The sequence below is a fragment of the Thamnophis elegans genome, chromosome 12 (assembly GCF_009769535.1).
Source record: "Thamnophis elegans isolate rThaEle1 chromosome 12, rThaEle1.pri, whole genome shotgun sequence".
Lineage (NCBI taxonomy): Eukaryota > Metazoa > Chordata > Lepidosauria > Squamata > Colubridae > Thamnophis > Thamnophis elegans.
This window is the reverse complement of record NC_045552.1, coordinates 55,765,651-55,836,717: the sequence shown is the minus strand read 5'-3', so window position 1 is coordinate 55,836,717 and position 71,067 is coordinate 55,765,651. Positions and strand designations below refer to the sequence as shown.

The following is a 71,067-nucleotide window of genomic DNA, read 5'->3' as shown; positions in this document are numbered from 1 at the left end:
CTCCTCCTCCTCCTCCTCCTCCTCCTCCTCCTCCTCCTCCTCCTGGGTCTCCCCACCCCGAGAGACGCTTTTAATGCCTTTCCTGGCATTTCAGAGGGTGAGAACGCGGCTTGGTTAATTGCAAAGGTTTGGGGCTGCCAACCGTTTAGTTCCTATGGTTACAGGCTAAGAAGCCGCTCAAGAAAACAAAACACCAGGTTCTTCAAACCAGTTGCACGCTCTGGAATCCATGAATGCTAATAACTCATTTACTTATAACACTAATCATTAATTGGGCTCCGATCGGCCCCTGCCAAGCCTTGCGAAGAAGGAGGGCACAGCGAGGTCATTGCTGCATTCTCACTCTCTGTTAACAGCCCTAATGGGGCGATGATACATCTCCGGATATCAATTAGCACAGTCCCAATTACCCATTTAGTTATCCGCGCTTGTCGCTTGTTGCCGGCGCAGCTCGGGCGGCGCGCCTGCTGGTTCTGTGCGTTCCTCTTCCATTAAAACCGCAGGCCTCCTAACAGCCGAGCCATTTTGGGGTCCTGAGACTTCGCTGGGTAAGAACGGCATCGCGGCTTCGTCGATGTTCCTGGGGGAGCGTCTCTAAATTAGGAGAACAGTGGTTTTATAGCCGGCTGTTAACGTGCAGTTTAATAAGAAGGAATACAATTGGTGCTGACTTTTAATTCATCCCTTCTTCCAACAGAGAGAAATTATCCGAAGGAAATCTCCCACAGAGCCCTACATGGCTTGGGGCCTGGATATCTGCGGGACCGCCTCCTGCCACCTACCTCCCAACGACCCATAAGGTCTCACAGGCTGGGCCTCCTTCGGGTACCGTCGACCGGGCAATGCCGGTTGGCGACTACTCGGGGGAGGTCTTTCTCTGTAGCTGCTCCGGCCCTGTGGAATGATCTACCCGCAGACATCCGGACCCTTCCCACTCTCCCGGCCTTCCGGAAAGCCATTAAAACCTGGCTGTTCCGGCAGGCCTGGGGCTGTTGACCCCAAAATATGGTCCAGCCCCATTTAGAACGGAGTGCATGGTGTGCTGTTTTTAAATCTATCTTTTCTTTCCCTGTATTTTATTTTATTTTATTTATTTCTGTACTGTAAGCCACCCGGGGTCCTACGGGATTGGACGGCATATAAATGTTATTAAACTTGCAAACTTGCAAACTAGCTGGCAAAATGCTACGTAGCTAGAGAAAATGTCCATCCAGCTCAGATGTCAAATGTCAAGACTCGGGAGCAGAGAATCCTAGGGCTGGAAGAGACCACGGGGGTCTTCGTATCCAATTCCCTTGCCCGCTTACAAGGCAGGTGTCCTTGTACCATCCCAGGTAAATGGTTTTCCTATCTTTACTTGGGAACCTCCAACGACAGCACCTGCGACTTCAGGAGGTGAACCGTATCACTGATTACGTTGTGGCCTGTTTCCAGCAACCCAAATCAGAGGAGGAGGAAGAGGCGTGGGAGTCGGGGGTCAGTATCAAGACAACTTGAGAGCTCCGAGGGGGAAGAGGGAATGGAGCTGGCAGAGAGAGAGAGAGAGGCGGACCCTGGGATGCCCGTCAGCCAGAGGTGGGTTCCTACCAGTTCGCACCTATTCGGTAGAACTGGTTCGTCAAATCTACCGAACTGGTTAGAAGAGGTTCCACCAGTGGACCCGGAAAGCAGTCTTCAGTGCTTCTGTGCAGGTGCACAGTGCATACAGCACCTGCGTGACACTCTGCCGAGCAGCTGGAGTGTCACGGAGGCATCACTGAATGGTAAAAGGCATGCGCACACTGCACGCCTGTGTGCATGCATCGCACACATGTGGAGGACGCTGGGCCCCATTGCAACCATACCAGGATCCAGAACACACCACTGAGGTACAGTGATCGCTGCTCCCAACTACTACCGGGATGGCCATACCGGTTGGGATCAGTGGTGGGTTTCAGAAATTGTTCGAACCTACTCTGTGGGTGTGGCCTCCTTTGTGGGAGTGGCTTGCCGCCCATGTGACCGGATGGGAGTGGCTTGCCGCCCATGTGACCGGATATGAAGATGCCGACGAAACTTGTCAGAACCACCTTAAATTACCTCACACACAGTACTGGCATGCATAAGAATATGATGCAAACTTGTTTTTTAAAAGGCATCTTTGGTTTGCGTTAAAACAACTTCAACACACGCAATGTTCTGATTGCACCACAAACGCAGTAGTCATCCTTACCTTTCACAGAGGCACTGAGTTTTATAAATAGGAGCATGATAGTGTAGAATAATCATATCCAAGGACCAGTGGTGGGTTTCAAAAAAATTCTGGAACCTCTTCTGTAGGTGTGGCCTGCTTTCTGGGTCCACTGCTGGAACCTCTTCTAACCAGTTTGGTAGATTTGACGAACTGGTTCTACCGAATAGGTGCGAACTAGTAGAAACCCACCTCTGGTTGGGACCCACCACTGTCCCTAATCCTTCTCTTTGATAAGACTTGACCTACCTAGTTCCCTTCACCATTCATCATACGGTTTAGCCCCCAGGCCCCTCACCGTCTCGGTTGCTCTTCCCTGCGTTCTTTGACACATGTCAAAAAAAAAAGGGGGAGCAGGGCTGCCACGATGGTGAAGTCTCAACCACTCTTTGACTTTTGGGGTCCTCCCCCGCCTTCATTCAGCCTCTCCTGGGACTTGATCCTTGCTCCCTAATGGGGAAGCTTTGTAAATAAGCTTTGTGTCCGTGCTCCCAGCGCAGCAGCCCCTGTTCTCTGCCAGTAATTAAGAACGCTAATTCTCATGATGCTAATTTCTGTCAGATGCTTATGAAAAATGCATTTCCTTCTCCCGGGGAGTTGACTGCCAGCAGGAACTCATCTGGGTGACAAGGCATTCAAAGGAAGGGAAGCAAGGACTGGTTACCATGGTTTTGCCCCTGCAGTCTTAAAGCCTGCGAGATGAAAATCAGGCTCCCTTCAGGAAAGAGAAACACAGAGAATGGAAGAGAGACCAACAACAACATGGCTGCCCTCGCGTCACGGTGGCCCGCTTCTGCAAACGTCCTCCGTGGCCTCGCGCGGGCTCACAGGAAGGGTCGCCCCTCCACGCAACCTCTTAACTCTCCGTAGGGTGAGCAGAAGTGATCCATCCCAGTTGGGCCATTTTCTCTCAACCCTCCCCCCCAAACAGCTTTAAAAGGACAGGGGCTTATTTTGGATCCGTGGTAGAGACTACATTGTCATGGCAACCTGATCCCTTCATCAAAATCTTCGACTTCGGATTCTGACAGGAGGCCAAAAGTGCAAAACGCGGAATGGAAGGAAGAGAAAGGAGATGTTGACGTTTATCGGTTGACAGTACATCAAATGCTCCTCACCCATCCTAAAGGATCGGCGGGAAGGGAGAACTTCGCCATGAAGAAAAGTCTCCAAAATGCGAGGGGAATTTTATTTTTTTTAAAACGTTTTCTGATTAAAACCATTCACGAGACTTCAGATTTTGGCTGCAAAGGTCTGGAACACCTCTGGATAAAGAGACAATGCATTTTCTCTTCTGGTTGTGTGGTTCTCCAAAACTGGGCTCTTGCTTGGTGTCGAAGCCGATAAGTCACCGGACACAAGGGGTGATATAGAATTATACTTTTATTTTCGCATCAAGATATAAGGACCTGTTCTGTCCCTCCCTTCTTCTCTCGTTAACAGACGACAGTCAGACAGACTTAAAAGGAAATAACTTTATCAGTCCTTGGCTCAGCCTGGCTGCGAGCCCAAAATAAACATAAATAAAGTCTCTGGCAAGAAGATAACAGACTACAAAAACAAAGTTCTCTTATGGCAAAAAGAGGTGTTCAGAAAGAAAGCAAATCACTTCTCCAAGTGTCTCTTTGAATCAGGGTTACAGAAAGCAAACCACTTATCCAAGTGCCTCTCACAAACAAACCACGACCGATGAACGATGAACCACGAACGAACGATGAACATTGACTTCTGCAACCAGGGCGTGGCACCATCAGTCCTTTTATCTCCAGAAGACCACACTGGTCTGAAGGTTCTTGATCGCTTGTCAGTTTGGAAGATGTTGAAAAGAGAGTTGTGATGGGCTTGATCGTATCGTCCTAGCAATAGCAGTTAGACTTATATACCGCTTCATAGGGCTTTCAGCCCTCTCTAAGCGGTTTACAAAGTCACCATATCGCCCCCCACAGTCTGGATCCTCATTTCACCCACCTCGGAAGGATGGAAGGCTGAGTCAACCTTGAGCCGGTGAGATTTGAACCGCTGAACTGCAGATAACAGTCAGCTGAAGTGGCCTGCAGTACTGCACCCTAACCACTGCGCCACCTCGGCTCTTTTCTCTTTTATGGATGCTGTCCCTCTCCTCCTCCTCCTGGCTCGCTTTGATGCAGAAGATCACAAGGTGTTGTGGTGGAGACCATCTTTTGATGCTGTGCTGCTGTCTCAACGGCTGGCAGCTGCCCAGAATTCTCGCATGGGGTCTCTTGTACCAATTAATCCCCGTTTGAAGGCGCTTCAGGGGTGAGGAAGCAGAGCCAAGAGGGGACTGAACTGGAAATGAACCCCAACTGTGTTCAGGGGAGGGAGAGGGAGGCCTCGCTAATCAGGTCATGTTGTATGCAAATAAAATCCAATTTCCTTTCGCTTGGGATGGGCGGCGCGTTAAAGACTTACAAATAGCTGGGAGCAAGTGGCGCTTTCAAGCAGGGAGGGCTGAGCCCGGAAAAGGGAGGGGGGGAGCCTCAAGAAGCGAGGAGGGTCTTCAATGCAGATCCTCCGGGTTGATTTTCTACCCCAAAAGTGCTTTTTCCAAAAGGCAACTGGACTTTCTTAAGGTTTTTTTTTGGGGGGGGGGTTTCTTTGATTGTTTTCATCTAAGAAGCTTCTTCAGTTCCGATGAACTCTTTTTAGTTTTTTAATTTTTATTTATTTATTTATTTTCAAGACAAACATATATTGTAAAGAGTGTTATCAGCTGGTTACAAAAAGCTTTTGTGCATCTCTTCCACCGTCATCAAATATAATTCATATTAATTCAAATACGTTAACTCAGATATTTACTATATTAGCATCATCATGCCTCCACTTTTATTTGACTACAGTTATTTAAACATCCTTCATCCTTAAGTATACCAAGATTCAATCCATAACCACATGCTGGCATTTCATTTACTTATTTATAAAATCCTCCATTAACATTAAGTCCTCATATCCTGTTTTAGCTAAACATCCATGCACTGCTTTCTCAGGGCCCCTGCCCATTCTAGTATGGAGCAGAGCTCGAACTTCAGTAGAAATTTGGGGTGCCCAAAAGGGTGGGAGCCTGGAGAAAGGGGCATCCTACAGAGTCCGCCAGTGCATTAGGCAGCCTCCTGCACAGTGAGAGTTGCAAAGCTTTTCAAAAATAGCAATAGCAATAGCAGTAGACTTATATACCGCTTCATAGGGCTTCCAGCCCTCTCTAAGCGGTTTACAGAGTCAGCATATCGCCCCCAACAACAATCCGGGTCCTCATTTTACCCACCTCAGAAGGATGGAAGGCTGAGTCAACCTTGAGCCGGTGAGATTAGAACCGCTGAACTGCAGATAACAGTCAGCAGCACCCTAACCACTGCGCCACCTCGCACTGGCGCTGAGCAGAAATTAATTATACTTTGATCCTCTGGCTTATAAATAAAGCACTAGGAAAAGGAAGTTGAGAGATGTCGCAATTGCTGTCAACTTGACATTTTGAGGAAGGACCAGGACTTCTGAAGGCCAGGTGGGGGGGGGGGGGTTCGTGGTCAGATTAGCTCTGCACATAGACAAAGCCAGAATAACAGAGTTGGAAGGGACCTTGGAGGTCTTCTACTCCAACCCCCTGCTCCAGCCGGGGACCTTGTACTAAATGGTTGTCCGATCTCTTCTTGGAAACCTTCGGTGTTGGAGCACCAACAACTTCTGGAGGCAAGTTGTTCCACTGATTAATTGTTCTCACTGTCAGAAAATTTCTCCCAGGTTTCTCCTTGATTATTTCCCCCTGTTGGTTCTTGATCTGTTTTCAGATGCTTCATTCAGGTGCCTTCAACAAGATCATTCTGAGTTCTCCTGGATCTGGAGATCTTCTTTATTGGCTTTTAACAACTCTTATTAGTTCTCTGTTCTTTTTCCCCTATCTCAACTTGCCCGGAATCTCCTGCTAATTTGGTTGCCCCTGTGAGGTTTGGAGGCTACGGAAATGTTATGAAGTCACTTGTGCTGCCTGGCCATTAGGTCCTCCATCTCAGAATTCCCATGTGGTCAGAAGCAAAAAAATATATCTGGTGTGGGGTCTGCTGTGCTCAGAGATAAGTGGGCCTCCCTAACCAGCCCCCTACGGTAGCGGAGGTGGGGGTGGTAGAGGAGAAGAAGCAGATTGTGGATTTGGGTAGAAATGAGGCTGGGAATTCACACCCAGCAGCTGCTGAAATTCTTTCATTAGGGCTTCTTAGCTTTTCTCCACTCCACCACTTCCCTAAATGGCTGGAAAGGGAGAAGAACAGATGACTTTGGCAAGAGAGGGACCTTAATGGCAAAACATCTGCATGTATGCAGGATGACACAGTTGGGCTAGTACCATGTCCTGTCCTGTCCTGTTCCGTTCCACTCCACTCCACTCCACATTCTATTCTATTCTATTCTATTCTATTCTACTCTATTCTATTCTGTTCTACTTTACTCCACATTCTATTCTAGTCTAGTCTAGTCTTCATTCCAATATCTATTCTATTCTATTCTATTCTTCATTCCAATATCTATTCTGTTCTATTCTATTCTTCATTCCAATATCTATTCTATTCTATTCTATTCTTCATTCCAATATCTATTCTATTCTGTCCTGTCCTGTCCTGTTTTGTTCTGTTCTGTTCTATTCTATTCTAGTCTAGTCTTCATTCCAATATCTATTCTGTCCTGTCCTGTTCTGTTTTGTTCTGTTCTGGTCTAGTCTAGTCTAGTCTAGTCTAGTCTAGTCTAGTCTAGTCTAGTCTATTCTATTCTTCATTCCAATATCTATTCTATTCTATTCTTCATTCCAACATCTATTCTGTTCTGTTCTATTCTAGTCTAGTCTAGTCTAGTCTTCATTCCAATATCTAATCTATTCTATTCTATTCTTCATTTCAATATCTATTCTATTCTATTCTATTCTATTCTATTCTATTCTGTTCTATTCTATTCTTCATTCCAACTTCTGTTCTGTTCTGTTCTATTCTAGTCTAGTCTATTCTAGTCTATTCTAGTCTATTCTAGTCTAGTCTATTCTTCATTCCAAAATCTATTCTATTCTATTCTTCATTCCAATATCTATTCTATTCTTCATTCCAATATCTGTTCTGTTCTATTCTATTCTATTCTATTCTATTCTATTCTATTCTATGATCTCTTTCTCACAGGGACCAGAGCAAGGAGCTTCTCCAACCTCAAAGACCAAACCATTGGTGGACTTGTTCCAGTTTATGCCTTGCTCAGTAGCCCCTAGCAATTCGTCATCCAGCGTGCCTATTTTGGAAAGCAGGGCGTGTTTGCTTCACCAGGCTACGTTTTGTGAGGGTGGAACAACTTGGAACCCGAGAGCTTATTTAGAAGTCCTTGTGCTTCATTGCTGGTTGTTTTTCTAACCAGAAAGTACATCAAGGACTCTGCTCTTAAACCACTCAAGGTTCCATCTATTCATCTATGGCTTTCATAAGCGACCTTACCAGTCATGTTTGGAAGACAATGAGAAGAGAGGGGAAAACACAACAAGTACGGTATCTGCATGAAGGGAACAGCAGGAGTCTTTTTTTTCAGATTGCATTGTGAAGGTTTTATCCCAGGCGTATTTTTTTCCTCCTGAGGAGAACCAGGAATACAAAGAATCCATGGCCCCCTTTGCACAGAGAGGATTGGACTGTGAAAGCTGCTTGCTCACAATGGCTCTGCTAACAATCCTATTTCTCTTTCATTTTGGGGGGGGAAGTGTTTTGTTCCTGGAAATACTCTGAATATATGCCAGTGTAAAAAAAAAACTTGTATACAAATGTGAGTTTTGAAAGAAAGGAAGGGCATGAATCAAAAGAAGAACAGAAGGAAAGGGGAGGGGAGGAAAAAGGGGGAAGAGAAGGAAAGGGGACGGGGGAAAGATGCCCAGACACACACACACATACATTCACACAAAGATGGGGGATGCATAAATATCCCATGTTTATTTTATGCAAATGAAAGAAGCTGGATTACCATTCTAGACAACAGAACCAAGGATTCTTGGTGGTATCTCTCTCGTAGGGAATCCATGGGGGTTCCACCACAAAACCGTGGTAGACTAAAGCGTGCTCGACGAAAGCGCGTACGTGATGTCATCACAGCGCGACGAAAACAGCACGCTGTGAGCGGTAAACTTAAAATTAAAGCGTAAATCTAAACCTAACCCCCCCAAACCTAACCCTAAACCTAACCCTAAGCCTAACCCTTAACCTAACCCTAAACCTAACCCTAACGCTTAATGTAACCCTAAACCTAACCCTAAACCTAACCCTAAGCCTAACCCTTAACCTAACCCTAAGCCTAACCCTTAACCTAACCCTAAACCTAACCCTAACGCTTAATGTAACCCTAAACCTAACCCTAACCCTTAACCTATCCCTAACCCTAACCCTTAACCTATCCCTAACCCTAACCCTAACCCTTACCTTTACGTGAATCGGCTTGCTTTAAAAGCGCTTTTTAAAGCGCCCTTTTTTCTCCACGGTCGTATTTGTCGCGCTGCTGATGACGTCAGGTACGCGCTTTAATCGGGCGCGCTTTAGTGGACCGTGGTTTTGACGGGTCACGATCCATGGGCACCTTTCAAAAGGCAACTTGGACCATTAACCTGGAGGCATCTGGATATGCAATATTGTTTTGAATTCCTCCTCCTCCTCCTCCTCCTCCTCCTCCTCCTCCTCCTCCTCCTCCTCCTCCTCCTCCTCCTCCTCCTCCTCTTCATTCCAAGAAGCCTTGCCAGAGGAAAAGTCAGATGCCGGAGTGAGGAAGTATTTAAGGGTGGCAACAAGGCTGCTAATTGAAACAATTACAGGGCTGTTAAAATAATCAAGCTAAAATTTTAATGCAAGCTAATCCCTTCTGCCAGGAGCACCATTTGCATGGAGAAAGCCCATTAAATTTTTAGAGGGCACTTCAGGTGTAATGATTCATTGGGAAAGAGGTGGGGGAGATCTCCTCTTTTCAACTTTTTCTGCTCATCTTCTGGTCCATTTTGGTCTGTATTTTCTTACCTGGCCCCTGCGATCTTCAGCTGCCATATGAGACCACAACTCCCAGAAGAATCCCAGGCAAGTTGGTTGCAAATTCTGGGAGTTGAAGTCCACTCAATCTAAGGTGTTGTGGCCCAGCAGGAGCTGTTGGAGCTGCCATCAGACTCCGACAGTGAGGGGCCTTACGAGTCGGCTCTGGAGGATGTGGAGGACCTTGGATAGGGTTCTGACTGCGAGCAGGGCGCAGAGAGGCTGGTTGGCCACCAGGAGGCGCCTGAGCCTTGGATCAGTGGGGAGGAAACAAGGGAGTGTGATCCTGACGCCATGCATTGGAGCAGTGGGGAGGAGACAAGGGAGTTGTTCCTGGATACCCAGCAACGGGGAGCTAATAGGCGTAAGGAACAGTTACGCAGTTACAGGAGATAATTGCACTCAGCTGGTGGTAATTAGGCTCCTCTCAAGACTATAAAAGGAATGATTGTGCACACGCCCTTTGCAGGAGTCAACGTATTCACTAGAGTTGGAGAACTCTCATGGCTAGCTTGGCAGGCTGGATTGCTGCTAAGGTTAGTCTGTGCTGGATTGCTGCCAACATCTTGTCTGTGCTGGATTGCTGCCAAGGTCCTCGCTGTGTGTTAATAAATCCTTGAAGTATCTTTGTCTCGGCGTGCTTTGGTATAGGACGAGGGGGGTCAGAACATAAGGTGAGTGAGATTGAGAAATATTACTCTGGGACAGGAGTCTCCAACCTTGGCTACTTTAAGACCTGTAGAACTTCAGCTCCCAGAATTGTCCAGCTCTGACTTTCTCCATCTCAAAAACGTCCCACAATGACCTTTTGAGATACTTCGCTTTTAACTGGATGGGTGGGTGGGTGGGTGGCCAGGTCCACAATGCCATCTAACAGGACATAACAGAGTTGAAAGGGACCTTGAAGGTCTTCTAGTCCAACCACCTGCCCATGGCAGGAGATCCTTCATCATTTCAGTCCAACCTCTTCTTAAAAGCCTCCATTGATGAAGCACCCACAACTTCTGGAGGGCAAGTGATTCCACTGATTAATTGTTCTCACTGTCAGGAAATTTCTCCTTAGTTGCAGGTTGTTTCTCTCCTTCTTTCCATAACTGTTACTTCTTGTTCTGCCTTCGGGTGCTTTGGAGAACAGGTTGACCCCCCCCTCCTTCTTCTTTTTATTAGGCCACAAGGTGCACTTTTTATTCTTCCAAGGGGGCAGAGATATTCAAGCTAGAGATGGCTACTTAAAGCCAGTTTCCACTTGCCTTCCTCCTCCTCTGCAATCCCTCTTCTCCTCCATCTTCACTTCTTAACAGCTACTTCTTATAGCAATAGCAATAGCAGTTAGACTTATCTACCGCTTCCTAGGGCTTTCAGCCCTCTCTAAGCGGTTTACAGAGTCAGCATATCGCCCCCAACAACAATCCGGGTCCTCATTTCACCCACCTCGGAAGGATGGAAGGCTGAGTCAACCTTGAGCCGGTGAGATTTGAACCGCTGAACTGCAGATGGCAGTCAGCTGAAGTGGCCTGCAGTACTACACTCTACTTTGCACAGGTAATCTTTGTGCTAGTGATCCCTGCGCACGTACACCCTCACCCCAGTTTAATTGGGGGGGGGTGGGTTGTTCTCCCTGCTGCTTGTTTCAGTTCAGCAACGATAGCAAAAGTTATTCCGTACATTTTAAAAATCTTTACCAGTTGTGAACTGTTACTTATTTGTTTTCTAATGAACAAGCAGTTAAGCTTTGAATGACAGCTGCAATTTTGGCTCTCACTTAATGTCATCACAACATCATTACGTTGTTGCTAGGAATTCCAGTTGGTGCGTCTGTGTGTTTAATTTCCCTCCCACCAAAACATGCATGCAAATAAACACCAATTCATTTCGAGAGCAACATTAAATTAAACAGCCTGGCTAATGACTGAACGCCGGTTATCTGCCCCTCCGCATGATATTCACTTAGAACACACCACTCGGCAAACCAAATGTCACACCCTCTTTATTCCCGTCATAACCTCTTTGTCTTACCCCAACGCTTGGCCTCAGTGGCGGAAGCCGGGGTGAAGCTCCCTCAATATCAGCTTGGCAACATCCTGTGCTTTCACACATACGCACTTGTCTCTGACAAGTGGCACCTGGTGGTCAGTGGTGGGTTTCAAATTTGTTTAGAACCTCTTCTGTAGGTGTGGCCTGCTTTGGGAGTGGCTTGCAAGCCATGTGACTGAGTGGGAGTGGCTTATCAGCCATGTGACCGTGTAGGAGTGGCTTGCTGGCCATGTGACTGGGCGGGAGTGGCTTCCCAGTCATGTGACCGAGTGGGAGTGGCTTGGCAGTCATGTGACTGGGTGGGCATGGCCAACTTGTAAAATGTGGTGAAACTCACTTAACAACGCTCTTGCTTAGCAACCAAAATGTTGGCTCAGAAACTCTGGCACTTGAAGCACGCAAGTCTTAATGCTGTCAAGTCACAAGACCCTCGTACCCCTAACCCTTTAGAAAAAAATACCCCAGGGGTGTTCAAACTTGACAGCTTTAAGACTTGTGGACTTCAACTCCCAGAATTCCTCCTCCAGTCATGTTGTCTTAGGAACTCTGGCATTGAAGTGTGCAAGTCTTAAAGCTGTCAAGTTACAAGACCCTTGCACCCCTAACCCTTTGAGACCTTTGAGCCTCGTCTTCTCCAGATTAAATTTACTCTCTTCTTTAATGGTCTTCAACACCCCTTTAGATATTGTCCCACCAGCCTGAGTCCCCGTCCTGTTCCTCAGAGCAGCTTTTGGGGTGCTCCAGTCCCCACGCACGATGCTCAGGATCAGAAGGAGCCAAAGCTTCTTTGACCTGCTCCACTGAGCTGCGGTGGAGAAGATGCTGGACTCAATGGTCCAGAGAGAGCAACCACTCTATTCCTCTCCTGTTAGGAGTTTCAGGGTATTGTGCCAACACTCCCTCCTTAAGTAAAAATATGTTGTAAGCCACCCAGAATATTGGATACAAGATGGGCGGCAAATAAATTTCACAGTGAATAAAATAAAAACAAGTAACATCTTGGAGCAGGGGGCACAACTGAACTCAGTGCTCCAAAGTTCTGGAGGTGGTGCTTCTTCATTACAGAAGTTATCTTCTAATTTCCCATCATCTTATATTAAAACTATGCAGGAGGGGGGAGGGAGGAAAATGCATCCAGGTTTGCAATTTAAGTATATTTTAAACTGTTTTTGTTAAAGATTTATACCTTGTGTTGGTTCTGGGAAGTCAGTGGGGGGAAGGTTGGGGGGGGGTTGGGTGGGAGGGAGCGGAGTTTACTAAGTTGGAGGAGGGGTGTTGGATTTTAAGGTATTATGATTGTACATGTATACTGCTATTTTTTCTTTTTTATGTATATCGAAATGGAATTATAAATACCATCAACACAAAAGGGAGTTTGCTCAGAAGCTGAAATACACCAAGTGAACTAGAGGAAGAGTAGGAAGCAGAGGAGAGAAGAAAGATAGGAAGAGAGGGACAGGAGAGAGGGTGAGGGGGGAAGGTGAGGTGTATAAGGAGGAGTGGTAAGGGGAGAGAGTAGAAGGAGAAAGGAAGGGGAAGTGGAGTAGAAAATGATGGAGGGAAGACAGGATGTAGAAGAGTTGGAAGTAGAGGAGAGAAGAAAGATAGGAAGAGAGGGATAGGAGAGAGGGTGAAGGGGGAAGATGAGGTGTATAAGGAGGAGTGGTAAGGGGAGAGAGGAGAAGGAGAAAGGAAGGGGAAGTAGAGTAGAAAAGGATGGGGGGAAGACAGGATGTAGAAGAGTCGGAAGTAGAGGAGAGAAGAAGATAGGAAGAGAGGGATAGGAGAGAGGGTGAAGGGGGAAGATGAGGTGTATAAGGAGGAGTGGTAAGGGGAGAGAGGAGAAGGAGAAAGGAAGGGAAAGTAGAGTAGAAAATGATGGGGGGAAGACAGGATGTAGAAGAGTTGGAAGCAGAGGAGAGAAGAAAGATAGGAAGAGAGGGATAGGAGAGAGGGTGAAGGGGGAAGGTGAGGTGTATAAGGAGGAGTGGTAAGGGGAGAGAGGAGAAGGAGAAAGGAAGGGGAAGTAGAGTAGAAAAGGATGATGGAGGGAAGAAAGGATGTAGAAAGGGGGAGGAGAGAGGGGGAAGAAAGTGTCGGATAAGATATAAATATGGTGTATGGAGAGCAGAAGAGCCAATAACTGGTTTTTTGTATGGAATGATGAATTGATGTAATTACTTAATATTACAACATGATATTGACTATGTAATAGTATACATGTGATTATATGCTATGAAAATGGAAAATTAAAAAAAATTCTATGTGAAGATTTGCAATTTAAACCCAAGAGATCTTCTTTTTGAGAATTCTCTTGGAACTGGAGAGTTTCCACTGAGAGAAGGAAGGGCCTCCGGACCATTGGGTTTCAAGGCTACAATTGGTTCTCCACCACCTTATAAGCTGCTGGATTTCAAGCGTCTGTCTGTCCCACCTTTGGAAGCTCTTTTGAGGAGATGGCCCGTATCTACTTTGGAAGAAGATACGGGGAGGCGGGGGGCTGCATCTCAGCCAAGGGGCTTGAAGGTCCTCTACTCAAGAGGTGAATAGCTAGGCCAATTGCAACTCTATCTCTGCTACTCGGTGAAGCTGGGATTTTTGGATTCCTGCATCAAACGAGCTATTTATTCCCTGAGTTGTCAAGAGCTTTATTTTGAGATCAATAAGGAAATAAACACACGAATCAAAAGCTGCTGGGTGGGTTGTATCGTAGAGCTTCTGGGCAAATAGGCCCACTGTGGGCTTCTTCTACGAGACCCTTCCTCTAAACGGGGCCCTGCTGTTTACAAAAGTCTTTTGTCTAATTTCCCACCATCTCATATTAAAACGATGCTGGGGAGGGAAAAAATAAAAACAAAATAAAGCATTATTGAGCCGAGGTGGCGCAGTGGTTAAATGCAGCACTGCAGGCTACTTCAGCTGACTGCAGTTCTGCAGTTCGGCTGTTCAAATCTCACCGGCTCAGGGTTGACTCAGCCTTCCATCCTTCCGAGGTGGGTAAAATGAGGACCCGGATTGTTGTTGGGGGCGATATGCTGACTCTGTAAACCGCTTAGAGAGAGCTGAAAGCCCTATGAAGCGGTATATAAGTCTAAGTGCTATTGCTATTGCTATTCTGAGTTGCAATTGCCCCCCTCCCACCCCCCCGGAGACCTTCCTCCTAGGAATCTCTTGCAGTGGGTGATAAGGAAACAGTATTTGGAAATCCTTGTTTTCCTTGGAAGTTATTTTTCAAGGAGACATCAGAAAAACGTAGCTCGGAGCAAGTATTTTAGCGTTTTACGATCGCCTCTATCTTTAACCACAAATATTTAATCAGCTGGGGAAGCTGCAAAGAGAATTTCCAAGAGGTGTAAAGTAGTGCATTAACAAGTCAACACAAGTCTCCTCATTCGATACCCGAGGGAATCCTGCCCCAGTCTTAGAGAGCCCCAGAATCAGAACCCAGTGTGGAAAAGAACAGGGAAGATTCTCCTCTCCCCCATCTCCAAATTCTGTAAGTATTATCACCAGTCGGCCTTCACGGTGTCCTTTTAGGGTGGGGGGAGACCCATACTTGAAAACAATGGCTGCAAACTGCGAATTGGACAGTAAACAGTGGTCTTCTTCTGGGTGTGGAGGAAACGCCCTAAGAGACCACCTTCTTTGAAGTGATGAAAGAAATGTCCTTCTGGGTTCGGCTCCAAGTGGGGAAGAAGACACTGGAGACATGGAGGCTGCTTGGAAAGATGGTTTAATGGTGGACAGGACCACATGGCTTGAGCCCTGAACAGAAAAGGGGATCACATGCTTCAATGTTGGTGGAGAAGAAGAGAAGGGCTGAGGGAGGGGCTTGCTAGGCTTTTTATAACCTGTTCAGTCCCACCTCTCTGTTTCCTGTTCCTGTGTAAGAAATGTATTCTGATTGGTTGCCAGACTCCCATAGGGCCACGCAGGGACAACTCTCTGGGCTGCGTTTTGAATCCAGGTATGGATGAGTTCTCAGATGCCATGTGGTCAGTTGAGTAAAGGGCCAATATTATCATGCTTTAATCCCATCCCCCTGGGGCTGCAGTGGAGAAGTCTTTATTATGTAAAAGGGACTAGCTTGGCCTTCTTAATGGCCCATTAACAGTGGGGATGGGCAGGAAGCTACAGGCAACTATTCTGTCTTTTAAAACATGTTTCTTTCTTTTCACATCCAGAGAAATATTCCGCCTTTTCAATATTTCCTAGGATATTTCATTTTTTCTGGGAGAGGGCTGGATGATAACTTCCCACAGAAGGATCGAAGGAGTTGGCATGAGGAGGAGTATTGCACAACGTGGCAATAACTGGAGGAGTTCGGGACAATCCTCGGTATTCTCTGTCCCAAAGGTGCTTTTTTCAGGAGGCAACTGGATTTTCTTGTTGTTTTTTTTCCTTTTGAAGGCGTTTCGCTTCTCACCCAAGAAGCTTCTTCAACTCTAACAGGACAGCGGGGAATGGAAGGAGCTGAAGAAGCTTCTTGGGTGAGAAGTGAAATGTCTTCGAAAGGAAACAAGGAAGTCCAGTTGCCTCCTGAAAAATTGCACCTTGGAGACAACCCTGACTTGGAGGACGGAGAATCTCTACAGACTTTTGAGCTATGCAATTTGGGATGAAGGCCCTTGGAATAGTGTGGGAGTAGGAATGGATTTCTAGAGAAAAATTGTAGTCCTTGTCTTAGTTAATTCAGTTAATAACTATTTAAAGTGCTTCTGACCATGACTTCGGTATTTTGCTCTCAGACATCACTTCATTCATGACTTGTAGAAGTGGGAAGGTCAGTGTTTCTTCAAATGTTCTGTAGAATTCAGTTCCACCATAAAACTGCGGTAGACTAAAGCGCGCTCGACGAAAGTGCGTACGTGACGTCATCACAGCGTGACGAAAACAGCACGCTGTGAGCGGTAAACTTAAAATTAACGCGTAAATCTAAATCTAACCCCCCCAAACCTAACCCTAACCCTAACCCTAACCCTAACCCTAACCCTAACCCTAAACCTAACCCTTAACCTAACGCTAAACCTAACGCTAACCCTTAACCTAACCCTAACCTTAAACCTAACCCTAACGCTTAACGTAACCCTAAACCTAACCCTAACCCTTAACCTAACCCTAACCCTAACCCTAACCCTAACCCTAAACCTAACCCTTACCTTTATGTGAATCGGCTTGCTTTAATTTTATTTTAATTTTAATTTAATTTATTTTTAATTTTATTTGTCGCGCTGCTGATGACGTCAGGTACGCGCTTTAATCGGGCGCGCTTTAGTGGACCGCGGTTTTGTCGTGCCACGTAGAATTCCACCGGTAGTCCATCTGGTCCTGGAGCTTTCCCATTGTTTTGTTTTTTAAGTGCCTCTGTTAGCTCCATCATTGTTATTTTACTTTCTAACATTGTTCTAGTTTCGTCTGGTACCTGGGGGAGATTGGCATCTTGTCAGTACTTTTTAACTCGTCCCTCCTCCACCTTCTCTTGTTCATAGAGTTTGGCATAATAGTCTTGTATAATACTTTTTTTCTCAATATTTCCATACTGAATTTCTCCTTGTTTATCTCTTAGTTGAACTATTTTCTTTGTTTCTCTCTCTTTTTTTCATCTTATATGCCAACCACCTGCCTGGCTTGTTCGCATTTTCAAAATAATTCTGTTTGGCACCTCTAATTTTTTGTGCCAGTTCTTCCTTTTCTAATAGGTCCATTTTGTGTTTAATTATGTCCATTTTTATTTTGACATATTTTTTTTTTGTGGTGCTCTCTGTAGTTCTCTTTCAAGTATTTTATAGTCGTTATCTAAAGCTTTATGCATTTGTCTTTTCTTTAAGTGCTGAAAAAGGGGACTTATGAGTGATCCTTGCTCTTATGACCGTGATCCTAAGAGTCACATGAACAAAATGGTTCCACCACAAAACTGCGGTCGACTAAAGCGCGCTCGACGAAACCGCGTACCTGACGTCATCACAGCGCGATGAAAAAAGCACGCTGTGAGCGGTAAAGCTAAAATTAACGTGTAAACCTAAACCTAACCCCCCCAAACCTAACCCTAAACCTAACCCTTAACCTAACCGTTAACGTAACGCTAAACCTAATGCTAACCCTTAACCTAACCCTAAACCTAACCCTAACGCTTAACCTAACCCTAACCCTAACGCTTAACCTAACCCTAAACCTAACCCTAACCCTTAACCTAACCCTAACCCTAACCCTAACCTTTAACCTAACGCTAAACCTAATCCTAACCCTTAACCTAACCCTAACCCTAAACCTAACCCTTAACCTAACCCTTAACCTAACCCTAAACCTAACCCTAAACCTAACCCTAAACCTAACCCTTATCTTAACGTGAATCGGCTTGCTTTAAAAGCGCTTTTTAAAGCGCCCTTTTTTCTCCGCGGTCGTTGTTGTCGCGCTGCTGATGACGTCAGGTACGCGCTTTAATCGGGCGCGCTTTAGTGGACCGCGGTTTTGTCATGCCACGGAACAAAATCCAGGCATTTGGACATTGGCATGTGTATATATGCCCCCCCAAATCTGAATTTTTAGGAACTTATTCTCATTTTTAGAAACATCTGAGGATGCATGCCTGGTAAACTTTACACATTTCCTAATTCTGCACGGCAGCTCAAAAAAATTATGCAAAAACCCCCCAACTATCTGGGGAAATCATGCAGAAAACCTTAATAAGGTTTATAACATTAGAGAGGAACTTTTAGTTACGAGACAGGCATACAAAACTCCACGCATTCGGAAGGGTGCGCGGTTTTTTTTCTGTGAGTTTTATTTTATTTTCGTTTTTTTTTCCACCCGTGCCTCCGAAAGGGAGCCTGATGAGGTCCTCCCCCCCCACACACACCTTTTATTTTTCGCAAAGGTGAGCTATAAAAGATTAGTTGCGTCCTCCCTATGCCCGTAAGTAGGTTAAGCCTTAAGAAATGAGTTCATAAAATTCATTTGCCGCTTTTAATGGGTAGAAATTGATATAATCTTTCACAATCCTTTAATTGGTCCAGAGGGACTTCTAGCTAAGCACCCCACAAAGAGCTGAGCCTGGCTCAACAAAGGAGCTACTCCACCCCCCTCCACCCCCCCTCCCCGCCAATGCCTGCCCTCTTTGCAAGAGGCTAATAATAATTGCCTTGGCTTTCTAGCTTAACGAAATTCCGTTCCTAATTAATGCAAACTGCTTGCTAGTTTGGAATCAAACTAATTGAACTCTGGGAAGGAGGGGAAGGTTAGCTTTGCAGGCACCTGCATTTTAGCAATAGCAATAGCAGTTAAGACTTATATACCGCTTCATAGGGCTTTCAGCCCTCTCTAAGTGGTTTACAGAGTCAGCATATCACCCCCACAACAATCCGGGTCCTCATTTCACCCACATCGGAAGGATGGAAGGCTGAGTCAACCTTGAGCCGGTGAGATTTGAACCGCCGAACTGCAGAACTGCAGTCAGCTGAAGTAGCCTGCAGTGCTGCATTTAACCACTGTGCCACCTTGGCTCTATATCCGACTTCCACGCAGGCTTGACTCAAAAGGCTTGGGGTATCTGGCCTCCAGTCAGCTCTACTCCGTATCTCAAATTCTCCCCACGGGGATGCAAAACTCCCAAGGAATCCTCAGGGTGAGCTACAATTGCCCCCAAGGGTTCATTTCACAAGATCACGCTCACAGCTTTTTGAAACGTTTGGAAGTGTCTTGAGATAAGGAACCAAGTGGGTGAGAAGGAACACAACAGCACGAGACAATTGTGAGGCTGTTGTGTGTCTAAAGCTCCCTTAAGAAGGCGGTATGAATACCATCAACACAAAAGGGAGTTTGCTCAGAAGCTGAAATACACCAAGTGAATGAGAGGAAGAGTGGGAAACAGAGGAGAGAAGAAAGATAGGAAGAGAGGGACAGGAGAGAGGGTGAGGGGGGAAGATGAGGTGTATAAGGAGGAGTGGTAAGGGGAGAGAGGAGAAGGAGAAAGGAAGGGGAAGTAGAGTAGAAAAGGATGATGGAGGGAAGAAAGGAGGTAGGAGAGAGGCAGAAGAAAGAGGTGTATAGAGAACAGAAGAGCTAATAATGGGTTTTTATCTTTCTGGGCGTTGATGGCAAGAGGAACTGATGTAATTACTACTTAATACAATAGGATATTGGCTATGTAATAGTATATATGTGATTATATGTTATGAAAATGGAAAATAAAAAGTATATTCCCCAAAAAAATAAAGAAAAAAAAGAAGGCGGTATGAATTGCTGTGTGCTGTAGGAAGGCAACAGAGTGACAGGAAGAGAAGGAAATCAGAAGCAGAAGAAGGCATCTTTGGAGGTTCAGGACCAGCCGTGGTGGATTTTGGAGATGGCTCACTCCCAAGAACTGGCCAACAGAGGGCAGCACGCCCCTAGCTTTTGACTTGAAGAAGATGTCTCTGTGCCTTCTGGAGGCCAGAAATGGCCTTTGTGTGGGTCCAAGCTTTCCTCTTGAGGTTCTCTGGTTTTATTCTGTCCCCTGAAGGACAACGCATGATAGGTTCAGCCTCTAGGGTGAGGGGACAAGGACCTTCTAGTCATACTAGGGGAGACACGATAGCAGTCTTCCAATATCTCAGGGGCTGCCCCAAAGAAGAGGGAGTCAAGCTATTCTCCAAGGCACCTGAGGGCAGAACAAGAAGCAATGGGTGGAAACTCATCAAGGAGAGAAGCAACTTGGAATTAAGGAGCAACTTCCTAACAGCGAGGACAATTAATCAGTGGGACAACTAGCCTCCAGATGTTGTGAATGCTCCAACACTGGAAGTTTTTAAGAAGAGATTAGATAACCATTTGTGGTGTAGGGTTTCCTGCCTAGGCAGGGGGTTGGACTAGAAGACCTCCACGGTTCCTTCCAACTCTGTTATTCTATTCTCTACGAGGTCTTGATTTCCATTCGTGATGTCTTGGGTCATTTCTGTTGCTCACAAAGGCCATTTCTCCCTTAGTAGTGACAAGCACAACACAGCTGAGAAGCCTTTGGTGGTGGTGTGGGGGGGTCTTCCTCAGGTGGTGATGGAGGGGCGAGAAGGCTGCAGACTCTGCTGGAACAAGGGCTTGGCAGGAATCACCCACTTTTGTACCCACTCTTGACTCAGGAAGTGCAACGATGCTGCATTCCTTCCGGGCAAGCGTCTCTCTCCTCTCTCGAGCCTCTAAACTCAACTGAATGCAAACTGCTTCAGGGGGGGAAATGCAGAAAGTTTCCCTCGCCTGGCACAACCTCAAAAGAAGCTCGGGTGATGCTACAGGTTGAGGCTGCCCCCTAGGGACCATAAGTGCTCCCCAACCAGTCCCTCTCTGTCCTGGCCTCTCCCCGTCCTGGAATTCCTGCACGTTCTTCTCAGCCCCTCAAGCTGTCTCAGCCAAAGCCTGAGCTATTGAACCTGTTGGGTGAGGTCAAGAGCTTGGCTGGAGATGCTTAGCGGGATAGAATGGCATTAAATGAAGCAGCAAGGCAGGAGGAGAAATTTAGCTTTCCCTGAGCTAAATGCTTCCTGAAACCCATGCCATTATAGCAATAGCAATAGCAGTTAGACTTATATACCGCTTCATAGGGCTTTCAGTCCTCTCTAAGCGGTTTACAGAGTCAGCATATTGCCCCCCACAGTCTGGGTCCTCATTTCACCCACCTCGGAAGGATGGAAGGCTGAGTCAACCTTGAGCCGGTGAGATTATTCCGAGGGAGGGGAATATTAGTGAAATGGCATATTTGGAAGAGGCTGGGGCTGGGGCTACAGACCCCCGGACAGTGCAGGGGCCTGCCTAGCTTTCACTGAAATGCTCACCGCCTCCCGGCGTTAAGTGCGAACATTGGCATTTTCATCACCGCCTTGAAAATCGAAAGCAGGTGTGCCCACGTTTGCGGAGTGCTTCCCTCTGAAGGTAATTGTTCTACCATCCCTGGTGGGGTTTAGCCACAAATCTGGAATCCAAGGGCTGAGGCTGCCCCCTCCCCCCCCCTCACGAAAGAAATTCCACCTTACAAGAGGGTTTTGATTGATTTCAGGCAGCAATACGCCAATGTCAACAAACAAGAAAACAACTTGCAGTATAAAAATCCTAACCCCCCCCCTACCCTACACCTTCGGGACAATAATAGCAATAGCAGTAGACTTATATACCGCTTCATAGGCCTTTCAGGCCTCTCTAAGCGGTTTACAGAGTCAGCATATCGCCCCCAACAACAATCCGGGTCCTCATTTTACCCACCTCGGAAGGATGGAAGGCTGAGTCAACCCTGAGCCGGTGAGATTTGAACCGCTGAACTGCTGATCTAGCAGTAGCCTGCAGTGCTGCATTTAACCACTGCGCCACCTTGGCTCTTACATAAGCACCCCCATGGCCACGGGGTGGGCCACCAGGACAGAGGGCTCCTCTCCTGGGCCTTTAGTCAGCCTCCCATCCCAACTTGGGGACCTGCTGGAGAAATCTAGGAATCCCCAGCTGATCCGAGATAGGAGGGATCAGAGGTTTCCCGGGATCTGCTTGGAGAAGGCTGGGGGGGGTTGCTTCTCTGGGGGGGGGGGTCTCCAAGGAGTCTTTCTAGACCCAGCTTTGTGCACAATCAGAGAACGGGCTCGTTGTGAAGGACCTGGAAAGACCCCTCCCCTCCCCTGTGTGAATTGTGCAAGAGGAAAAGGACGGCCCCTCCCTCTGAATTCATGAGAAATAATTGGGGTGCTTCCACCAGCCTCCCCCCCCACACACTGCAGCTCCTTTTGCTCCTCACTAACTGGCCCAGCAGACCATCCCCAACTCAGTGCTGGAGGCTTGGGCTGCCACCTGGAAGGTTAAAACGGACCAAATTTTTAAGACCAGCGGCTCTCGGGAAGAAGCATGGAGGAGATTCAGCTTTTTGGCTCATTCTCACGAAAAAAGAGGAACTCCCTTGGCCCGGAGGACTGCATTAGGCCTTCTGGGAGAGGGAATGATGGGGAAAGAAAGAGAAGAGATTCCCGCTTGAGAAGACGAAGGGGGAAAACAGCTGAAATGGACAATGAAAAGGTCCTTTGGAAACCAAAATCTGAACAGATTTATTTTATTAGCTGGCCAGCCAGCACTGAGAATAAGAATTTCCACTTCTAATTCTCTCTCTCTCACTCACTCTCTTTCTCTCTCTCTCTCTCTCTCTCTCTCTCTCTCTCTCTCTCTCTCTCTCCCTCCCTGCCTCCCTCCCTCCCTCCCTCCCCCTCCCTCTCCCTCCCTCCCTCTCTCCCCCCCTCTCTCTTTTATTTTAAAGCCAAGTTTCTAGTCCTTATGGCTATGGAGATAAAACTTGAAGACAAACGAGAAAGGCCTACCCCAAATTAGGATGGCCAGTTCTTTGGGATGGAGAGAGATTTTTTTCAGAAATTTCCCTCCAAGGTAGCAAAATAATAATAATAATAATAATAAATTACCTCCCAAATTAAATGCCAGGAATAAATTACGCAAATAAAATGCCAGGTGCAGCATCTCTCTCTCTCTCTCTCCCTCCCTCCTCCCTCCTCCCTCCCTCCTCCCTCCCCCCCCCTCTCTCTCTCTCTCACACACACACAGAGATATGTGTTGTGGCCCAGCAGGAGCCGTTGGAGCTGCCACCAGACTCCGACAGCGAGGGGCCCTATGAGTCGGCTCTGGAGGATGTGGAAGACCCTGGACAGGGTTCCGATTCTGAGCAGGGCGCAGAGAGGCTGGTTGGCCCCCAGGAGGCACCTGAGCCTTGGACCAGTGGGGAGGAGACAAGGGAGAGTGATCTGCAGCAGTGAGTTGTTCCTGGATGCCCGGAATCAAGGTGTCAGGAATAGTTGCGCAAGTACAGGAGGTAATTGCACTCAGCTGGTGGTCAGTAGGCTCCTCTCTAGACTATAAAAAGGACTGCTTGTGCACATGCCCCTTTTGCAGAAGTCAACGCATTGGCTAAAAGTTGGAGAATTTTGGTAACTAGCTTGGTAGGCTGGATTGCTGCCAAGGCTTGTCGGAGTTGCTGCCAAGGTCCTTATCTGTTTGTTATGCTTGGCTTTCAGCCACCGAGGTTTTGGTTTCTTGTTAATAAAGTACATTCCAGTTAAGCTTGTCTTGGCATTCGTTACTGGATGGAGGAGAGGGTCAGAACAGATATGTGTAGGTGCGCGTCCGGAGTGTTGTGCGATAGTCCTCGTCCCATTGACACACACAAGTAAGTCTCCATGAATCAGGACAGGCTTCCCACATCCAACGAAGTGTGCAAAGGATCCCAGAGTCGGACGCTGTGATGGCTCCGGAGATGCTCACCGGATCGCGGAAGTGTGTTCTTCATCACCACACCCCTGCGAGGGAGGGCACTCCGCCTTGCCAGAGGAGACTTTGGGGTTTGTGGGGGGTGGGGGTGAGGGATTATTTTGCTGGCTCTTTATAGATAGGGCCTGGCGGGGCAGGGGTCCCAACCCCCTCCACCTCTAGAGGGTGGTCCTGAGTTAGAAGGCTGCCCCGCCTGGCCTGTCTTAGCAGCAGAGCCCCCGCCACAGCTGTGGCTCTTTGGCAGATGGTCCAAAGTCTTTGGCATCCATTCCACGGTCTCCCTGGATTTCGCTGGGCGTAAGCGGGACCCTCGGCCTGAAGCAGCACCTCCACCCCCCTCTTTACTCCAGCTTGTGGACGTAGCTGTCCACGGTGGGGATCTCGACGTCCTGTTTCTTGACCGGGTCCACCATATCCTTGTATCTCTCTCCCCGGTGACACTCCAGAGCAGGCCCCCAGTTGGGTTTTGGCTTGAGGCAGGAGACGAATCTCTGGAAGGAGGAAGAGGAGGAAGAGGAGGAAGAGGAGGAGGTGGGATTCCCAAGCTTTGCTTCTCTCCAGGGGGGCTTTGGGGTCCTTCTGCTACCTGCCACCAGCCTCCCCTTCTCACCACCCCAGCAGTACTTACCTGCCAGAGGTTGCCTTTGGCCTTGATGATCTTGTAAATGGCCACCGCTGGGATCCAAATGAGACAGAAAGTGATCAGGCACCAGCCCATGGCAGTGCCCCACAGCGGGTACTTTTCCTTGGCGTACTCGGGAGGTTTAAAATCGATCAGGGACCAAATCAGGATAGCCTGTGGGAAGAGAAAAGAGAGAGAGGGAGAGAGAGATGAGAGGTTGCACCTTTCAAAGCACGCTTCACTTCCAGATGTACTGGACTCCAATCACCATCATCCTCAGCCGGCATCTCTTACGGAAGAGACTCAGCTTCTGGTGGTCAGAAATGGCAAAAGGAACCACAATCAACTCCTGGCCACTGGGATGAGCCGAGGTGGCGCAGTGGTTAGAGTGCAGCACTGCAGGCTACTTCAGCTGACTGCAGTTCTGCAGTTCGGCTGTTCAAATCTCACCGGCTCAGGGTTGACTCAGCCTTCCATCCTTCCGAGGTGGGTAAAATGAGGACCCGGATTGTTGTTGGGGGCAATATGCTGACTCTGTAAACTGCTTAGAGAGGGCTGAAAGCCCTATGAAGCGGTATATAAGTCTATCTGCTATTGCTATTGCTATCTAGGAAGGAGCAGACAGTCACCCAGTTTATCAAAGCCATAACACAATCATTTACACAAGTAAATGTGTGGAACCCCTTACCTGATCCTGTTGTTAGGTAGCAAACCCCCATACCTTTGACCTTAAGCTGTCTATGGTGGATCTTACACATTTCTTAAGAGGTCCCTAAGGGGGCGTGCATAAGCGCACCAGCGTGCTTTCTGTCCCTGTCCTACTCTCCCCATTGATATGGACTCTTTTTATGTGTTCATGGCTCCGTTTCGCTTATTTATATTCCATTTATTTGTGCCATTTTTTCCATGTGTTTTCGTACTGGTTTTCCTCTACTAGTTGACCAATAAATAAATAAGAATGACCCCCCAAAAAACCTCCTGCTGAAATTCAGAATTCAGATCTTAACGCCTCCCTCCCTCCCTCCCTTCCTCCCTCTCTCCCATCCATCTGGGCAAGCAGGTAGCTTATCTTTCTCCAAAGTTGGCAAGCAATTATCTGCATATTTGTTGAACCTCACAAAGTCCAGGATTCTGGCTTTCAAAGAGCAAAGACCCTCCCCCGCCCCCCAACAAAGAGACAGTCCACCTGTGGCAGGCAGAATTTGGCCCATTGACTTCTTTGTTCTCGACTAAATTTTGCCGAGTGTCAAAGGCAAAACCTTCTATGGCGTTGGTGTGTGTGAGAGAGAGACAGAGAGAGAGGGTGGGAAGGGGGAGAGAAAGGGGGGAGGGGGAGAGAAAGGGGGAGGGAGGGAGAGAAAGGGGGAGGGAGGGACAGAGAGAGAGGGGGGAGGGAGAGAAAGAGACACAGAGACAGAGAGACAGAGAGACAGAGAGAGAGGGAGGAGAGGGGAGAAAGGGAGAGAGGGAGGGAAGAGGGAAGGAGGAAGAGAGACAGAGACAGAGAGACAGAGAGAGAGGGAGGAGAGGGGGGAGAGAAAGGGGGAGGGAGGGAGAGAAAGGGGGAGGGAGGGACAGAGAGAGAGGGGGGAGGGAGAGAGACACAGAGACACAGAGACAGAGAGACAGAGAGAGAGGGAGGAGAGGGGAGAAAGGGAGAGAGGGAGGGAAGAGGGAAGGAGGAAGAGAGAGACAGAGACAGAGACAGAGAGACAGAGAAAGAGGGAGGAGAGGGGGGAGGGAAAGGGGGAATGAGAGACAGGGAGAGGGAGGGAGGGAGATAGAGAGAGGGAGGAGAGGGGGAGAGAAAGGGGGAGGGAGGGACAGAGAGAGAGGGAGGGAGGGAGAGAGAGACAGAGAGAGGGAGGAGAGGGGGAGAGAAAGGGAGGAGGGAAAGACAGGGAGAGAGACAGGGAGGGAGGGAGGGACAGAGAGAGACAGAGAGAGTGGGGAGAGAAAGAGGGGAGGGAGAGACAGGGAGGGAGAGAGAGAGACAGAGAGAGAGGGAGGAGAGGGGGGAGAGAAAGGGGGAAGGAGAGACAGGGAGGGAGAGAGAGAGAGAAAGAGAAAGAGAGGGAGAGAGAGATCTAGCCAGGGTCCAAGAGAGCTGTGAATTCTGTTTTGGAGGAGAGCCACAAAGTTGCTCGGTCCTTTTAGGGGAAAGAACTTCACAGAAGGGACAATAGGCAAAGATGATTCCCACCCGGCCTCTGTTCTTCCCAACGTGCAAACTTTGGTTTTCTTCCAAGCTTGGCTGGTCCTGGCTGGTTTTGTTTTGCTTAGAAAATTATTGGCATTCAGAGGACGATGTACTTAGGCGGAACAGGAGCTGCCGTTTTGGGAAGGCATGTACTTTTCGGCAAAGAATAGGGCCCCCAACCGAGAGTGGCGTCTCCATGGGGTGTCTCTGGGCTTCCCAAGGCTCCCCCCCCTCCTCCAAGCCCTTGGAATCTCTCTGCTACTCACCAGCAAGAGGCAAGGGGTGATGAAAAACCAGCAGGCCCTCCACCACAGCCAGAAGAGGAAGCTCTTCTTCCCGATCATCATCTCGATGTCTTGGATGAATCGGTTCCCCCCTGGACAAGAACAGCCACATGGGTGGGGGAGTTAGTTAGTCCTGAGCAGGGGTGGGCTTCAAACATTTCAGCAAGGTGGGTTCTCTGCCCGTTGCTTGGAACTGAGTCTCAGGAAGGAAAAGGACCCTCCTTTCCACTTGCTGCCTGGTGGATTGTAGCATCTGGAAAGCTTTGCATTTGAGGTCACCCCCGGTGTAACGTTCCCGTGGTTAGGAGTTTGTTTTCTCCTGTGTGGTTCAGCGTGGCTCTGCATGCCCTGGTATGAACTGGGCCATGGGTGACCCACACCTACACAAGGAACTATATTACAACACCCCGGGACTTAGTCCTGCTCATCAAGGAGAGCTTGGATGGAGTTTAAAGGCTGCTAGGAGTCCCAATTTGCTCATGTGTTATGGGAGGGTTGGGAGAACTGTTTGCAGGAGACCCCAGCAAATATTTACCATAAATCCAGCAAATTCCCACCAGTTCCAGGATAGCTGCAAAGAGGATCCCCCAGCCCGCACAGAAATGGTCCACCAGGTTGACCCAGTAGATTCCTGCCTGTGGGAGAGAGAGAGGAGAAAGAGGTAAACCCCCTTGTCCTGGTCCCCAGTAAGAGACTCTCCGATTTTCCCCGTGGAGGTTCCCGGCCAGGGGTGGGTTTCAGGCGGTTCGTGGCGGTCCCCGCGAACCGGTTGGTCGGCGAACCTGGAAGTAAGTAACTTCCGGGAACGCCGAAGGATCCACCCGCCCGCCCGCGTTTCTTACCCGGTTTTGACGAGTTCTGCGCTTCCACGCATGCGCAGAACGCATACAGCGCCTGCGCGATCCTCCAGGAGCAGCTGGAGCATCGCACAGGCGCTAGTACGCATGCGTGCACTGCGCGCGTGCACGAGGATGCCGCCGGCCCCATTCCAACCAAACCGGTTGGAACGGGGTGAGAAACCCACCCCCGTTCCCGGCCCTTCTTGCCTAAGAGAGTGTGGGGACCACCCAGCCTCCCTTGAGTCACACCTGGGTCACACAGACGAGCCCGAGGAAGAACAACAGCATACACAAGCCCATTGTCACAAAGACTCTCATCTTCTTCATCACGGCAGGGTAGATATCTTGGATGGTGGTGGTGATGGTCTCTGCGGAAGGAAGAGGGAGCCCAGTTAGCAGCGGGAGAGGAGAAGGAGGGTTATCCTTCCATTGCTACTCTGAGGCCAGCTCCATCCGGCTTCTCCATCCTGAACCGTGTCTAGATGACTGTTACATTATTTATTTTTTTCATATAAATTTTTATTTTAAACACATAAGCACATCAACAGAAACAAACACATAACTTAAAAACAACATAGGAACAATAAGTTCCATCGTATATCATACCGCAGTTCCGAATTGGTTTCTTTGCAGTTAAGTGTTTTCCCTTCTATACATTTCTATCTTTCATTCATAATCACCTTATTCGTTATCCATTTTTATGTACAATTCTTTCTTTATTTATACTTAGCTACTTATGACCAAATATTATTTACCTATATCATGCTTTATATTTTTACTGTCATTTATTCTCTTACATACAGTTATAGGTATACATTCACATAGTTATTCTTTTTCTTTGCCATTCTTATATTATTATTATTCCGTTTAAAAGATTATAAGGTATAGTTTGGAATGATTGTTACTTTAGAATGCTTTTTAATTCGTTTCCCCCCCCCCACACTTTGCTTTTCCATCTTTCCCTTCCCCAGCGTGTCATTCAGACTGAAGTCAAACAATCCAATCAGAATAGAGCTGGAAGGGAGCCAAGGTGGCGCAGTGGTTAAATGCAGCACTGCAGGCTACTGCTAGATCAGCAGGTCAGCGGTTCAAATCTCACCGGCTCAGGGTTGACTCAGCCTTCCATCCTTCCGAGGTGGGTAAAATGAGGACCCAGATTGTTGGGGGCAATATGCTGACTCTCTGTAAACCGCTTAGAGAGGCCTGAAAGGCCTATGAAGCGGTATATAAGTCCACTGCTATTGCTATTGCTATTGCTACCTTGGAGGTCTTCTAGTCCAACCCCCTGCTGAAGCAGGAGATCCTATACAATTTGAGACAAGGGGCTATGCAGTCTCTTAAAAGCCTCCAACTTCTGTTCCACTGGTTAATTGTTCTCACTGTGAGGAAGTTTCTCCTCAATTCCGCTTCTCTCCTTCATTAATTTCCATCTATTTTTTTTTCTAGCTTTTCTGGTGCGTTGACACCCCCCCCCCACCCTCTCTTTTTTGTGGCGGCCTTTCAAATAGTGGAAGACTGCTATCATGTCACTCCCCTGGTCCTTCTTTTCTCTAGATTAGCCAAACCCAGTTCCTGCAACCGTTCTTCGGATGTTTTAGTCTCCAGGCCTTGAATCACCCAAGCTGCTCTTCTCTGCACTCTTTCCAGTCTCAATATCATTTTTTTGTAATGCGGCGACCAAAACCGGATGCAGGATTCGAGGTGTGTTGCTCTTACTAGGGATTTATAAAGTAGTACTAATATTTCACAAATTTTGCAGAAGGAAAGGGGCCTTTTTTGGACCGATGGCACTGCCTCCAAACGCAGGGCTTCCTTCTATGCGTGAAAATGCGTAAATAGCAATAGCAGTTAGACTTATATACCGCTTCATAGGGCTTTCAGCCCTCTCTAAGCGGTTTACAGAGTCAGCAACTTGCCCCCAGAGTCTGGGTCCTCATTTTACCCACCTCGGAAGGATGGAAGGCTGAGTCAACCTTGAGCCGGTGAGATTTGAACCGCTGAACTGCAGATAACAGTCAGCTGAAGTGGCCTGCAGTACTGCACCCTAACCACTGCGCCACCTCGACGGCTCAAACCTATTAAGAGCGACTGAAGCAGGCTGGCGGGAGATGAGATCCTCCTTCAGCAGGGCATACAATCCTTTTGACCAAGGCAACGCCAAAGAGGATCCCCTTTGTCTTAACTGATACTCACCTATGGTGGCAAACTGGGAATCGAGACCCAGCAGGAGGAGCATGAAGAAGAACAGGAAGGACCAGAGAGGAGCCACCGGGAGCTGGGACAGGGCTTCAGGATAGGCCACAAAGGCCAGGTCAAATCCTGCCAGGGAGCAAAATCAAAGAGACCATCAGGAAATGTTCTCCCTCGGAGAAATAGAGATCTGGAGTGAAAAGCCTACAGCCAACCGAGGCCAATAACAGCCGCTTTCCGTGACGGTGGAAGTGTTCCATCAGGTGTGTTTGGGTTCAGTAGTTCTCACCCTCCAGCCAGAAATGGGAGGTGAACTTAGGGGAGCCCAACCGAGGCAGGAGAAAGATGGGTGGAGAAGATCACATTGAGTGAAATGATCTGTTACATCAAACTTGAAGGGTGAAAGAGTCATCCCAGACCTGGGATGGCAAATCTACACCAGGTGTGCTACAGGTTGACACGCAGAGCCATTTCTGAGGGCACACGAGGTGTTGCCCTGTCAGCTCCAGCGTGCATTCCCTGAAACAGTGGTGGGATTCAGCCGGTTCACACCCATTCGGGAGAACCGGTTGGTAACTTTCTAAGTAGTTCAGAGAACCGGTTGTTGGAAGAAATCTCCTTTTGTTTTTTCCAACTTTACAGGGCTAATCCTGTAAGGAAGGCAGGAAGGAAGGAAACATTCTGGTGTTGTTCCTAGCCTCATCTTCATTGCCCTGCTTACAGAAACTGCCTCTCCGGTTAACCCTGATTCCATTGTTACAGCTAAGGCGAAGCGTCCATCAACTTGAGTGACCTTGAGTTGGCCACGCCCACCCAGTCACATGACCACCGAGCCCCACCAACCCAGATGGTCATTAGGGCAGAGAACCGGTTGTTAAATTATTTGAATCCCACCAATGCCCTGAAGTCTCCGGAAGGCGAAAAACAGCCCAACGCGCAAACCGGAAGTTCAGGAGTGGACTTCCGGTTTGTGTGTTGGGCTGTTTTTCAACCTCCGGAGACTTCAGGGAAGCCTCCAGAAGCCTCTTGAGAGAGAAAAATGGCGGGAACGGGCAACCCGGAATTCTGTTCCTAAACTTGCAGTTTATATGTTGCACTATTTTCGCCCTCCTCGTGCTCCAAGAAAGCCATGCTCGCATGCGCGGGGCAGCAGGAGGGGGGCATTAACTTATGGGGGTGGGCACGTGAGCAAGCGCAATAGCGTGCTTTTGGCACCCACTGTCCTAAACCAAATCTGAATCCGGCCCTGGTTTCCCACTGTGACCAGAAATCCAGAGTCTGATGGAAGAACCCCATGAGGGGCTATTGAGCCCCGTGCAAATATTCCATCTGATTGGCTGGACAAATTCGTTCGGGATTTCTGAATACAATTTCAGCTGCAGCCGGAAGGATCCAAACTAATCAGAAGCTTCCAGATTTTTCAACGTCAAATAAAGTCCTGAATTTCTTTGGAAAAGTGTGGGTTCCCAATTGGAGATTTTGAAATTAGCAATAGCAATAGCAGTTAGACTTATATACCGCTTCAGAGGGCTTTCAGCCCTCTCTAAGAGGTTTACAGAGTCAGCATATTGCCCCCAAGAACAATCCGGGTCCTCATTTCACCCACCTCGGAAGGATGGAAGGCTGAGTCAACCCTGAGCCGGTGAGATTAGAACTGCTGAACTGCAGATAACAGTCAGCTGAAGTGGCCTGCAGTACAGCACCCTAACCACTGCGCCACCTCGGCTCTTTCTTTCTTTCTTTCTTTCTTTCTTTCTTTCTTTCTTTCTTTCTTTCTTTCTTTCTTTCCTTCTTTAGCAATAGCAGTTAGACTTATCTACCGCTTCATAGGGCTTTCAGCCCTCTCTAAGCGGTTTACAGAGTCAGCATATCGCCCCCAACAACAATCCGGGTCCTCATTTCACCCACCTCGGAAGGATGGAAGGCTGAGTCAACCTTGAGCCGGTGAGATTAGAACTGCTGAACTGCAGATAACAGTCCGCTGAAGTGGCCTGCAGTACTGCACCCTAACCACTGGGCCACCTCGGCTCTGGTCTTCTCTCTGTTGTTGGCGCACAGAACCCAAAACCAAGCACCTTTGACAAAATCCATCTGAAAATCCGAATGAGGCCAGAAGCTCGCCACAGATCGAGTGGCCTCCAACAGGTGACGCTCACCTGATTTGACGACATCTTCGACCTTCTTTTTTGACATGTAGGCCATGTGGCCCAAGATGGAGAAGATGGCGAACCCCGCGAAGACGCTGGTGAGGCAGTTGGTCAGGCAGACGAAAATGGCGTCCGCGTAGCAATTGTTACGGAACTTGTTGTAGGAGGAGAGGGCCACCAGCCCACCCCAGGCGACAGAGAGGGAGAAGAAAATCTGCGTGGCGGCGGCTTTCCACACCTTGAAGAAAGAGGAGGAAGAAACATAGCAAGTCGCTCTTGGCAATCCCACCTGCTTAACCAAGGGTGTCTGAGCTACATAAGCCATGATAAAGATTGCAATTATTATTAGCCGTGGCGGCGCAGTGGTCAGAATGGAGAATTGCAGGCTAACTCTGCCCACTGCCAGGAGTTTGACCCTGGCTCCAGGTCGACTCAGCCTTCCATCCTTCTGAGGTCGGTAAAATGAGGACCCAGATTGTTGGGGACAAGAGGCTGACTCTGTAAGCCATCTAGAGAGGACTGTAAAGCATTGTGAAGTGGTATATAAGTCTGTGTTGTTGCTATCAAGAGTATGGATATTAGATAGATGGATGGGTGGGTGGGTGGGTGGGTGGGTGGATGGAAGGAAGGAAGGAAGGAAGGAAGGAAGGAAGGAAGGAAGGAAGGAAGGAAGGAAAAATAGATAGGTAGGTAGGACGATAGGTGGGTAGGTAGATGGATGGATGGATGGATGTATAGATAGATAGCGATAAGAGATAGATAGAGAGATAGAGAGAGAGAGAGAGATAGAGAGATAGAGAGATAGAGATAGAGAGAGAGATGGATAGATAGATAGCTGGATAGCTGGATAGCTGGATGGATGGATGGATGGATGGATAGATAGATAGATAGATAGATAGATAGATAGATAGATAGATAGATAGATAGAGATAGAGAGAGAGCGAGAGAGATGGATAGATAGCTGGATAGCTGGATAGATAGATAGATAGATAGATAGATAGATAGATAGATAGATATAGAGAGAAAGAAAGAAAAGAAGGAAGGAAGGGAGAGAGAGAGAGAAAGAGAGAAAGAGAGAAAGAGAGAGAGAAAGAAAGAAAGAAAGAAAGAAAGAAAGAAAGAAAGAAAGAAAGAAAGAAAGAAAGAAAGAAGTCTTTATTGGCCAAGTGTGATTGGACACACACGGAATTTGTCTTTGGCGCAGATGCTCTCAGTGTACATAAAAGACAAAATATTAGTTTATTCTGATGTAGCTCTTTTCCGATTTGGTCATAACACTTAAGCTATACCCTAAAGGTGTCAGCTGGTAGATTATTGGTGATGGCAGGCAGATAGTATCTATAAGGGTTTCTTGGCCAAAGCCTGAAAGTTGTTTTCCATTCTTTTCTTTTCGTTTGTTTTTCAGTTTCCCAACCCAGCTTTCCTATTGTCTCCCGTCCAACTATTACACCAGCCCAAACCTGCTTAGCTTGTCTGAGATTAACTCAAGTGTTGCGTCCTGGCAAGCCATACTCTGTTTTTGTGAAATTAGAACCCAGGATGAAGGCTGAAGAATTCTGCTTGCCTGTCTTTTATACTGCAGGGGTCTCCAACCTGGGCCACTTGGATAGCTGGATAGATAGATAGATAGATAGATAGATAGATAGATAGATAGATAGATAGATAGATAGATAGATAGATAGATAGATAGATAGATAGATAGATAGATAGATAGATAGATAGATAGATAGATAGATAGATAGATAGATAAGATAGATATAGAGAGATAGAAAGAAAGAAAGAAAGAAAGAAAGAAGGAAGGAAGGAATGAAGGAAGTGAGAGATAGAGAGCAAGAAAGAAACAAATAAAGCAAAGAAAGAAAGAAATCAAGAAAGAAAGAAAGAAAGAAAGAAAGAAACAAGTCTTTATTGGCCAAGTGTGATTGGACACACAAAGAATTGCCAGCTTTGCTGGCTGAGGAATTCTGGGAGTTGAAGTCCACAAGTCTCCAAGTGGCCAAGGTTGGAGACCCCTGTTTTATAGGACTAACACACACACACCCAGACACACACAAGTTTCCAGTCCAGCTGCCCTCCATGGGCTGGGGGGGTACCAACCTCCGCATTGAGAAGTTTCTTGAAGTCAGACTGGGCCCCGATGTAGAACTCAATCCCATCACGGGCGCCTACCAAGGTGACCCCTCGCACCAGCAGTATAATCAGGACCACATATGGGAAGAGGGCTGTGAAATAGACAACCTGCAAGGAGAAACAATGCACGTTCGGAAAGAGGCCAGACTGAAGCCAATAGAATACTTTTTTAAATTTGCATTTGTTTTTTAAAGCAGAAACAAAGGAGGATTCAGATACAGATAATGGTGGGGAATCTGCTCTTGGTCGGAGGCCGCAGCCTCTCTGGTCTTCCCAGTCACGCCCTCCTGATGAGCTATCTGCAGAGCGTGGGGGTGTGGGTGTGGGGAAACCTGCAAGATGCTGAGCGGGGGCTTTAATTGCAACTTCCAGCTTCCTCCCCCCCCCGCCTGTCCGCACATCATCAAGATGAAGAGCGAGAGGAGGAATTCTGGGAGTTGAAGTCCACAAGTCTTAAAGCTTTCAAGTTTGAACACCCCTGGTTTTTTTTTTCTAAAGGGTTAGGGGTGCAAGGGTCTTGTAACTTGACAGCTTTAAGACTTGCACACTTCAATGCCAGAGTTCCTGAGCCAACATGACTGGAGGAGGAATTCTGGGAGTTGAAGTCCACAAGTCTTAAAGCTTTCAAGTTTGAACACCCCTGGGTTTTTTTTTCTAAAGGGTTAGGGGTCGAAGGGTCTTGTAACTTGACAACTTTAAGACTAGCACACTTCAATGCCAGAGTTCCTGAGCCAACATGACTGGAGGAGGAATTCTGGGAGTTGAAGTCCACAAGTCTTAAAGCTGTCAAGTTTGAACACCCCTGGTTTTTTTTCTAAAGGGTTAGGGGTGCAAGGGTCTTGTAACTTGACAGCTTTAAGACTTAAGTGCTTCAATGCCAGAGTTCCTGAGCCAACATGACTGGAGGAGGAATTCTGGGAGTTGAAGTCCACAAGTCTTAAAGCTGTCAAGTTTGAACACCCCTGGGTTTTTTTCTAAAGGATTAGGGGTGCAAGGGTCTTGTAACTTGACAGCTTTAAGACTTAAGTGCTTCAAATGCCAGAATTTCTGAGCCAACGTTTTGGTTGCTAAGCAAGAGCATTGTTAAGTGAGTTTCACCACATTTTACAAGTTGGCCACAGCCATCCAGTCACATGACTGCCAAGCCACTCCCACCCAGTCACATGGCAGGCAAGCCACTCCCACAAAGCAGGCCACACCTACAGAAGAGGTTCTAAACAATTTTGAAACCCACCACTGCTGCTGTTGGATCCTTTCTTACTAAGGCTTCACGGGATGCAGCTGAGATATCCCCAAGGAAGACAGAGGGCTTGCCTCTAAGCATGGAATCTCCTCCAGGAAAAGCCCTTGGATCAGGTGACCATCAAATTGTTCGCATGCACCCACAGAATTATTACTTCCCAAATTCTTTGCAGGGAGGACCTGAAAGTCACATCAAATTGCCCGAGACTTGACTACTTCTGGGCTCTTTCCTTAGTGGGCCCGCCCAACAGTGCCTCCAAGGTGGCCAGGACAGGAAGGGAGTTGGCATATCTCCTGGCACTTTGGCAAATCCTTCATGCCCTTGGAATGCCATGGAACCAGTTCTTTCCTCTGAAACCAGAGCCTCGGTCGCCCTACCGCAGCCATGTGCCAAGCCCCTCTGCCTCCAGCTGCCCTCTACTTTTAGCTTGTGGGTGCTCTGAGCTGTTTTTGGCACATGCTCTCCAAGGATCCTCTTCACCCCAAGGTCGAGGTTGAAGAAAGGAGCCTTAAATACCCGCCGTATTCCAAGACTGCTGGAATGACGAAATGAGAGTCCTTCAGCCCAGCCGGTAGCCAGCCTTCCGAGGGCCAGGAGCAGTGGTGGGATTCAAATAATTTAACAACCAGTTCTCTGCCCTAATGACCAGCTGCGTAGGCGGGGCTCGGTGGTCATGTGACCATGTGGGCATGGCCGACTCAACCGATGGGCACTACTTTGCCTTAGGTGTTACAATGTAATAAGGGTTAACCGGAGAGGCAGTTTCTGTAAGCAGGGCAATAAAGATTAGGCTAGAAACAACACCAGAGTGTTTCCTTCCTGCCTTCCTTACAGGATTAGCCCTGGAAAGTGGGGAAAACCAGAAGGAGATTTCTTCCAACAACCCGTTCTCCGAACTGCTTAGAAAGTTAACAACCGGTTCTCCTGAATAGGTGCAAACCAACTGAATCCCACCACTGGCCAGGAGGCTCCCTTGCAATTACCTTCCCGGATGACTTGATCCCTTTGACCAAGCTAACTGCCACGATCAGCCAGGAAAGGAGAAGGCAAAGGGCCAGGTACCACACGATCACTCCGGTCTCGCTGATGTTCGCCGAGCGCTGGAGGACTTCGTAGCTGCCGGAAGAAAAGGAGAGAAGGATGAACAAGGGGAAGCAGCCTCAACCAGGTTTGGGTGGAACCCGGCTTGCTCTGTGGTTGAACCAGAATAGGCTTGGGGTGTGGTTTGAGTTGGGGAGAAATGCTGGAGGAGTGGGTGGCATTCCAGATACTGCCCAACCACAATCACCAGCATTCCTCAGCTCTGGCCATGTCGGTTGGCATTCCTGGGAGCTGTGGTTTCCCATGCTGGCCTAAGACACTTACTCTTAACCCAAGTCCTAGTTTCACTCTAGGTTGCAATCCTGCTTGGCTTGCCTCAGTCTCCCCCACGTAGCCTGCTGGGCTTTGTAGGATCGATTGCAGGCTCCCTCATCCTGCTTTGTAGTGGCTGTGGGGCAGGCTGTCTTTCTGGAGGCCGGGAAGCCTCTCTCCAAGTTGCACATCTACCCACACAGCTTTGCAATAATGCCTCATGCTGTCTCTCTGCTTTTATGGCTCTGTATCGTTCAGTCATCCTCAGAAAAAACAACAACACTATACGACGACATGCACCAGTCAAGGTACAACAAACACCTCTGCAAATAGCATTGTGTTTCCTTTGTTCGTGCACACAAGACTCGCTCTGGGGAAGGTGAATAGATGCAGAACCTGAGGTCAGGATGCCTCCAGAGAAGGCAAAATACACCCTGAGCTGAAGTCAGCGGTACTCACCCACTCACTCAGAAAAGGCTCTCCCTCCACCCTCCCCATTATTGGGGGCAGATCACTTGAGCCGAGGTGGCGCAGTAGTTAAATGCAGCACTGCAGGCCACTTCAGCTGACTGTTATCTGCAGTTCGGCTGTTCAAATCTCACCGGCTCAGGGTTGACTCAGCCTTCCATCCTTCTGAGGTGGGTAAAATGAGGACCCGGATTGTTGTTGGGGGCGATATGCTGACTCTGTAAACCGCTTAGAGAGGGCTGAAAGCCCTATGAAGCGGTATATAAGTCTAACTGCTATTAGTGATGGGCCTCTTCCCCTCCAGCTCCTATTTGAATCATACTGCAACCACCATGTTCTCATGAAGGACTTAGCCTCTCTGAGGACTCCGTTCCATCCACTGTAGAAGGTCCAGAACTGGACAACTTCGAGACAGGTTGATTAAATTCCTAGCATCCTCCCACTTACCTGGACGTCCAGACATCTGGACATTCCCATGGTTGGAAAAGACTACTGTGGAGCACGGATCTCCAAACTTGGCAACTTGGACCATGGCTGACTGGGAGGTTCTGGGAGTTGAAGTCCACAAGTCTTGCCAAGTTTGAAGAGCCTTGCTCTAGACCAGGGGTTTACAACCTTGGCCACCTTAAGCCTGGAGGACTTCAACTGGGAGTTGATGTCCTTCAGGCTTAAAGTTGCCAAGTTTGGAGAGTCTTGCTCTAGGCCAGGGGTGTCCAACCTTGGCCACCTTAAGCCTGGAGGACTTCAACTGGGAGTTGATGTCCTTCAGGCTTAAAGTTGCCAAGGTTGGAGAGTCTTGCTCTAGACCAGGGGTTTCCAAACTTGGCAACTTTAAGACTTGTGGACTTCAACTCCCAGAATTCCCCAGCCAGCAGAACCTACTCTCTTGTAACCCCTTCCTCTGCAATCTCTCCGTTTAAATCAGAGGTCTTCAAACTTGGCAACTTTAAGACTGGTGGACTTCAACTCCCAGAATTCCCCAGCCAGCAGAACTTACTCTCTTGTAATCCCTTCCTCTGCAATCTCTCCGTTTAGATCAGAGGTCTTCAAACTTGGCAACTTTAAGACTGGTGGACTTCAACTCCCAGAATTCCCCAGCCAGCAGAACCTACTCTCTTGTAACCCCTTCCTCTGCAATCTCTCAGCTTAGATCAGAGGTCTTCAAACTTGGCAACTTTAAGACTGGTGGACTTCAACTCCCAGAATTCCCCAGCCAGCAGAACCTACTCTCTTGTAACCCCTTCCTCTGCAATCTCTCCGTTTAAATCAGAGGTCTTCAAACTTGGCAACTTTAAGACTGGTGGACTTCAACTCCCAGAATTCCCCAGCCAGCAGAACTTACTCTCTTGTAATCCCTTCCTCTGCAATCTCTCCGTTTAGATCAGAGGTCTTCAAACTTGGCAACTTTAAGACTGGTGGACTTCAACTCCCAGAATTCCCCAGCCAGCAGAACCTACTCTCTTGTAACCCCTTCCTCCGCAATCTCTCAGCTTAGATCAGAGGTCTTCAAACTTGGCAACTTTAAGACTTGTGGACTTCAACTCCCAGAATTCCCCAGCCAGCAGAACCTACTCTCTTGTAACCCCTTCCTCTGCAATCTCTCCGTTTAAATCAGAGGTCTTCAAACTTGGCAACTTTAAGACTGGTGGACTTCAACTCCCAGAATTCCCCAGCCAGCAGAACCTACTCTCTTGTAACCCCTTCCTCCGCAATCTCTCAGCTTAGATCAGAGGTCTTCAAACTTGGCAACTTTAAGACTGGTGGACTTCAACTCCCAGAATTCCCCAGCCAGCAGAACCTACTCTCTTGTAACCCCTTCCTCTGCAATCTCTCAGCTTAGATCAGAGGTCTTCAAACTTGGCAACTTTAAGACTGGTGGACTTCAACTCCCAGAATTCCCCAGCCAGCAGAACTTACTATCTTGTAATCCCTTCCTCTGCAATCTCTCCGTTTAGATCAGAGGTCTTCAAACTTGGCAACTTTAAGACTGGTGGACTTCAACTCCCAGAATTCCCCAGCCAGCAGAACCTACTCTCTTGTAACCCCTTCCTCTGCAATCTCTCAGCTTAGATCAGAGGTCTTCAAACTTGGCAACTTTAAGACTGGTGGACTTCAACTCCCAGAATTCCCCAGCAGCCTAACGAAGGGCATACAGCATGGCTGGCTGAGGAATTCTGGGAGTTGAAGTCCACAAGCCTTAAAGTTCCCAAGTTTGGACACCCCTGAGACCACAAGCTAGAGAGGCTACCAAGGTTGGGTTGCGTCACATTGATTCACACTTACTTCCAATACTGCTCGCTGGGAAGCTGCGAATCTTCAAATACTTGGCTGTCGGGGATGCAGGTGAGGTTCTTGCTCAACACCTCGGGGTAACTCATGTTGACGATTATGTCTCCCATCGTGACGTTGCACGATAATACTGAAGGAGGCAGAAGAAGAGGCAGTCAGAAGGGATAGAGAAAGGGCTTTCCCGCGGGCAAAAACTGTTGCGCTTTAACTTAATTTACTTGGTAGCAAAGTTCCAGATTAATAAGTACGTAGCACAAGCCTTTTGCTTCAGGGTTTACTTTTTCTGCTTTTTTAAAATATTTGTTTTTATTTTCCAAACAAACATACAAATCCTCCTTCTTTACATACTGTAGAACAGTGTTTCTCAACCTTGTCCACTTGAAGATGTCTGGACTTCAACTCCCAGAATTCCCCAGCTGGCTGGGGAATTCTGGGAGTTGAAGTCCAGACATCTTCAAGTTGACAAGGTTGAGAAACACTGCTGTAGAAAGTGTATCAGTTGGTTACAAAAGGCTTTCGGGCATAGCAATAGCAGTTAGACTTATATACCGCTTCATAGGGCTTTCAGCCCTCTCTAAGCAGTTTACAGAGTCAGCATATCGCCCCCCCACAACAATCCGGGTCCTCATTTCACCCACCTCGGAAGGATGGAAGGCTGAGTCAACCTTGAGCCGGTGGGATTAGAACCGCTGAACTGCAGATAACAGTCAGCTGAAGTGGCCTGCAGTACTGCACCCTAATCACTGCGCCACCTCGGCTCCCGCATCTTTTCCACCATCATCAAATATAATTTATATTAATTCTAATATCTTAACTCGGATATTTATTGCATTACCATCATCATACCTCCACTTTTATTTGACTATAATTATTTAAACGTCCTTCATCATAAAATATACCAAGATTTAATACATAACCACATGCTGGCATTTCATTTGCTTATTTATTTATAGAATCCTCCCTTAACATTAAATCCTCATATCCTGTTTTAGCTAAACATCCATAATATTTAATACTAAAATTTTCTAATCTCCCATGTATATAATTTATTATAATTATCCTTTCTTTATTTAACTATATCCTATATCATAACATTTCCCCTCTATTAGTTAAAACTTAGCTGTGTCTAATTTTGTTCTTTTTTTATTGTTATTGTTATATTGATGTGCCGAGGTGGCGCAGTGGTTAAATGCAGCACTGCAGGCTACTTCAGCTGACTGCAGTTCTGCAGTTCAGCTGTTCAAATCTCACCGGCTCAAGGTTGACTCAGCCTTCCATCTTTCCGAGGTGGGTGAAATGAGGACCCGGATTGTTGTTGGGGGCGATATGCTGACTCTGTAAACCGCTTAGAGAGGGCTGAAAGCCCTATGAAGCGGTATGTAAGTCTAACTGCTATTGCTATTGCTATAAGTACGTAGCACAAGCCTGTTCACTTCAGGGTTTAGATTTTTTTGCTTTTTATTCTTCGTGTTACTGTTATGAACTGTTGAAACATGGGATGAACACCCCCACACACACATCCCAATCTCAGCAAAGCAAAAAAAACCCTCTCTTTGGCCTGACTGGATCCATTTTTCCCCCTTTTTTTCTGCAATGGAGCTGGGCCTTGGGTAATAAAAGCAGATTTGGTGTGATGACACGTCCAGGTATCTTATGATTCCCTTTGAATGGCATTTTACAGCTTTCTTATGAGCCGAGGTGGCACAGTGGTTAGGGTGCAGTACTGCAGGCCACTTCAGCTGACTGTTATCTGCAGTTCAGTGGTTCTAATCTCACCAGCTCAAGGTTGACTCAGCCTTCCATCCTTCCGAGGTGGGTGAAATGAGGACCCGGGTTGTTGTTGGGGGCGATATGCTGACTCTGTAAACCGCTTAGAGAGGGCTGAAAGCCCTATGAAGCGGTATATAAGTCTAACTGCTATTGCTATTGCTATTCTTAGTCAACACTCCAAACGAAAGGGATGAAAACTGCTTTCATGCAAAGATGGGAAATAATGCGAGGGACTAAAACAGCTGCAAAACATGCATTTCCCTGTCTAGGGAATCTGACTGGCTACCTACACCTATGTAACGGATATAAACTATAATTGTTACAAGGTCTAATCACTCTATGGAAATGTTTACGCCAGAAATATTGCACTGTCTCCAATGTTTTTAATGTTCATCTAATAAAAATCTTGATAATAAAATAAAATAAAAAAAATATGCATTTCCCTATCTGGCTGTTGGAGGAACCCCTTGTTGGTGAGGATCAGGACTGTGCTCATCTGCATAACCCCACCTCCTCGTTTGCATGTCCCCACCCCAGACGCTGCCTCCAGCTCAGCTTGCTAACCCTGCCATGTGTTTTTATCACGAAAGAAAACCAAAGCATTTTCTGATCTGATCTGCGCACCCCACTGGGCGCCTGCAGATAAAAGTGGCTTCACCCACAGAAGAAGGGAAACGCATGTGGGTTTGGCTGATGGATTCTTCGCTTTCCCACTGACTTACCCAGTGGCGTTTTGCTGCATCTGTGATCGGCCCACGTCGCGTTGCAGTTATCCCATGGCACCACCCGTTGGAAGGAGGCGAACAAGTAGTAGAGGCTGTAGGCAATGATGACGTTGTAATAGATGGTCACAAAGGTGGAGATGACGACCATGGTGATTCCCACGCCTGGTCAGAAAGAGAAAAAGAGTCCAGGCCATCAGCAGACGTGTCTCTGAGCTCCTAGGAGACAACTGGCTGGGAATGTCAACCTAAATGCATTGCAAAGAGGGAAGGGGGCAGCTGTTTTGACCTGCCAGCAGAGATGGTGGCAGAGTCGGAAATTGAGGAGGTTGGGTGAGTCCTGGAGGCTGGAGAAGGCTGGGACGAGGGCTCTGCATCAGAAGCAGAGACGAGGCTGAGGCCATCTGGCAGTGATCAGATGCCTACGGAGCTAGACAGCAATGAGGCAGAGGAACAGCTGGAGCCTGTTCCCAGTGTGCACATGCACAGAGCTGCCCAAAGAAAAGAACAGCTAAGAAATCAGGGTCAACTTGGGAATGAAGCCGCAGGTGGATGGTGAATGGCCCCTCCCATAGGATATAAAAGAAGAGCAAAAGGGGAGTGCAGGAAACAATTTGTTCGGTTGTTTGTCAGATTCATTTCAGGAGTGTGAAGATCTGTCCCTGAATCTCAGAGACTCTGTGCCCAAGTCTTTCCTTGCACAGCACCTCCTTTGGGAAATATTGACATGGCAGCTTTCCAAGATAGATAAGGTCTGTGGTCATAAATATTCCTTTGAAAGACTGTTTGCCTGGCCTTTGCTGAATGTGAATGAAAGGAATTCACAGTTGTTTCATAAAAGGGGTTTTGGCTTTTTGGGGGAAAGTCTAGCTCAGAACAGCCGCCTGGTTAGCTCAGAGACCTGCAGTCTTTGCCGAATGCACAAAGGTGGGGTTCCCTTTGTTTGATGTTTTTCCTGAGCATAGCGTGATTGCAATCAGCGTGTGTTACAGCCCAAACAAAAGTTTCGTCCTGAAGGTCAATACGAGATGTTTGTCAGCATGACATTTTCACCAGGGCAATCAAGCTGATAAGAGCACCCTATGCGTTATCTCCAAGGAAGGAAAAACCACAGGGCTAAGGCTGCAAGCATGCCCAGGACATTTCCAAAGGCTGCTGCCTTGTTTCACCTGAGATTTTATTTATTTTTCATTTTAGAAAAAGTACCGTATTTTTCGGAGCATAAGACGCACCGGAGTATAAGACACACCAAGGTTTTGAAGAGGCAAATAAAAAGAAAACGTTTTTGCACTCTGCAAACCTCCTAAAAACGGCCCACTTTTTGCGAAAACGGGCCTGTTTTTTTTTAAAAGGGCATGAATAGCCTTTAGGAGGCTTATAGAGTGCTTATAGGGTTGTGGGGCCCGTTTTTTGCTCATTTCTGCCCTCCCCAGCCCCCAAGAGCACTCTGCAAGCCTCCTAAAAGCTATGCATGGCCATTTTGGTGAAGGGGCGGGGCTTCGGGAGGCAAAAAAATGTTGTATTCAGTGTATAAGACGCACCCAGATTTTCAGCCTCTTTTTTGAGGGAAAAAGGTGCGTCTTATACTCCGAAAAATACGGTGTATTGCCGCCTCCTCGCCCACGGCGACCCAAGGCGGCTTCCGTGAACATAAAAACACTGTATTGAAAATAAAAACCCACAGCAAAACCCGGAAGGCAGTGTGGGATTCTTCAAAGTGAAAAAAGAGGCCAAAAAAAAAGAGAAAAAGGAAGGAAGAAAGATAAGCATCAGTTCACGGAGAACCTGTAGAAAATCCCTGGCTATATCAGAACCACCCAGCTCAAGTCCCACGCCTCGGGAGACATATGTCTTGAGCAGCCCACGCCAAGCTGGCCTGGCTTGGGGTGGGGGGGGGGGAGAGCAAGCTTTGTCTTCAGCTGGACCCACGCCATTCTTCTCTTGGCTGGTCTGAGACATTTTGCAAAGGACCCCAATTAAGGAGCTGCCACAGAAGCCAACGGTAAACCAAGGAAAGAACCACCGCAGGGCAAGCCACGGGAACTATGATAGCGAACACAGCTGCTCTTCTGCTTTTCAGCGGGCACCTGCGCGCTGGCCAGCTGGTCTTCATGGGGGCCAGAGCACCGAAAAGTGGCCTGAAAATGCCCAAAAACCAAGCCGTTTTTTGGCCATTTTCCAGCACTCCGTGCCCACAAAGACCATTCCAAAAATGGCTTGAAAAGGGCCTTAAAAACAGCGCAAAAATGCCCCCCAAACGAAGCCAAAAAAGAGGCATATGCATGCCGGACAGCTGGTCTTCGTTTTTCCGGTTGCTCCGGCGTGCACACCGGTTTGGGCACTCCGTGTCGAAAAGGTTCACTGTCACTGCACTAGAATAAGCACGGTGGGCAAACCCCACTCCCCTTACTAGCACTGATGATTGTACTGTATTGTATTTGTACTTAATAAATGTATAGGCTGCCCAATCCCGGAGGACGGCTTACCGAAAGTAAATTATAAAAAAATAAAGAATTAAAAAAAACAGAGAAGACAGATTAAAACCTCATCATGCACCCAATCTGGTCGGGGCTGGACCTCAGTCATGAGGTCAACAGCCCCAGGCCTGCCGGGATAGCCAGGTTTTGATAGCCTTTCGGAAGGCCATGAGAGTGGGGAGGCTCCAGATCTCTGGGGATAATTCATTCCATAGGGTCGGAGCGGCTACAGAGAAGGCCCTCCTGTGATGTTCCCTAGTTGGGTGATGAAACTTCTGCAGGAAAACCACCAAGCTCAGAGAGCACCCAGGAATCAAACTCAAGCATTGCACCCTAATGAAAAAAGAGGCTTCCCCAGGACTCCATCCAGAAAACCACCAGGAGGTAGGACAACACTCACCTTGAAAAAGAGGCAAAATTCTCCAAATTGACACGGGTCCCAAGCTGGCAAACTGTCCCAGGGAGCACTCCATGAAGAACAGAGGGAGGCCGGCGAGGGCCAGCATGATGGCATAGGGGATCAGGAAGGCTCCTGCAAGAGAAGGGCATTGGGTGAGAATTCAGCCTGCCACCTTTCCCAAGTCAGAGGCAAACCAGCACCTCCATCCAGGGCACCAGCCTGTGAAAGGAAAACACGGCTTCTAATTGGGATTTGAATTGAATTGAATTGAATTTTATTATTTGTATGCCGCCCTTCTCCGGGAGGGACTCAGGGCGGCGAACAACTCAAAAGGGGAAAAGGGGAACAGAATACAAGTAACTAAAATAGCCAAGAATCACACAACCACACAAGTCGAGAGGGGAGGGGAACTCATCAACCCCAGGCCTGCCGGCAAAGCCAGGTTTTGACGGCTTTTCGGAAAGCATGGAGAGAGGTGAGGGTCCGGATCCCTGCGGGGAGTTCGTTCCAGAGGGCCGGAGCTGCCACAGAGAAGGCAGAGATCTCTAAAAAGCTAAACATTTGGGGAAAACAGCATTTGTCAATGTCTTGCAGCTGCCTACAGAGAAGTATTGTGGCCCGCCAGTGATCAGCAGAACTGGCAGCAGATTCAGACAGTGAGGAGTTTGGGGAGGAAGATGGGCCAGTCCTGGAGTCTGGGGAAGGCTCGGACGAGGACTCTGTGTCGGAGGCAAAGATGAGGCCAGGGCCGTATGCCAGTTATCAGCTGCCTTCAGAGTCAGACATCAGTGAGGCAGAAGAACAGATGGAGCCTGTTCCTAGTATGTGCATGCACAGATTAACCAGACGAAGGGAACAGCTAAAGAACAGGGGTCGACTTGGGAGTAAGGCCACAGGTGGATGGTGAATGGCCCCTCCCAGAGGGAATAAAAGAGGAGCGAAAGGGGAGTGGAGTTTACAGGAGATAATTAGTTCACTTAATTGGTTCGTGACTCTCTGAGACTCCTGGCTAAGTTCTGCAGATCTCGGCCTGGCAGCTCTCCAAGCCAGATAAGGTCTGTGACTATAAATCCTCCCTGGAAAGACTTTGCTGGATGCGAAGGAGCAGAATTCAGAGTCAATTAATAAAAGGGGGGTATTGTCGGGACCAGGAGTTTGCTTCTGTTGGTCAGAACAAGAAGAACTCATCCCACAGAGCAGCTGAAACTTGATTGGGTGCCGATGAAAGAGAGGGAGGTGAATTTGTTTCCCATCTGAGGGACAATCCCTGGCTTCCTTCCCACACAGCGAATGGGACGAGCCCGGCTGTTCTTGAGAGAAAAGAGTTGCGTGTGCCCCGTGAGTCACACTCGCCATGCCTTGTTATATTCCTCTTCTGGGTGTGTCACTCCTATTGTTGTCTTCTACCTTTCGCTTCAAGAAGGGCATAGAGAAGTCAAGGAAAGCGAAATCAGACATAAAACCTTCCAGATGAACCCAGGGTCCATGACTTCAACGTCTTTGGCTGATGCCACGGGGTCAATGGAAGAGGAGGAGGAGGAGGAGGAGGAGGAGGAGGAGGAGGAGGAGGAGGAGGAGGAGGAGGAGGAGGAGGAGGAGGAAAACTGGGCTCGGTTGGAAGGGTCACTATTTATTTATTTATTTAGTAGATTTATAGGCCGCCCAATCCCGAAGGACTCCGGGCGGCTTACAAAACGAAAAGAAGAATAATTAATAAAAAATAAAAAAGAACAATTAAAAAAAAAAGACATCACCCATGCACCCAATCTGATTGGGGCTGGACCTCAGAAATGAGGTCAACAGCCCCAGGCCTGCCGGAATAGCCAGGTTTTAACAGCTTTTCGGAAGGCCATGAGAGTGGGTAAAGTCCGGATCTCTGGGGGTAGTTCATTCCAAAGGGTCGGAGCAGCCACAGAGAAGACCCTCCTCCGGGGAGCCGCCAGCCGACACTGTCTGGCTGACGGCATCTGAAGGAGGCCCACTCTGTGGGATCTCACCAGCCGTTGGGAGGAATGTGGCAGTAGGCGGTCTCGCGGGTACCCTGGTCCTGAGCCATGTAGGGCTTTAAAGGTAATAACCAACACCTTGAATTGCGTCCGGAGACCAATAGGAAGCCAGATTAAGGTCCCTGTGAAAAAAGGCCCAGCAGAGCCTGGACTCGGAACTCAAGCCCTCTTCTGCTCCACACTGAAGCTGTCTGGGCACATCTGGACAGCCAGAAGTTGCAGTTGCAAAGGTTCCAAACAACCGAGGATGCTGGAATATCCCCTCGATGCTTTGCCCCTTGGCGTACACTGAGTCTTTACATTCATCTTCGGACCCAACACTCAGAAAAAGGGGAAGAGGATCGTAGGGATGAGGATGTATGATAGAAGGACCTTAAGGGCACAGTGCCAAGGTCTCAGCTCTGGTAGCACAAACTGAGGGTCCCCCTCCCCCTCCCACTTCCAAGCCTACTACGGTGGTCTGGCTGCGGTTGTCTAGAGCTTCTCCATTGCTACCAACAGGCAGAGGGATTCCCATAAAACAGTGGGAAAATACCTACAAAATCTATGGCAGGGATTGTCCAAACTTGGGAAATTGTGGACTTCAACTCCCAGAATTCCCCAGCCAGCCATGCTGGCTGGGGAATTCTGGGAGTTGAAGTCCACCAGTCTTAAAGCTCCCAACTTTGAACACCCCTGATCTATGGGATGAGCCTTGCAAAGAAGTCCAAAATCTTAACAGGCCACAAGAGTTACAGCGGTCTCTCTGGTGCATTGGAGATCCAAGACAGGGCTTCTCCAACCTCCACAACTTTAAGACTTGTGCTGGCTGGGGAATTCTGGGAGTTGAAGTCCACCAGTCTTAAAGCTCCCAACTTCGAACACCCCTGATCTATGGGATGAGCCTTGCAAAGAAGTCCAAAATCTTAATAGGCCACAAGAGTTACGGCGGTTTCTCTGGTGCATTGGAGATCCAAGACAGGGCTTCTCCAACCTCCACAACTTTAAGACTGGGGAATTCTGGGAGTTGAAGTCCACCAGTCTTGAAAGTTGCCAAGCTTGGAGATCCCTGGTGGAAGGGACAGATCAGAGTCAGGTGGGCTGCATCCGCTCACCTGGGGGAAAAGAAGAAGTACTCACAGCCAGCCAGGTGAGCAGCTGCTGAAGGACACCCTGGGAGGCTCTGGGAAGCTTTGGCCATTTGGATGGGGAAGCCTCCACAAGCCTCTGTGGGCGTTTTAGGGACAGGGGGATAGGGGGAACAGCCCCTTACCTCCTCCATTCTCATAGGTCAGGTACGGGAACCTCCAGACGTTGCCCAGGCCCACCGCATAGCCCACCATGGACAGCAGGTAGTCTGTTTTGCTGGACCAGTTGCCCCGTTCCGTGTTCTCATCTTGCGAGTCAACGATCTTCTCCGTGGACAAAGTGAATTCCTTGGGAAGGAGAAGAGGGAAAAGTCAGCCCTTCGCTCCTCTCCGGAGCCTGGAAAAAAAATGCCCCCTGCTTTGCTCACAGATGCTGCTGCCAGGGGAAGAGGGCTGGCAGGTGCCCACTAGAAGCTGCCACCTTTTCCCTCGAGGGTTGGCGAGGCCCCTGGAGGTTTTCATGGCTATCAGAACCTGAGCCTAGGCTGCCTCCCCTTCCCAAGGCGTGCTGGGCCCCCTCATTCGCCCCTGCCTCCAGAAGCTGCACCCAACAAGGGACGCCAGATTGGTGACTTCCCAGGCGGGGGGGGGGGGCGGGAGAGGGGAGGGGGCTTCCCGGCGGAGGGACCTGAACGCCCAAATCCGGGGAAGATGCTGGGGGCGCAGCGCCCGGCGCCTCCCTGAGCTCCGGCTGCTTCCCTCGGATGCTCAGGATCGCCAAGCGCTGCGCCGGGGTTCCTCCTGCCGCGCGCCCGCCTGGGCTCTTCCCTTCGCCAAGGATGCTAGCTCGCTCGCTCGGCTTGCCACCTGCCCGGTTCCCCCGCCCCGATGGAGCCCGGCAGGTCTCCGTCTCTGGCTCCGTCTCTGCCGGGAGGGAGCCCCAGTCGGGGCGGGCAGCTGGGAGCAGACAGTCCCGCGCCCCCTTCCTCTCCTCTTCCTCGCCCGCTCACCTTTCGGCCGAAGCGCAGACAGTTTGGCAGCTGGAACCAACCCATGGCGTTCCTTTCTGGGCCGCCGCCGCCCGGTGGGAGCCTTTATAGCGCCCGTCCAGCCCCTTCCCCCTCCTCCCCGCCTTCCCCGGGACCGGCCAGGTGGAGCCGAGAGGGCGGGGAGGGGACGGGGCGGGGCGGGACGGCAGGTAGGCTGCAGAGCGAGCGCGGAGGCTTCTGCTCCGCGGGGGAGGGGGGCGCTGGCCGCCAGACCCCCTCCCCCGAGCCTGGCCTGGCTCTCGTGGAACTCGTCTGTCTTCCCACGACGCCCGGATCCTGCCCGCCAGGCAGGTGAGACGCGCCGCAGCATCTTCCCCAAAGCGCTTCCCGGCCGGGCTCACTCCCGTCCCTGGCAGAGCGCCCCCCCCCGTCTTATTCTCCGCGCTCTTTTCACAAGGCATCCCTGGGGAGGGGGGTCCTAGACCCCTCAACCCCCCAGCTGCCTTTCACACGTCGCCTCCAAACATTCCCCCAAAGCAACCCCCCTCCGACGTATCTCCATTGGTTGCCATGCCCGTCTCAGAATCGCCAGCCTTGGAGGGGGGGGGAGGAAAGGGGGCGTTATGGCTGAAGTGCCAGTTCCCCAAATAAAAGTGCAAATCACCGCGCCCCTCCCACGCACCTCCGAAGACGCGCTTCACCCTCAGCTGACTTGCTTGCTCACTTCCAAGCCTGACACAGGAGCCGAGGCTCCCCCACCCCCGGTTGCTTCATCGCTCTCCGGAGCCCCTGCCGCATCCTTCCCTTTGCCAGGAGTCCGACGGGGGGGGGGGGCATCCGTCAGCCCTTCCTGCCTGGGCAAGAGATTGCAGCACCGGCGGCTCTCTCGTGACGGCTGCACAGAGGAAACGTGGCGGCAGAGGCAGCGGAGTCATCCCCGACTTGATAGATGCCAACAGCCCTTCTGGAGGGGCAGGAGAATCGGCTTCCGTGTCGGGCATCAGGCCCCCTCCTTTGTGCCCTGCAAACGGGGGGGGGGGGGCACACCTCAGCTCAGAGTCCTCCCTGCAGCCTGGGCATAAAAGAGACACCCGTGTTCTTTCTTTGCCACCCAGATTAACAGAGTTGGAAGGGACCTTAGAGGTCATCTAGTCCAACACCCCCTCAAAGCAGGAGACCCTACACCATTTCTGACAGGTGGCAGTCCAGTCTCTTCTGGAAAGTCTCAGGTGATGAAGCCCCACAACTTCCAAAGGCAACTTCTGTTCCATGGGTTGATAGTTCTCACTGTCAGAAAGTTCCTCCTTATTTCCAGGTTGAATCTCTCCTTGATCGGTTTCCATCCATTGTTCCTTCTCTGGCCTTCAGGTGCTTTGGAGAATAGCTTGACCCCCTCCTCTCTGGGGCAGCCCCTCAAATCTTGGAAGACTGCTATCCTGTCTCCCCTGGTCCTTCTCTTCACTAGACCAGCCAGGCCCAGTTCCTGCAACCGTTCTTCCTATGTTTTAGTCTCCAGTCCCCTCATCATTCTGGTTGCTCTTCTCTGCACTTTTTCTAGAGTCTCCAAATCTTTTTTTATAGCGTGGTGACCAAAACTGGATGCAGTACTCTAGGTGTGGTCTTACTAAGGCTTTACAGAGTGGTATTAGTACCTTACTTAATCTTGATTGTATCCCTCTGTTAATGCAATTTAGGATTGCATTAACCACTTCTGAATTGCCTGGTCTTCTTGCCAGGCTGGCAATCCAGGGCAGAGACAAGGGGGCACCACTGTGTACAGGACGACAAGGTGGTGGTGCTGGAACTCCTTGCCACAAGGGGCAGCTGGATCCATCTGGTTGCCTTTGAAAGTGGACTCGTTTAACAGAGAGCTTTTACATTTCTAAACAGAATCCTTTCGAGCAGGCTGTGAATTCCTAACATTTAAAAAAAAAAAAAAGCATAAGAAAATTAAATGCACACATCTACTACGAAGATACCTGTATGCCACGTTTTTGGAACGATTCGTGCTTTCTGACCTTGGAGAGAAAATACTGAGAAGCAAATCAAAAGTGTGAACTGTGGAAGACAGCAGATAAGCTTATTAAAAATCCTTCGGCTAAGAATCTTTCCAGATGTGTTCTGCAATGAAGTGGCAAAACTGAGTGGGGGGGTGTAAAGTGGGGAGAACCTGGGAGGTCTATCTCCACCTTCTGTCCCTCTGTGGACATCTCAGTGCTTCAGGGAGACCCCATCCTACAGCTTTGCTCCCAACTTCTTTTTTTAATATATATATTTTAATATATATATGACACTAAATACATACCTATTTCCCTGGCTCAGCTGATAAAGGAGGAGAACCTTGTGGCTTAGTGGTTAACATATCTGCCTAATATGTAATACAGCCCAGATTCGAATCCCAGTAAGGGTATGGCTAGCTGATGAGAGCTAAATAGCTTGAAATAGATCTATACTAGTCTCCCTTTATTTATTTATCAGCACAAATACAACACACACACACACACATATATTTATTTATTTTCTTAAGAAAAAACAAAACAACACATATAAAACAAAAGCAAGAAAAAAACCCAACTTTCCTCCATTTCATCAAGCATGTCGTTTGGTTACAAATTTTTGTACATCAGTTCTTAAGATTAAAAATAACATCACTAGTTAGCCATTAAACATAACTAAATATTTAACTATCGTTGAGCATTATGTGTTCAAATTGCCATTAATATTCTCTCATTTGTAACAACCCTTATTTCCTTGAATCCATAATTATCTATCAAGTAACAATAAACCTTTAAAGTATTATAATATCGCCTATCTCTAGAGAGGAAAAAGCAGAGATTGGAACAAAAAAAATCCCATTGAGTGATGATATACATTTATATTTTCAATTGACCATAATGTCAGTAATCATCCACAGCTCCAAGAATAATTTTTCCATTATTAATTATTAATCCACATAGTGATTAAGCATTTCAATTCATAGATGTAACCCCAACTTCTTTGAATGCTGTAGATATTGTAAGTTTAATGGTCTTACTCCATAGATCCCACCATTTGCCCATTTCAATTTCATAGCCAAAGTTTCTCTCCCATGCTATTAGAAGGCTTTTGTCCATCTCTTCATTAGCATCTTGGCAGGTCAAAAATTGGTAAATCTTCGATAACATTTTCTTGTCTCCACCAAACAAAATCTTATCTAGCCCCTGAGGGTTTGGGTAGATCCCAAAACGTACCTTATCGCTTTTAAACCTGTTTCTAACCTGTAAATATTCCCACCATTCCAGATTCCTGCCCTGCTGCTCTAATTCCATCTTTGTTTTCATGTTGCCATCTTCTGTCATGATGTCTTTATATGTTATGTTTCTTGTCCAATTAAATACACTGGGATGCGTTAAGGCCTCTAATGGTGCCAACCAGCACGGAACCCTAAGATAGTATTTTTTCCTCATCTTTTCCCAGACCCCCATCAAAATCTTCCGAATATAATGTCCCATGAAGTACCTATGGGGGGGGTCTCTTTCTTGCCAGAGGGAGGCATGCCATCCCTGAAGTTGCCAACCCCAACTTCTAAGATTGGAGGGCCCTTGAAAAATCCCTCAAAATCCAACTGGGACCTTAGGCTCTTCTCGGCTGGTGTCCATGAAACATAGGAAGTCCTAGTTCCATAGAAGAGTTCAAACTAGCCCTTTCAAGTCTCCAGCATGGTCACCCCTGCAGATTGGCCAAAAGAGCGCAGTCCTGGCCAAGCCACCTGATTCTCCCAGGCTAGGGAGGAGACCCACGGGTGGGGGTCTGTCTTTCTGGTGGGGCAGAATTGCCAGGATTGAATGAATGACTGAAAGGGGAAATGCTGGTTCTTTAGCTGGGGCTCTTAACGTGGCCCTGGAGCAGAATGCAAATATTATTCAGCCGTCTTTAGACCCCAGGTCAAAATCACCTCCTGGGTTTTACATGCAGCAAACGTCTGAGGGTATTTAAGCTTTTTCATTTGGACGTCAAGATTTAAGAGGCTCGTCCTGGATCAGGTGTGTTTACCTGGCTGCCCAGGTGGGGCCAAATATGCTTTCCTGCAGGGAGTGAGGCACCCTACTGGGATTAAAAAGGTGTGCTGTCATGTCATGCAGCTGTTTGTGGCTGTGGTCTTCGCCTGTGCTGTGTTTTCAGCATGCTAAGCCGAAGGGGAAAAGGAAGGGGGGGAAAAAATCACCATGCAAGGGGCTGATTTTTAGGGAAGAATCGGGGAGGGGTTGGGGTTTCAATCTTGTAATTATTTATTTTTTCTGCTCGGTGGGCTGCTCCAGCTAAGTAGCAAACCTCCTCCTGAAACCGTTGCTTCCGTCTGAAAGTTGGAAGTTGAAAGTTGGATCAACCCTCTTCTAATGAGCGAGGCCCCCTTGATTCACCACCCCAAATAATTCGGGTATTATCTACAAGGCAGGGGTTGGAATGGAAGTTGCTTTTCCTCGCTTTCTTAGACTGTTTTCAATCTGATGGAGAGATTAGAGCTTTGACAGAACACACCTTTATTTAAACACCATTGATCGATTCATGGTTAAAAACACAAACCTTCCTGCTTTGATGTAAGACCACGAAGTCCGTGAGGTTTATTCCAGGTAAACGGCACCGGCTTTTATCACTTAAAACATTCTTCTCTTGACTTTGTCAGTTTGCTAATGTCTCAGGGATGGGCTTGGCTACCAGGAACCTGGCCGAATTTAGCTTTTCCAGAAGCCAGCTTTGTCTACTGCGTTTCATGAAGGAAGGAAGGTTTTAGGGTAGGGTGGTGGTGGTGGCTAAGATTTTTGTTGTCAATAATGCAAATGCATGCATGATAGCAATAGCAATAGCAGTTAGACTTATATACCGCTTCATAGGGCTTTCAGTCATCTCTAAGCTGTTTACAGAGTCAGCATATCGCCCCCAACAACAATCCGGGTCCTCATTTTACCCACCTCGGAAGGATGGAAGGCTGAGTCAACCCTGAGCCGGTGAGATTTGAACAGCCCAACTGCAGAACTAGCAGTCAGCTGAAGTGGCCTGCAGTGCTGCACCCTAACCACTGCACCACCTTCTGCACCAAGAAGAAGAAGAAGAGGAGAAGGAGGAGGAGGAGGAGGAGGAGGAGGAAGAAAAAGAAGAAGAAGAAGAAGAAGAAGAAGAAGAGCAGCAATAGCAATAGCAGTTAGACTTATATACCGCTTCATAGGGCTTTCAGCCCTCTCTAAGCGGTTTACAGAGTCAGCATATCGCCCCCAACAACAATCTGGGTCCTCATTTTACCCACCTCGGAAGGATGGAAGGCTGAGTCAACCTTGAGCCGGTGAGATTTGAACCGCCGAACTGCAGTCAGCTGAAGTGGCCTGCAGTACTGCACTCTAACCACTGCGCCACCTTGGCTCTCTTACCCATCCCACCCCCTACCCATGCACGCACTCCCTCCCCGCCCCCCATGCCCCACACCCATGTGTCACCCCCACCCCTGGTGCCCCATTTTGGGCTTACTAGGCCTCCGGGCAACCTCCTGGGACCAAAAATGGCCCAGGGGTGCACCGTGCCCCCCCCCCAGCGCTCCCCCAGCCCTGTGCATGTTCACATGACACCCCCTGTCTCCCCCTCATGTGTGTGTGTCTCGTACATGTGCCTTCCCCCACATACATGGCAGAGACCCGAAAATCAGCTGGCCAGCGGAAGGCACGCATACATGCACCCTGGAGCTGAGCTGTGGTGATGGCTCGCATGCCCGCACAGAGGGCTCTCCATGCCACCTGTGGTGCACGCACCATAGATTCACCATCATGGGGATAAGGCATGCAACCCTTATTATCTCTGTATCCAATTAACTGACCGAGTGAGTATGCGTTGCATTATTTGTCTTGGATTAGTCTCGATTCCCCGATTGCCAAATCACATATTTGAGCTAGATTTTTTTTTTCATCCCACCTTTATTATGTTTTTTTTTACAAACATACCTATGGTAATTTCCTCCTTCCTCTTTCTCGTTTTTCCTGCAGACACCCAACGGATACGTCATTCTTGTTTTTAATCCCCTCCGCTGCCTGTGAAAAGTTCTCAAGGCTGGAAGGCTTCGAAGCAGCGGAAGAGACATCTCAAATCTTCAAATCTCCCACTTGAGAGACCGCCTTCGGCCGATTACCTCCCACAGACCCATTCGATCCCACAGATTAGGCCTCCTCCGTATTCCATCTGCCGGCCAATGTCAGCTGGCGACTACTCGGAGGAGGGCCTTCTCTGTGGCTGCCCCGGCCCTTTGGAACGAGCTCCCCGTGGAGATTCGGACCCTCTCCACCCTTCGGGCCTTCCGGACGGCCGTGAAGACCTGGCTGTCCCAGCAAGCCTGGGATTGAGTCCCCCCACCCTACTCGAATTTGCTGTGTCTGTTGTGCTTTTAAATTGTTCGTATTGTCTGATTGTTTGTCTTACTTTTTGTAATTTCCCCTCCCTTGGCTTTTGTTCAGCCACCCTGAGTCCCTTCGGGGAATAGGGCGGCCTACAAATTGAATAAACTCCAACTCCAAACTCCAACTCAACGCTGGGAGTGTTCCCACATCTACAATCTGGAAGTCCAGACTTCCCAGTCTGGGGATCCTTGAGCCAAACACCAGAGTCGAACTTGGTGGAAGCGTCAGAAAAAGGTGCCGACTCTACTCCGAACATTTGCGCGATTGGGTACTTCGAAGGATAAGTGTTGGCGCAGAGATATTTTCTCTTGTGGGAAATGGGAAGGAGGATGAGCAGAGACCCGCATCCTCCACTGCTGATGTGACCTTGTGTTCAGAAAATAGAAAGAGAAAAGGAGACACCAGACCAGTTGAAGCTCCTTGAGGGCATTGCAACTGTCTTTAATTTCCCTTGCAACGTTGGCCCAGAGTGATCTCACTTTCCCCTGTCTGCCTTGATCTCCCATCCCTAAGACTTTTAAGGAAGGTTTCTTTTTAAAGTTTTTTTTAATTAAACACATATTAAAACATTGGACACAGTTTAACCGTCCAGCGTCTTCGCCATACATGCTAGAATATAAATATTGTAGCCTCCATGTTTACTTACAATTGGTCTATTCAGTATTTACAAATATAAGAATATCGTATTTCCATCCATGTTGATTTTGCTCTTGACTTCATACATTTTCACTGTTATGATTTCCTACATAATTCTAATCTCCATTCTATAAATCTTAGTCATTGCTTATTTTGTATTTTATATTTTGTATTTTTGTATTTATTGGACATTTATAGGCCGCCCTTTTCCCTGAGGGGACTCAGGGCGGCTTACAATCAAAAAGGAAAGGGAGTGTAGGACAATACAAAAAGAAATGTGAACAAAAGTAAATTAAACAGTAAAACTCAACATTCACTCAGCATTCGGGAGGGGCGAAAGTAGACTTATCCCCAGGCCTGACGGGTTAGCCAGTTCTTGAGGGCTGTGCAGAAGGCCTGGACGGTGGTGAGGGTACGAATCTCCACGGGGAGATTGTTCCATAGTGTCGGAGCCGCAACAGAGAAGGCTCTCCTCCGAGTTGTCGCCAGTCGGCACTGACTGGCGGATGGAATACGGAGGAGGCCAACTCTATGTGATCTGATGGGACGCAGGGAGGTAATTGGCAGAAGGCGGTCTCTCAAATAGCCAGATCCACTACCATGGAGCGCTTTATAGGTGGTGAGTAGGACCTTGAAGTGCACCCGGAGATCGACAGGTAGCCAGTGCAGCTCACGGAGGATCGGTGTTATGTGGGCGGGGTCTTTCCCTTTTCTTGTCCCAACCATCGATAAAAATTTATCCCAGATCTTATAATCTTCTGATTTGCCTTTGTTCTTCAATTCCCACCTCAATTTATCCACTTCAACACAAATCAGAATTTTCCTAACTACTTCCTCTTCTTGTTGAATTTCCCTGTTTTCCCCCATTTTGGGCAAAGACCGTTCTTGCTGCCGGGGATAATATGTATTCTTAAGTAGATTACCCCCTGACTTTCAAGGAAGGTTTCCATCCTTGAAAACTTCAAGATGACCAAGGATGAGATTTCCTGGGATGAATTCACCCCGTGGACAACATGATTGCTGGAGATTCCTCCTGCAGTTCAGGAGATGAGGCTCCACAAAGGAATCTTCCCTGTTGCTTCATATCAGAATTTTGCCTGAAGTGAACCAAGGAGGTGAATTTGAAAAGGGTGGGTGGGGCAAGCGCCCTGCCCTGCAAACAGGGAAAGGGAGCTTAGCCTAGCAATGAGTAGGGAGAGAATCAAACACTACATCTCGAGGAGAGTTTTTCCTCTTCTGAGCCCCCGTCAGGAGGTTGGGAGAACTTTCAGGGTAAGGTGAGGCCGAGGCCGAAGCCCAGGTCACCCCAGGAAGGCTGGCGTGGCTCAACCTGCCACATCTCCTCTGCCCAAGGTTGAAAAACAGCTCCCACCGACCTTAAAAAGATGAAGTCTGCAATGAAAATCCAGGTTGCATGCTCGAACTGGTAATCCTTGAACCATTCGTGCAGCAACTGTCTGCAGTTACAGCAGCACTGGGGAAAAAAAAGATTTATGGCCAGTCTTCCACTTATTCCTGATCTGCCCGTGACAGTTCCTTATAATCCAAGTCTCCTTTTTGCTCAAAAAAGAAAGAGCATGTTGATTGCCAACTGTTCTGCTGAGAATTGTCATTAGTGGTGGGTTGCAGGCGGTACTCCACAGTATGGATGTACCAGTGCCCGCCGGGAGCACCGAGTACCGTTCCGGTATGGTGCTCCGCCCAATTGTAAATGTTGAACATGACACAAGAAAATGCAATTAAATTGTAAATGCAATAAATAAATAGATAAAAAATGCAAACAAATAACACGCTAATTGACACGTATGTAAATAACTGGGGGGAAGGAGTGTTATAGCCCAGCAACAGCCTGTGCTGCGTTCTAATTGGTCGGGCGAAGCACAGCCTATGATTGGAGGTTCTAATGACAGTTGGTGACCTGAGGGTATAAATACCGGACAGTTGTAACGGATTTCTGAGTCGCTTGTCATCTTGTCATCTGGTACTAATAAACATCATTACTCTCATGATCCATGGCTCCTGCGTTCCTTTCACCCAATCTTTAAAACTCCTTACCTGTATTTGAGCTCTTCGGCACTCCCGAGCACACGCACGGAGCGTATGGTGCCTGTGCAACGCTCCGCCAAGCAGCCGGAGTGTCGCAGAGGCGTCCTGGAGCGTCACAAGAGGTAAAGGTGGATGCGTGCGCTGTATGCATTCATGGGGTGGATGCCCAGCCCCATTGCACTGTACCAGTTGCAACGGGATCTGGAACAAAGGGCCAAGGTGGTGCAGTGGTTAGAGTGCTGCACTGCAGGCTACTGCTAGATCAGCAGGTCAGCGGTTCAAATCTCACCGGCTCAGGGTTGACTCAGCCTTCCATCCTTCCGAGGTGGGTAAAATGAGGACCCAGATTGTTGGGGGCAATATGCTGACTCTCTGTAAACCGCTTAGAGAGGCCTGAAAGGCCTATGAAGCGGTATATAAGTCTACTGCTATTGCTATTGCTATTGCTATTGACTGCAGTTCTGCAGTTCGGCTGTTCAAATCTCACCGGCTCAGGGTTGACTCAGCCTTCCATCCTTCCGAGGTGGATAAAAATGAGGACCCGGATTGTTGGGGGCGATATGCTGACTCTGTAAACCGCTTAGAGAGGGCTGAAAGCCCTATGAAGCGGTATATAAGTCTAACTGCTATTGCTATTGCTAACCCACCACGGATTGGCATCGATGAATGGCACCAACAACTTCCTATCAAGGTGGCGTTTGGTGGTGGTGGTGGTGGTGGGGAAAGCATCTATACTGAAAGAAGGGAAGCCCTGATGCTGAAAATAATATTTACGCTTTAAGCGTGAGGCTTTCATTTAAAAAAAAAAAATCCATCTGGTCTCTTCCACATAAAGTAATTTATCTTCCATCAGCTGTGAGGCCTCATGTCTGCTTTAATTAGTACTTTACAATGTATTGCAGTTGATCAAACCAATTAGAAGGTTAACGACACTCTTTTTTCATTGTTTTGTCCTTGTAAATTCTGCGTAAAACAATAATCCATAGGGCCACAACTTTACCAAAAGGAGCATAAAACCATCAGGAAGTGGGCATTGTCTTTGTAAACAATTCCTCCCCACTCAACACCATCTCACTTGGTCCAAAGGGCAAGGAGGCACCAGGGAAGTTTCTCTAGGTGTGGAGATGGTTTCCCACCGCAACATCTGCCGAGAAAGTCCCTCTCTTTTGGAGTGTCACCCATGGGCAGCCAAAGCAAAGGGGGCCTCCTTGGGCAGCTCATTATATCAGAGGAGGACGCCATACCATCTTGGTTTGGTTTATTGGATTTATATGCCACCCTTCTCCCAGGGACTCAGGGCAGCGTACAACATTAAAAGAAACACATAATACAAAAGTTAAAAAGAAATTAAATAGAATATCCCAAACAAGCCCAATTAGAATTAACAATGACATTTTTAAGAAAATTCAATTAAAATTAACAATGATCAATAATTTATTTTGTTTTGTTCAGGCCAGGCTGGCTTGCTGGAAAAGCCAACTTTTTAGGGCGCGTCGGAAGGACCGGAGGTCGGGGATTATACGAAGCTCCGGGGCAGCTCATTCCAGAGGGAAGGCGCTCCCACAGAGAAGGCTCTCCCCCTGGGGGGTCGCTAGCCGACACTGTCTGGCCGACGGCACCCTGAGGAGGCCAACTCTGTGGGATCGCACTAGATGGTGGGAGGCTACCGGTGGCAGGAGGTGGTCTCGCAGGTACCCTGGGCCTAAGCCATGGAGCGCTTTAAAGGTCATAATTAGTACCTTGAATCGCACCCGGAAGACAACCGGCAACCAGTGCAGGCTGCCTAAAAGGGGTGTAACATGGGAGCACCTAGGTGCCCCCCATGATAACCCGCGCAGCTGCATTCTGGACCAGTTGAAGCCTCCGGGAGCTCTTCAAGGGCAGCCCCATGTAGAGAGCGTTACAGTAGTCCAGGCGAGAAAGGACGAGGGCATGGGTGACTGAGCACAGAGCATCCCGATCCAGGAAGATCTTGAGATCTTAATGGGAACATCTGGTAGATTAGCCACCTCTGTGTTTCGACCTGGTCTTCCTTTCCTTTCCCAATTAGATTTCCACTTGGCTTCCTTGTATCTGGCCTGCTGAGACCACTTTTCGGTCCCGGTGGAGCTTCCAGAACAGGAATATCCGACCTTGGCAACTGTGGACTTCAATCAGTGGTGGGATTCAGCCAGTTCGCACCCAGTTCGTGAGAACCGGTTGTTAACTTTCTAAGCAGTTCGGAGAACCGGTTGTTGGAAGAAATCTCCTTTTGTTTTTCCCCGCTTTACAGGGCTAATCCTGTAAGGAAGGCAGGAAGGAAATATTCTGGTGTTGTTTCTAACCTAATCTTTATTCCCCTGTTTACAGAAACTGCCTCTCCGGTTAACCCTTATGACATTGTAACAGCTAAGGCGAAGCGTCCATCAATCTGAGTGACATTGAGTTGGCCATGCCCACCCAGTCACATGACCACCGAGCCACGCCTACCCAGCTGATCATTAGGGCAGAGAACCGGTTGTTAAATTATTTGGATCCCACCCCTGACTTCAACCCACAGAATCCCTCATTCTGCTTTGGGGAAGTGTCAGGTTTTGATCGAGGCAGATCCAGGGGAGTTGGGACTGTTTCCTCATTCCTGAGAAGATTACGGTCTCCATTTGCTCAACTCCAACCAGCTTTTGTTTCCAACGAGGCCCGTCTCACCAGCACAAACTGAAAAAGCAGCTGTTCTTCCGGGTGCCGGCAATTCACCCGTGGAACAAGGACCCACCACTCTCTCTTCCAGCCGCACCGGCTGCAGAGGATAGCTGGTCTTTACGGAAGGCCAAAACCAAGGTCAAAAGGAGACTACTCTCCATGCGAGTAGCCGAAGGAGCCGGGACTACACCTCCCAGCATCCTCTGCGCAGCCCTGGGAGTTGTAGTTTCCTGGGTGGGAAAGCAGGGAGTGGGGAGGGCAGGTGGGTGGAAGGCTCTCCCTGTGTTTACACAACCTGCTTCCTTGAGGAAGAACAGGTGTCTCACATTCACGCGAAACCCTCCCAGCCATCCAGGGGGGCCCTTGAAGCGGGGGGGGGGGAGGAAATTAATGTTACCGATTCATTATTACTTTCTATTATTATTTTTCATTTTTACGGGGTGCTTTTTAGATGCGTGTCAGCTGCCTTGAGTCGCTTAGGGGCGAGGAGGCGGCAATGTAGATTTCCTAAAAAAGCAAACAAACAAATTCTAGGTCTAATTAGTTTAATCCTCTAATTAGGCCTGTTTGGAGGAGGAGGGGGGGTCATTGTGCCCCAGGAAGGTTTTCCTGCCCCCCCTCCCCACAGCCATTAATTTACATGTGAGAACTTTGCACGTTGAGGAAAACCCTCTCTTCCCAAAAGAGATTGAGGCTAAGGGAACCAGAGCAAGTTATTATTATTATTATACAATTGTATCACAGCAGCCAGTTGTTTCGCTGGATTTGGCATTGGTTACTAGTCGGGCCCCACCCAGGGGCCTAGGACCTCGTAACGTATTTTCGTAATATGCGTGCAGATCCAAGCACTGCGGCTTTTTGCATTTGATTGATGGTGATTTTGTCAATTTTTAACTGTTTTAAATGTAATTCCAGTGCTTTGGGAATAACACCCAGTGTGCCAATTACCACTGGAATTACCACTGCTGGTTTGTGCCATAGTCGTTGAATTTCAATTTTTAAGTCCTGGTATTTCGCGATCTTTTCATGTTCCTTCTCAGCGACCCTGCTATCACCTGGTATTGCGATGTCTATGATTGTAACCTTGTTTTTCTCAACCAGTGTGATGTCTGGTGTATTATGCGCCAGTATTTTGTCCGTTTGTATATGGAAATCCCACAAGATCTTGACCATCTGATTTTCGGTGACTTTTTCAGGCTGATGTTCCCACCAGTTTGTTGCTGTTTTAATATTATAATTTTTGCACAAATTCCAATGGAGCATTTGCGCTACTGAATTGTGCCGCAATTTATAATCAGTCTGGGTGATTTTTTTACAGCAGCTGAGTATGTGATCAACAGTTTCATCAGCTTCTTTGCAAAGTCTGCATTTGGCATCATCAGAGGACTTTTCGATTTTGGCCTTAATGGCATTTGTGCGGATAGCTTGTTCTTGCGCAGCCAGGATTAGTGACTCTGTTTCTTTCTTTAATGTACCTGTTGTTAACCATAACCAAGTTTGTTCATTGTCCACTTTATCTTTTATTTTTTCCAGAAATTGGCCATGCAGTGCTTTGTTCTGCCAACTCTCCATTCTTGATTTTATCACATCTTTTCTGTATTCTTGTTTCGTCTGTTGGGCCTTCAGTAGATTTTTGTTCTTTACTTCGATTAATAGATGTTCCTGACTTTCTTTTAAATAATCAGCCAGTCCATGTTTTTCTTCTTCAACTGTTTGCTTCACTTGTAATAATCCTCTGCCACCTGATTTTCGGGGCAGATATAATCTATCAGTATCACCACGTGGATGTAAACTGTAGTGCATTGTCATTAGTTTCCTGGTTTTTCGGTCCAAAAGGTCCAAATCAGCTTGTGTCCAGTTAACTATACCAGCTGTGTATCTTATAACTGGTATTGCCCAGGTATTTATGGCCTTGATTGTATTTCCACCATTCAATTTAGATTTCAAAATTTTCCTAACTCTGTTGGTGTACTCTCGCCTGACAATAGTTTTTACTTCTCCATGCTTGATGTTATCCAACTGCAGAATGCCTAAGTATTTGTAGGCTTCATTTTCGTTGCATTTAATTAATTGGCCATTGGGCATTTCAATTCCCTGACATGCAGTGATTTTGCCCCTTTTTATGGATACAGTGGCGCATTTTTCCATGCCAAACTGCATTGAAATATCGGTGCTGAATACTCGAACTGTGTTTGTCAATGATTGGATTTCTATTTCTGACTTATTCTTATTATTATTATTATTATTATACAATTGTATCACAGCGGCCAGTTGTTTCGCCGGATTTGGCATTGGTTACTAGTCGGGCCCTTATTATTCTTATTTTTATTATTCTTATTATTATTATTATTATTATTATTATTTATTAAATTTATAGGCCACCCAATCCCGCAGGACTCTGGGCGGCTTACAAAGTGAAGAAAAAAGAACAGGAAGAAAGAAAAATAAAAAATGATTTAAAATTCACAACACGCATTCCCTCTAGTCCGGGCTGGACCTTGAAAGCAGCAAGCTTACAAATCCCTGAGTTGATTCTCTCCTGCTCTCGAAATCTGTCCAGGAGAGGAGAGCCCTTTTCCAAAAGTGCAACGGGCAGGACTCTCGGCATTCCAGAGCCTTTGAGGGAGAGGGGGCTCTGTCTACCTCCAGCCTGGCTCTCCGAGGCACGGGGAATTCCCGTGCAGGGTTCCCATGCCTTTCCGTGCATCGCCTGCTCTTGAAATCCTTCCAGCTTCCTCCTCGCAGGGGAATTGTTCCCTTGACTGTGTCGATGATACAACCTCTCGTTTCCAGTCATCTCCAACCCAACGGCCTGGTGTTGTCATCATCCTAGCGTGCAAACCTGTCCGGCAGAAGCCATGCAAGGGTGGTAGAAACCCAGGTGGAAGACAATAGGCGCTTTATCCTGCCAGATGATCTGCTGATGAAAGACGAGGAGATGAATTGCTAGGCTCTCCTGTACGGCGCAGTGGCTTGGCATCCAGGCACTTGGCTGGCGTCCACCCAGCTTAAGCATTCTCTTGCTTTACTACCATTACGGATTAAGTCTTCTGGAGAAGTTTGCTTGCTGTATCAACAAAGCACATACAGTCTAAGAACATTTCAGCCATGGCAGCTTAGCTGCCAATGAAGTCCCTCGGCCTGAGCCCGTAATAGCTGAGGCTCTGGCCAAAGGAGAGGGGCTTTAATGGGCTGCAAAGCAGACCGGATCTCCTGGCCGTCTGATGCCCTGCTAGCTTGTTAGTCAAGCCGCTTCTCTTCTCTGCCTTTTAGCTCTTTGGTGCTGGCCGCCCTGGCTTTCTGTCCTGTTGAGTCCATCGTTGGAGGACCTCAAGACCCAACCAGTCCCATCTGGAGAGAGCAGACGGCCTTTGAAACGGAATAGAATGGAATGGAATGGAGTGGAATGGAGTGAAGTGGAATGGAATAAGGAAAGAAGAAATAGAATAGAAATAAGAATGAAAGGAATAGAATAGAATAGAATAGAAATAAGAATGAAAGGAATAGAATAGAATAGAATGGAATGGAGTGGAATGGAATAAGGAAAGAAGAAATAGAATAGAATAGAAATAAGAATGAAAGGAATAGAATAGAAATAAGAATGAAAGGAATAGAATAGAATAGAAATAAGAATGAAAGGAATAGAAGAGAAGAGAAGAGAAATAAGAATGAAAGGAATAGAATAGAAATAAGAATGAAAGAAATAGAATAGAATAGAATAGAATAGAAATAAGAATGAAAGGAATAGAATAGAATAGAAATAAGAATGAAAGGAATAGAAGAGAAGAGAAATAAGAATGAAAGGAATAGAATAGAAATAAGAATGAAAGGAATAGAATAGAAATAAGAATGAAAGGAGTAGAATAGAATAGAAATAAGAATGAAAGGAATAGAATAGAGTGGAATGGAATGGAGTGGAGTGGAATAAGGAAAGAAGAAATAGAATAGAATAGAATAGAAATAAGAATGAAAGGAATAGAATAGAATAGAAATAAGAATGAAAGGAATAGAATAGAAATAAGAATGAAAGGAATGGAATGGAATGGAATGGAGTGGAGTGGAGTGGAATGGAGTGGAATAAGGAAAGAAGAAATAGAATAGAATAGAATAGAAATAAGAATGAAAGGAATAGAGTAGAATAGAATTCTTGATTGGCCAAGTGTGATTGGACACACAAGGAATTTGTCTTCCGTGCATAAGCTCTCAGTGTACACAAAAGAAAAGATTTATTCATCATGAATCATAAGGTTCAACAAAATGATAGTCATAGGGTACAAATAAGCAATCAAATCATACTAGGAAACAATATAAACCATAAGGATACGAGCAACAAAGTTAGAGTCATACCATCATAAGTGGGAGGAGATGGAGGATAGGAACAATGAGAAGATTAATAGTAATAGTAATGCATACTTAATAAATAGTTCGTCAGAGTTGAGGGAATTATTTGTTTAGCAGAGTGAGGGTGTTCGGGGTGGAGTGGGGGAACTGTCCTTGTGTCTACTAGTTGTTCTGGTGTGCAGTGCTTTATAGCATCGTTTTGAGGGTAGGGGTTGGAACAATTTATGTCCAGGATGCGAGGGCTCTGAAGTTATTTTCACAGCCCTCTTTTTGACTCGTGCAGCGTGCAGGGCCCTCAATGGAAGCCAGGTTGGTAGCCATGGTTTTTTCTGCAGAGGAGGAAGTCTGGGTGGGGAAGAGAAGGAGGACTGAGGCCAAGCAGGGTGTAGGAAGAGCCACACAATAGTCGATGTGGACTTCTTGGATGAGAAGCGAAAGCTCTTGAAGCAAACTCACAGACGAAGCAAGGAGAGGAGGTGTAATGGATAGAAATGTCCCCTGCAAAATCGAAATGAGAACTGGGTCATCTTCCAGGATCTCCAATCCTGGAGCCTTTCTTTGTCTTGTTTTTTACATTTATCATTCTTATACATTTATTATTTCATTTAATAGGTTATAATATACAGTTTGGGTTGCTTTATTTACCATCCTTTCCGCCTGTTGTAATACCTCCTTGTTTTCCCTTTCTTTTCTCCATCCCTCCCTTCTCTACTTTCTTCCTTCCTCCTCTCCTTTCCCTTCCTTCTTCCCTTACCTTTCCCATACTTCTACTCTTCCCCTTCCTACCCTCTCTCCTTCTCTTTCTCTCCCTTCCATCCTCCTTCCTTCTTCTCTCCCTTCCCCTTCCTTCCTCCCTTACCACTCCCCTACTCCAACTCTTCCCCTTCCTACTCTCTCTCCTTCTGTTTCTCTCCCTTCCTTCCCCCTCTCCTTCCTCTTCCTTCTTCCCTTCCCTTTCTCCAACTCCTACTCTTCCTCTTCCCCTTCCTACCCTCTCTCCTTCTCTTTCTCTCCCTTCCATCCTCCTTACTTCTTTCTTTCCTTCCTCCTCTCCTTCCCCTTCCTTCTTCCCTTCCCCTTCTCCAACTCCTACTCTTCCTCTTCCCCTTCCTACCCTCTCTCTTTCTCTTTCTCTCCCTTCCATCCTCCTTACCTCTTCTTTCCTTCCTCCTCTCCTTCCTTCTTCCCTTCCCTTTCTCCTACTCCTACTCCTACTCTTCCCCTTCCTACCCTCTCTCCTTCTCTTTCTCTCCCTTCCATCCTCCTTACTTCTTTCTTTCCTTCCTCCTCTCCTTCCCCTTCCTTCTCCCCTTCTCTTTCCCCTACTCCCACTCTTCCTCCCCTCTCTCCTTCTCTTTCTCTCCCTTCCTTCCCCCTCTCCTTCCTCTTCCTTCTTCCCTTCCCTTTCTCCTACTCCTACTCTTCCTCTTCCCCTTCCTACCCTCTCTCCTTCTCTTTCTCTCCCTTCCATCCTCCTTACCTCTTCTTTCCTTCCTTCTCTCCTTCCCCTTCCTTCTTCCCTTCTCTTTCCCCTACTCCTACTCTTCCTCCCCTCTCTCCTTCTCTTTCTCTCCCTTCCTTCCCCCTCTCCTTCCTCTTCCTTCTTCCCTTACCTCTCCCACTACTCCTATTCTTCCTCTTCCCCTTCCTACCCTCTCTCTTTCTCTTTCTCTCCCTTCCATCCTCCTCTCCTTACCTCTTTCTTCTTTCCCCTATCTTCCTTTCCTTCTCTCCTCCTCTCTTTCTTCTCTGTTTTCTATTATTGTAGGTGTCTCTTTCAAATCTCAGTTTATGTTTCCTTGGGATGGTGTTTCCGCAAACCCAAATATAATTTGATATCATTTCTTACTCCCTTACCTTCACTAATCTATCCTAACAATATTCCCCCTCCTTTATGTCTCGCTCTTAGATATATACTTATATATTTAATATTTTCTTTGCTGTTTTCCCCTTCTCCCCCACCCCTTTCCATTTAACAGTGCATCTTCTGGGTTCTATATCTTCTCCCTATTTTCTTTTCTACTTTCCTTTCTCTAGCCAATCATAAAAATCTTCCCCCTGTCTTGAAGTACTCCGATTCCTCTTTATCGTTTATTTTCAACGTCAACCTTTTCTTTCTTTGGCTTTAAGCGATGAGTGAAAGAAAGGAAGGGATCCTTTGGTGCCCACCAGAGAAGGTGGCATCAGAGCTGGGATCAGGTGATGGTGAATAAAACACACTGTAGGAGGGAGATCTCGCCACTTGCTTTGAGGTCATCGTTTTTTCCCCCCCGGGGAATTTTCATTTTGAGGCCAACTTCAAAGTTTCTGCATCCAGAAGGTGACCAAATCGGAATGCATGGGGAAAGCGCCGATTTCTGCACTCAGGAAGGGGACATGATTCATTTGAGAGGTTCCCAGGTTTTGAGTCAAGAGGCTGGGTTGCAGAGTGTTTGTGTTTATTTTTTCACACATGACGCAGCTCCTTCAAACTTCCTCTGTGAGACTCCTTGCAACTCAGAGGTTGCAAGGTCTTTGGCGAGCTTTCATCTACGGAAGCCACGGATGGCTCAGTCTTGAGTTAGGCCTCCCGGTTCAAAATGGACTTCAGGTTGCAACCACTTGGGTCTTGCCCAGTTTTGAGTTGAACGTTTCATGGATGGAAAGAGGGGGATTGTGGGGTGTTTTTTTGTTGTTGTTGCATTCAGCTTGCTAAAGGATGGATTTAATAATTATACATTTTATACAGAAACAACACATTTGTGGGGGGAGTTTCTCTCAGGATTCTAAAGTGTGGGGCATTCACAACTTCTGGAGGCAACTTCTGTTCCACTGATTAATTGTTCTAACTGTCAGGAAATTCCTCCTTAGTTCTAGGTTGCTTCTCTCCTTGATTAGTTTCCACCCATTGCTTCTTGTCCTGCCCTCAGGTGCTTTGGAGAATAGCTTGACTCCCTCTTCTTTGTGGCAACCCCTGAGATATTGGAAGACTGCTATCATGTCTCCCCTAGTCCTTATTTTCATTAAACTAGACATACCCAGTTCCTGCAACTGTTCTTCATATGTTTTAGCCTCCAGTCCCCTAATCCTCTTTGTTGCTCTTCTCTGCACTCTTTCTAGAGTCTCCACATCTTTTCTACATCGTGGCGACCAAAACTGAATGCAAGATTCCAAGTGTGGCTTTCCCAAGGACTTATAAAGTGGTATTAACCCTTCACGTGATCTTGATTCTCTCCCTCTGTTGATGCAGCCTAGAACTGTGTTGGCTTTTTTGGCAGCTGCTGCACACGGCTGGCTCCTATTTAAATGGTTGCCCACTAGGACTCCAAGATCCCTCTCATATTCTTGGGGATGATAGTTGTACGGCCCTCCGTGACACCTTGTGAGTTTCTAGAAACTCTCTGGAGACCAGACGATCAGTTGCTTCTTAAACTCTCATTATTGATTAAATTGCTGTTCAGTGGAGGAATGTACACACATCCTGATGCGTAACTTCAAAAAGCTCAAAGGCAGTTGAGGGGGAAATTCTTCTAAAACAACGTGTTTGTATTTCTTTGCGCACATGTCATTTAAAATATTAATATTCGGAAAAGAGAAAGGTGGGAGAGAAGTTAATGGACAGAGCAAAGACACCTGAGGATGTGTAAGGAGCCTCTTCCCTTAAAATCCACTCTCGTTGGGATGGACCAGTGGTGGGTTTCCAAAATTGTTGGAACCTACTCTGTGGGTGTGGCCTCCTTTGTGGGACTGGCTTGCCACCCATGTGACCGGATGGGAGTGGCTTGCCGCCCATGTGACCGGATATGAAATTATGAATTAGTACTTAGGTCGGTCCAAGTAGCTATTCAGAAACTCTGGCATTGAAGCATGCAGGTTTTAAAGCTGTCAAGTTACAAGACCCTTGCACCCCTAACCCTTTAGAAAAAAAAAACAGAGGTGTTCAAAGTTGACAGCTTTAAGACTTGTGGACTTCAACTCCCAGAATTCCTCCTCCAGTCACGTTGGCTCAGGAACTCTGGCATTGAAGCATGCAAGTCTTAAAGCTGTCAAGTTAGAAGATCCTTGCACCTCTAACCCTTTAGCAGTGGTGGGTTTCAAATAAAATTGGAACCCCTTCTGTAAGTGTGGCCTGCTTTCCGGGTCCACTGGTGGAATCTCTTCTAACCGGTCCAGTAGATTTGACGAACCGGTTCTACCGAATAGGTGCGAACTGGTAGGAACCCACCTCTGGGATGGACTTACAAGAGGCACAAACCCACTCTATGTTGTGTCACATAAATCCCCAGGTCAGGTACTGTAGGTTGGCTGAAATGGAGCAATGGGGTGATAAAAGGAAACCATTCACCCAATAGGAATGCCTGAAGTCAACTTCTTCTTCTTTTTTCAATATATTTTTTATTATTTTTACATTTAAAACAGTGCAGTACCGTGAAATCAGAGTGACTGTACATTCACATTCTATACAGCTAGTGTCAACCATTAACAATTAGCCTACTTAATACATTGTCAATCCTTCTGTCCAACCACAATATATACAGTTTGTTCCAGTCTTGTCACCTTGTCTTATACCAGTCATAAAATCTATTCAAAATATTCCGATTCCCCTTTATTTTTAAGTTCAAGAGGGAGCCTATCTGCTTCCGCATAGGCCAACACTTTTCTGCTGATATCTAGCTCCGATGGTGTATTTTCTTTTTTCCAATCCTAGTGGAGAACCATTTAAATAGGAGCCAGCCGTGTGCAGCAGCTGCCAAAAAAGCCGACACAGTTCTAGGCTGCATCAACAGAGGGAGAGAATCAAGATAAGTTATGCGCGCCACAGTTAGTAGATTAATAATTAAATAAAGTGTACCTTTCTTAAACCCCTCCGGTATTATACCTAGGAGAAAAATTTCCGGTTTAAGCAAGAGTTGGTCTCCCACCATTTGCTCTAACCATGATTGAATCATTTTCCAATATTATTTTTTTTGCCTCCTTGCACGTCCACCACATATGATAAAAAGAGCCTGCCTGGAGTCAACTTCTATTGGGCCTCGCTGGCTGGGGAGGATGGGGGCTGTAGTCCAGCAGATTGGAGAGACCCGTGTTGGAGAAAACCAAGCGGTGATCAATTCAGCCCTTCTTGTCAGGTGCAAGAAATCAGGATTCGAGGCAGTTGAAGTGACTGCAGGCTTATTGCATGCTGAACAGAGGTGGGTTTCCTACCAGTTCGCACCAGTTCGGTAGAACCAGTTCGTCAAATCTACCGAACCGGTTAAAAGAGGTTCCACCAGAAAGCAGGCCACACCTACAAAAGAGGTTCCAAAATTTTTTGAAACCCACCACTGACACACACACACACACACACACACACACACACACACACACACAGACTCACACACAGAGAGAAAGAGAAAGAGAAAGGAAGGAAGAAAGAAATAAAGAAAAAAAGAAAAAAGAAAGAAAAAAGTGAGAGATGAAAGAAAAAAAGGAAAAAGGGACAGAGAGACAAAAGGAAGGAAAAGAGAGAGAGAGAGAGAGAGAGAGAGAGAAAACACATGGCTGGCAAGCCACTCCCACCAGGTCACATGGCCGGCAAGCCACTCCCACAAAGGAGGCCACACCCACAGAGTAGGTTCAAAAAAATTTTTGAAACCCACCACTGATGCTGAACTACAAATCGGCAGGAGAGAAAATGGAGTTCAAGGTGGGCTGGACTTAAATCTCTTGTGGGTGTGAAGAGACTCAAGACTAATGACGCGCTTGACCCCCTCCCTCCCTCGGGCTCAGCCTGGCCTTCTCCTACATTTCCTACGGATGAATTTGTGTCCCCGTTACAAGCGACTTCAAACATCCTTCGGGCACCAGAAATGGTCTCCCTGCTGCCGATTGCCGAATTCTTCACCTTCACCTGGCTGCCCATCTTAGTACTTGTACTTGTACTTGACGCCTCTTCACCCATCATGGGTATAGGCGACTTCCATGGAAATTTGACGCCACTGTGAGTGTGGGTACGGCGATCCATGGAAGCTGTTTCGGCTGGATATACCCAAGGGGACGCCAGTCCCAAGGGTCGACAGAGCCCGATTGGTGGGAACCAATTGGAATTGAGACGTTTTGAAATACGCAAGGCTGCATGGAACGGATGATGGAACGGATGATGAGAGGTGCTTCTTATGTAACTCCCAAGAGGGACACTTTGCCCTGCTCAAAGCCTGGCA

The 71,067-nt window shown here is 47.6% G+C and overlaps 1 protein-coding gene across 1 annotated transcript; it reads right to left on the bottom strand.

Moving 5' to 3' along the window:
- Positions 1 to 23,347: 23,347 nt before the first annotated feature.
- On the bottom strand, positions 23,348 to 48,836 carry SLC6A14 (solute carrier family 6 member 14). Its single transcript, XM_032227145.1, has 14 exons — positions 48,792 to 48,836; positions 47,967 to 48,129; positions 44,709 to 44,840; positions 41,832 to 41,996; positions 39,334 to 39,469; positions 36,213 to 36,345; positions 33,954 to 34,094; positions 31,866 to 32,094; positions 29,713 to 29,838; positions 27,769 to 27,887; positions 27,216 to 27,315; positions 26,663 to 26,772; positions 24,203 to 24,370; positions 23,348 to 24,065 (listed from the first exon to the last, which is right to left on the bottom strand). Exons 1-14 carry the CDS (start codon positions 48,834 to 48,836, stop codon positions 23,916 to 23,918), a joined length of 1,917 nt encoding a protein of 638 aa, XP_032083036.1. The 3' UTR covers positions 23,348 to 23,915.
- Positions 48,837 to 71,067: the final 22,231 nt, after the last annotated feature.

Coding starts and splice junctions, on each gene's coding strand:
- SLC6A14 (XM_032227145.1), bottom strand. CDS start 48,836: ATGGGTTGGTTCCAGCTGCCAAACTGTCTGCGCTTCGGCCGAAAG. Junction 26,773..27,215: donor GGGAATTTGCTGGATTTATG/GTAAATATTTGC, acceptor GTTCTTGTCCAG/GGGGGAACCGATTCATCCAA. Junction 24,371..26,662: donor TCACCCCTTGCCTCTTGCTG/GTGAGTAGCAGA, acceptor CTCTTCCCACAG/GCTATCCTGATTTGGTCCCT.